This window comes from Glycine soja, chromosome 11 (assembly GCF_004193775.1).
Source record: "Glycine soja cultivar W05 chromosome 11, ASM419377v2, whole genome shotgun sequence".
NCBI classification, from domain to species: domain Eukaryota; kingdom Viridiplantae; phylum Streptophyta; class Magnoliopsida; order Fabales; family Fabaceae; genus Glycine; species Glycine soja.
In genome coordinates this window covers 11,285,916-11,358,004 of record NC_041012.1, presented here as the reverse complement: position 1 = coordinate 11,358,004, position 72,089 = coordinate 11,285,916, and the positions used below count along the sequence as shown (strand labels likewise).

The window sequence follows — 72,089 nt, the reverse complement described above, 5'->3', positions numbered from 1 at the left end:
TTCAGACATGAATTATACATACATGTGCCGATTAGCATTAATGTAAAAAAAGTGGAAAGGTGATGGAAGAAAACAGGACAAAAAGTAAAGGGTTAATTTTTTAAATGAGGGGGTAGCTAGGGGGGAGGTGGGGGGTAATACAATTCTTGTTATTTTTAGATTCAAAATTATAATATTGAGTTTGTTATTATTTTATTGGAGAAGCCAACCACACTACACTGATATTTAAAGAGCAGGACTGATAAAAAAAATAGATATTTAAAGAGCAGGAAAAAGAAAAAAAAAAAAGGTGTCTCCAATGAATGTTATTTATCTACCTTTGTTAGTTTTTGTGACTCTCTCTCTCAGTCTCCCTGTCTTTAAATTTCCTTCACAAAGGAAAGGAAAAAAAAATTCCATGTTAAGAAATTCCATGAAGTCTCACCTTAGATGCTTAATATAGGTGATTTGCGTAAGGGGAATAAATTAGATAAAGGGTAGCTCAATAGTTAGAACTAGAAAACGATCGAAAAAGATTGCCACAGAAACAATTATATAAGAAGGAGTGATAAGTTAATAATTTATTTATAAAAATAATTTAAGATAAAAACTTTCTAGCATTATTTAAGATTAAAAAAATTATAGGGTTAGTTGCTGTTAACGTTTCAATTTCTCTTCGAAAAAAGTTTAAGTAGGTAAATTGAAAGAATTAATAAGGTCAAACAATTTTTTTAGTTAAATAAAAAAGTTACAAATTAAGTGAAATGGTATGTCAAAGTCGATTTATATAAATTTAGAAAAGTAGTATATTTTTCTTGTTTTAATTCATGATTTTTACTTTTTAATATATAGTTTTCAAACATATCAGTATACAGAGATAAACCCTAAGAATATTTTGACCGAAGTTTGCACTCTGCAAAAAATGTCCAACGAAGCTGAAACGGATACCTTGTTAGTCAATTATTATTATTATTATTATTATTATTATTATTATTATTATTATTATTATTATTATTATTCATTTGCAGTCATCTCAAAAATTTCAACTTCACGTGAACCACGCCGTACAAATAACTAAAGTCTATATGGCTGAAAGGTGCGTGTTGGTCCCCACCTCATTGAACACGTACACTTGAAATTAAGTATATTTATTATCCTTGATTTTTATTTTCTTGTCCTCATTTTTTATTTTTTACAAGTTTTTTTTATCCTGATAGAAATCACGAGTTTCTCTAATTTACTGGGTAAAAAATTAATTATATTTGCGATGCATGACAATAATTATTGATTTAAAAAAAATTTACACAAATGAAATGAAATGAAATTGAACACTAATTTTCATGTTCCTACAAGTTTATGTGTGATATTAAAATAATATTAATTAAAAGTCTTGAAAGAAATAGAAGGAACGTTAAGAAAAAATTATGGCAATACTAACGTAATATTTTGGATCTACTGTATTAGATGACGACTCCCACCCCCTAAAAAGAGAGAAAAATAATAGTTTAAAACATAGTAATTCGTTGATGGCAAATGTTTAACTCGAGTAGAGAACTTGCGACAATCATAATCATAAATGTGGTAGTAGAAAAATTATTAGATAATTTAAAATTATAATCATTATGAATTTGACCAATTTTATACATTAATATATTATTTTATTAAAATTAAAAAATATAATAATGTATTCCTTAAAAATTAGCCAGGACTACATAGTATCTAACCATATACTAGTATAATTTCTTGAAGCAGAGAGAAGATATACAATGAAGCTTGACTGTCAATATATATATATATATATATATATATATATATATATATATATAGAAAGCAAGTGGAGTCCACAAAATGAGTGAAGTTAAACTGTTAAAGGTCAAAGAATGCGAGGGGAGACTTGCGGCGGCAATTGCACTGTAAGTGGTTGGGGTTCGCCACTTTGTTGTTTTCCAAAGCAGATTAGGACAACGAAAAGAGTAAAATTCAAAAGTGAAATTGTTGAAAGTCAAAAGGGGTGGATTGGGACAGGGACAAAACTTAGATATGGAGAAAATTTACATGCAATTACTTATGTTTTGTTTGTGTTATTTTTTTTTAATTAGAATTTAAGTTTTATTTCGATAATTTGCATAAATTTTTAATGTGATTTTTCTATTACATGTTTTACTAAAATAAAGTTCTAATTTTACTTGGAGAATAATATAAACAACACTTCTATAAAAAAAATACAAATAATAGATAAAAAATTGTGTACTTTTCAGGATTCATAAAATACACGTGACATGCTACCTGCCACTCAAATGTATGTGTCAATCTTACATGTCAGTCGTGACACAAGAGTATGAACGATGTGCCTTTAGCAGAGTTACCTAACTAATAGGTTATCTCTAACTTTCTTATTATTTGAATATATAGTTATCTCTTTATCTCTTGACAAGTATTCAAAACTACATATTACCCGTAAGTAATAATTATCTGCTAGTTTTTATTTCTAAGTGATACATTATCTCTAACATTATCTATAAGTCACAATTATCTACTGACTATTATTTATAAGTCAATACTTATCTACAAGGGTTGTTACGTCATCGTAACAACCTCTATCAACAAGGGCCTATAACTTTCTCTCCACACTATAAGTACCAGGTTTTCTCGTACTCTTTACACACCTACTACATATTTGCTCACATACGCATATATTCATTCGTACTCTTCTAACTCACGTACTTACTTAAACGTTAGAGTCATTTATTTTGCAAGTCTTCCCTTCTTATCCTCCTAACAAAGGTCACTTCGACGTGTGAAGTCCAGAAGTCCACCTTGGTCAAGTCAACCCTGACGTGTGACAACTCCAAATTTTGGTAAGTACATTTGGTGTCCACCATGGGGCCGTGGTAAAACATATCCCGCAACCTCTCCTTTTCAATCCATGGTTAGCATGTGGCTTGGCCTCAAATGCGAAACCCCTTTCGAAGGCTCCAATCCTCCTCCAACAACCATGCCAGATACTGATACCCTTATACAACTTTAGAACCACATTGCGAAGATAAAGTGACACCATGAGGAGGAGCTAAGAAAGCTAAAAGCTGACCATGAACAATTGGAGGCTCATTTCAGACTCTCACAGGGCAAAGAGCACTCTGCTCATACATTGCCTAAGCGCACTCAAGGGGAATCACACCCCCGACGCACAATCAACACTCAAGATTATCCAAGTCTTTCCCACATACACTGTCCAACCGAGCATACTTCTCGTCAACACCCTTTTGTCGATCGTATCATGGAAGCTGCCATACCCCTAGGCTAGAAACCACTTAACCTAGAGTGGTATAACAGAACCACTAATCCAGATGAACATTTAGATGCTTTTCTCACTCAGGAAAATCTGTACACCAATGACAATGCAATCCTGTGTCGTGTCTTCCCAATGTCCCTCAAAGGGATGACATTGACTTGGTATGGTGGATGTCCTCAGGCCAAACCGATATCACAGAAGAAGAGGAAGATGGGAGAAGAACGACGCAAAGTAGTCAGAGAAGAAGTAGACAAGCTCCTTAAAGCCAACTTCATCTGTGAAGTCAAGTATTCCACTTAGCTCACCAATGTCATCATGGTCAAGAAGGCCAACGAAAAATGACGAATGTGCACCCACTACATTGGTATGAACAGGACGTGTCCTAAGGATACATACCCTCTGCCCAGCATCGACATGCTAGTCGATGAAGCGTCCGGATTCAAGAACTAAGCTTCCTAGACGCCTACTCTGGATACAGCCAGATTAGGATGCATACTCCGCACGAGGAAAAAACGACATTCATCACTAAAGATGCCAACTTTTGCTACAGGGTATGCCTTTTGGCCTAAAAAATGCATGCACTACATACTAGAGATTGATGAATCAAATTTTCAAACAGTAGATATGACAAAATGTCGAGGTCTACGTCGGCGACATGGTTAAGTCTTAGAGCATAGCCCAACACGTGGCAGACCTGGAAGAAGTTTTTGGAGAACTCTGCAAATACGACATATGTCTTAACCCAGAAAAAATACACTTTCGGGGTCAGCGGAGGCAAGTTCCTAGGCTTTATGATCACACATCAAGGAATAAAAGCCAACCCCAACAAATGCACAGTCCTACCAACATCCAGAAATTCCAAAAACTGAATGGTAGGTTAGCATCACTGTCTAAGTTCCTCCCCAAGCTTGCTAAAAAGGCGAAGCCGCTTTACAAATTGCTCAAGAAAACTTAGTCATTCCTGTGGGACGAGACATGCAAACAAGCTTGTTAACTAATTGACAAGTGCATCAATTCATCCAAGAAGTACTTTAAAACGGTAAAACTGAGTATCGTTTCCACAGGGATTTTGTTTGTACTCAACTAGTGCATATTCAATTTGTGTGCAATTAATGAACGAATTGGGTAAATGCTAAGTAAATCATTTTGGTTGTAAATTAAACGATGGTGCAATTCTAGACTGGAACTGAGTAAAGGGAACAAACACTGAGCTTGATGATGAAAAACAAATGCAGGATTTGATTATGTCGAGGGCTCCCTACCAAAACCTCTCTTGATGTAACTAGGATAATTTTTCTCTATTTAATATTATTCTAATTATCACCTACATATGTGAAATTACTCTAACCGTGATTCCTCACACGAGAGAGCCTAATTCTCCTAGTTTCTTTCTTAATCCCTCAAGAACTCAACTAAGCAAAATGCATGACTAATAGAGATGTACACCTTGGCTAAACTACTTCACACTATCCCTAGCAATGAAGCATTTTAGATGCTCTTCCTAGTTCTAAGGATTAACCACATTTCCCAATGCTTAAACCCTAACATAACATATAAATGGATGATCAAACCAAGTACATGGAAATCAACACAGGAAGAACAATGAAACTAGTAGTAATATTAACTAGATGGTAAGAGTTTTTACATCAAGAGAGTTTGGTGAGAAGCTCCCCAACAGTGGATTGTTTAGCCCTCCATAATCATGAAGGGCTCAAATATACAAAAGGGTGTAAAAGGTGAAAGCATAGGGAATAAAGGTGAAGTGGGTAAAAAGAGTGGGCTCTCGATGATTATCTTCTTCCTTCCTCTCAAGCTTTAGGGCTTCTTCTTATCTCTGCACCAACAACCTTATCTTCCCCCATTTTTCTGCTTAAAACCTTATTGAGTTTGAAATTCTGCGACTACGCGTTGAGCGCGTAAACGTTCTTAGCACGAGTAAGTGGTTGGGCGCTAAGCGAACCATGCGTGCTAAGCGCCCTTTTGCCTAACTGCAGGCTCTCTAAGTTGCTTCTTCATGTTGAGCGGCCATTTTCCCACTAAGCGACACAACTCACTAAGCGAGCTTGAGGCGCTGAGCACGAACCATCAGGCTTCAACTTCTTTCTCTATCCCTTACTTGTATATCTGCAAAATAAAATCATCAAAATAATATGAATTAGCAGTTTAAGACCCCTACTGCATAAAAATTCGGAGGACGCCGAAATTCTAATGATTCACACAAAAAGAAGTAATAAAATGGAAAGATATTGCTAATTCTTATTGTTTCAATTACATAATCTACTTATGCACATCAGTTATCCAAGCATTCTTAACTTTCAAGAAGACCATTATCACACCGCCCGTCCTAAGTTGACCCAGACTTAGAGGACCCCTACTCTTATATCTCTTAGTAGCTGGTGAAATCGTTAGCTCAACCCTCGTACAAGAGGAAAGGAAACACTAACTTCCCATCTACTTCCAGTTGCATATTCCATGACATCGAGAAGCACTACCAAATGATAGAGAAGGTGGCGCAATCACTCAATATCTTGGTTCGGCATCTTAGGCCATACTTTCATGCTGCTCCACGACTTTTTTCTTGTACATTATTAGCTCCTTTTCAAGCTCCTTGCTGACCTCCCTCTCCTTAGCTACCTGTAGCTTGGACTCTTATAGCCTGCACTCCGACTCCTTGACCCTGGCCACTAAGTCAACAACCACTTTAGCAAGCACACTGCTAACCTTACTGAATAGTTGGTGGTTCAACTTCACAACTTCACGGAAGGCGACAATGGCACTAACTACCTTAGGGCGCTCCACTCTCCAAACAATGTGAGCACTAGCCCTCCATTTGGTGACCTCTGCCTCCAAGGATGCCATTGTGCTTAGCATTTCTTGGTGTCTTTGCTACCAAATGAGATTTTTGTCAAAGGCTGACACAGTCAACCAGAGTCTTCTGCTCAAGCTTGTAACTTACACCCCACAATGAATCAGCATTGTTGGAGGTGTAGATGTGATCCAAAGAGACATGAGGGTGAGAAGAGGTGGAAGGCGACGCCGATGTCAACACGATCGAGGGAGGAACTCAGGGAGTTGAAGAAAGAGGAGGCGGCATCTCAGGAGCACTCATGGTTTTCACATTGGCACTAAACAAGGGTGTAGTGACAGTGGACGGAGGAACCACGACATGATTAGCCGAAACGGGCAGCGTAACAACTTCAGCAACAAGAGCAACCTTCTGAACAGACACACAAAGAAGAGATGGAGGAGAAGGAACAACAAAAGATGCTTGGACAAAAAAACAGAGCTAGAGGCGGATCCTGCAAACTTGAGGGGTGACCCAAACTGAGCATCAACCTTGCATGCCTACCTCATCACGTGAAGGCTAAGAGGGGCCCTTAACTTTTTGTGACCCGACGTCCCAACACTGTCTTCCCACTTCTTCTTAACCAAAACAGAGGAAAAAACATTAGGGGAGACCTCAACAACACCCATAATAAGGCCAACCTCAATAGTAAGTTGACCCCTTTCTCCAACAATAAGGGCAACAAGAGACAGTGGCATAGTCCCACTAGCAGGTTTGGGCTACTTCACAAGGGACCTCCAAGAAAAATCACCCTTAATGTCTGTAAGACAAGTAACAACATCATAAGCAAGTGTTGGTTCAGGCTAACACATACCTTAGACATAAAAGAGGACAAGGTAAGGCACTTTACTGTCCAAGGCAGTGAGGGGATCGCTTGCCAAGGGAAGAGACAAAATGGATTGTGCGTATAGTGAGGCCGACAGCTGCTCCAAGATAGCCTTGTCGGCCCTTTACACAAGGGTCAACAAATCCTCGTCTAAAGACTTGAACCTGGTAGGGTCAAATTGCTAGTAGAACAGGAAGCAGAGCTTTTTGTCGTTGTTGAACATTAGTGGCAAACCAACAACCACAACGTCAATAGCTAGGACCTTGAAGAAATGATCCTTGAAATGGCGAAAGACGTTTGAGTCAAACTCAAACAACTTCTTAGACATGTTGTTCAAGGAGACCCAACCAATCTTTCCCTTCAACTTCATCTAGAAAAAATACAAGAACATTGACACACTAGGTCAGATGTCGAAGAAGGGGCACAAAATCTCAAAGGTCTTCACCATGGCCCCGCTATTACGATGGAGTTGAGAAGGAGCGATATTCAAGTGCTCAAGCAGAGCACACTGGAATGCAGTCAAGGGGAAAACAAGATCCAAGACCTCAAACAGACATCTGCACATGAAAAAGAAAGGCAAAATTCCTGACGTGGACCTCAAGAAAGGAAAGTCATCACTCCCACAAGCTTGAACAACTATCTTGTATGAGTCCTCAGGGCTTGCTAATTTTACTTGGCGTTGCAGTGCAACGATGCTGGCCGTAGAGGTGGTGAAGGACCTGTACTTCAGAACATCGTCCCTTACCTATTCAAAGCCAACAATGACAGGGGGGACGATGGCGACCCAACATTATGGCTACGACACACGTGTAGGGACACCATAACATCCCTACCACTTCTCCTTGCTCCCCCAGAAATAGAAGGAGGGTGAATCACAGTGACCGAGATAGGTTCCTCGGCTAGGGAAGCAGCAAGAGGCTGCGCCCTTCTGCGAAGGCGAGAAATGCGTTCACCAGTACGACATGAAATCCTCAACCTCTCATAGGAAGAAGATTCATTTTCAGAAGCACCGTGGCGAGTGTCTTCTGAGGAGGAACCGCCAATATAAATGACATCCTAGTCCACTAGGGGTTGCTAAATTGAACCCTTGGAGTCGTTACCGCCCATGCCAATGGCGGAGTCAAAAAGAAATGAAGACATTGTCAAAAGAAGAATACCTTGATGATTAAAAATGATGAATGAAAAAGAAAGAGAATCACAAATTGCGAGTGCAAGAGCAAAGAAGATTCAGGAAGAGAAGGTAGAAATTTGAAGTCACAGTGCTCACGAATCAAATGCCCACTCCACTTAAAATGGATGCTGACTCTTTAGTAACTGGCGGGAGTTGAAATGGTGCCCTAATCTTTTGCACCATGATGCAGCCCCACTCACCCATGCACCACGTCTTCAGTACGTGCTCACTCCACGAGTGACACGTATGCAATAGTACTGCACACGCGCTGCACCCGCCTGCAGCAACAGACGAAATGTAACGTTTATCTTCAATGCACTCTCCAAAGATGAGAAAATAGCATAGTTGTCAAATATAGACACTTCCCTCACCTGACACGTCAGACCTCGCTTGCAAAACCAAGAGCATGTCTACCCCGAACAACTCGACAAAAGTAGGCCAAACGAAACTTGTCCAAGCTCGGGGGCTTGACAAGCTTGAAAAAGCTGCATTTTCACACCTTTCGAGGATACCACTCTCGACATCGGACAACACTTGTCCATGCTTGGGGGCTCGAACAACTCGCCATCTTCCTACTTGTCAAAGTTACTACCCCCGACATCAGACAATCTCCCTTGACGCAGGACAATCTCCTTCGACACTAGATAATCTCTTTCGCCCGCAAGTTGGTTTAGACCCTGGGGGGCTTATGTATTGTTCATGGTTCACAAAATACACGCGGCACACTACTTAGCACTCAGATGTACACGTCAACCCTCCACGTCAGCCCTCGCACAGGTGCACAGACGATGTGCCCTTGTAACTGGGCTCCCCAACTAACAGATTATCCCTAACCTCTTATTATTTGAATATATAGTCATCTGGTTATCTCTTGACAGGTATCCAAAGCTATACAATATTTTTAAGTAACAATTATTTACTAGCTTTTATCTCTAAGATATACATTATCTCTAACTTTATCTATAAGCCACCATTATCTGTAAGTCGGTAATTATCTGCAAAGGTTGTTACCTCATGGTAACAACCTCTATCAACAAGGACCCACAACTCCCTCTCCACACTATAAGTATGAGGTTCCCCATACTCTTTACATACTACACATCTTCTTACATACACGTATACTCATTCTTACTCTCCTAACTCACGTACTTACTTGAGTGTCGGAGTCATTTGTGTTGCAGGTCTCTGCTCTTATCCTTCTAATAAAGTCCACCCCCAGTCCAACATGTGAAATCCTATAACTCACCTTAGTCACGTTCACCCTAATGTGTGTTAGCTCTGAATTTTGGTAAGTACAAATTATTTGAAATTTTTCTCTTATTAAGAAAACAACACTTGTCAACATTTATTTTAAATTTAATATGTAAATAATATTTTAGTACGGGAATGGCATAAGTCACGTTAATTGTATATATGGCTTTTGATAAATATGTTTATTATTAGAAGTTATAATAAATTTGAATATACAAATTATATTTTTAATTTATAGTGAAGAATTTAAATTGTGGCATAGAATATTTTTTAATTATTATTGGTATGTCCCTTATTAATCATAGTTGGAAAAGGAAAACTTAAAAATATAAGATGCCACTTTTCTTATTTTTTAAATTTTTTTATGAAAGATTGTGATAAAAATAAAGATATTTCAAAATGTCCACAAATTAGAGTTACTATCAATCCTCTAATAAATAAGAAGAATCTTTTAATATATGTACTTAATGTTTACACTTACAAAGTTTAACAAGTGTTCAAGTCTTAAAGTTTTTAAATCAACAAGATATACCATGCGACATTAACATTAAAACATACATGCCATAAACTAAATATGCATCAGGAACATTTCAAAACAATGTCATATCTATGATGGGAAAGTTAGTTTTCTTTATGGAGCACAATTTTTTTTAATCCTTAGATTAATTTAAGGTTCATAGTGATACCATAGACCCTGCACACCAGACAATACCCTCTACAACTCCCATGTTTGTTTGCTTCTTTCTACCCACAATGAATGCAAGTCAGCGCTTCCTCTCCCATCGACTTTACCCAGATCCATCAGGATCGTCAATAAAAGAAAATAAATTGAAAATAAGAGATTAGAAACAACAACATGAGAGAGAAAAGTCGACCTCTCGTGTGAAGGCCACAGCAACATCACGATTTTAGGCTTTGTAGCAATGGATGGAAAGCGGCGATGACAGTTCATGCAACTCTGGAGGGCGAGGGAATGGTTCGAAGGTTGCTGTTGTGGTGGTGGTTGTTGGTTTTGGTGTTGTTGTTCTGCAGTATTGGTGGTGTGAGAGTTTCGAATGCTGAAGGCCATGGCTAGATCAGGAGTAATTAGGGTTTGCAATAAAGGCATGAGTTCTTTCGGAGATGGAAGTTCCTCTTCCCTTCGCGAAAACCAATTCAAACCCTCTTCCCTCGTTTTGTTCAATTGGAGGAATTGGTGTAACAATGCATTGTGGTGGAGGAGACAAGGATTTTATTTGATTTGTTTTGGGAGGGGAATTTTGATTGAGAGTGATGGTGGTGCTAGAGAGAGCTATATGATATGTAGGGTGCATGATATTATTATGAACCTTAAATTAATTAAGGGTTAAAAAAATTATACACCATACACAAAATTACGCTTATATATCGATGTTGAATCTAGTGAAAGACACTAATATTTTATAATATGATGAATCAAGATTTTAGTCCCATATCCACATATATATCTCGAACAGGATTATCAGAAAAAACATGCGGGGAAAAAAATCAATAGACAAACTTCTACTATGCAGTTATCAGCCTTCTCACGGGTAAACGATACTGATAAGGTTTATCCTAGATTATTATCAACTTTTGCACTCACTAAATAAACAATATATAGAAAGCAGTTTCATCGTATCCAAAGTTAAAATCTCGATGTATGTTTTTAGGTCTATTTTAGACTTTTAGCAGGGCAAACTGAAGTTTACCTTAGAACACACCATCTTGCAATCTTGCGTAACCCAGTGTGCTTAACGCACTATTGAAAAGTTAAAACTGGATCGGACATGCAAATTGGGGAAAGTTGGATCCATTGGATTGGTTTTGTAAATATATGACTAAAAAAAATAAGAATATAAATATTTGCGACTTTCTTTCATTATCTATTACTAATTCTTGCACGCACAATTGATATCAAAATTTTAGAACCAATTACACTGGTCATTTGATTAATCAAGTTTGAGTCTCTAATTTTTTTTTTGTTTTTATCCTTTTTCAGTACCAATTAACCTATTTTCTTTTAATTCATAAGCAAGTCAAACTCGTGAACCCACTCTAAAACAGGATGAGTTGATAATCCAAGTTATTTTCAACAGGTCATTGATGGACAAAACAATTGACCCACTTTGCAATTCCTATTTTTCATAATAGATAACCCCACATCCACATGCCATAAAAAGAATATTAATGATAACCAACCATAGGCTAAAAGAGCAATTTTGGCAAGGGTAGAAATTTATCATGCGCGCACAATTTATAGTAATGAATAACAGCTGCATATTTCATTAAGTTTTTCTATGAAATTAACTTGATATAATTTATAAGATTAATTGTTAAACTTATTAAAGCAAATTAAAGTAATTTGTTTTAAGTTTTTCAATGAAACTTAAAAATATTAGTTAAAAGGAGCTTATAAAAAAGTCACAAATATATATATATATATATATATATATATATATATATATATATATATATATATATATCACTTACATTAATGGAAATAGGTTCTTCCCAATAGCTCCTAAATCTGGTAACTATTTAGGCATTATGAATTGCCTTTACGTGTTGTCCACCACATTGAAAAAATATATATTCTAACCTAACAGCCAAGTTATGATAAATCTAGAAGACCGGAATAATATTTGAGTGGTAATGTGAGGTTGACATCTCCTAACAATCTACATTAGCAACCAATCTAGAAATAAACAAGGTTCACAATTGGAAATAGTATAGCCTATCCATTCTAACAATCTTTAAATAATAAAAAATAAAGTCATTTTCACACAATTGTATATATAGAGATGGTGTGTATTATTATTTAAAGGTAGATGCTAACCATTAGCCCGCATGCTTCTATCTAGTGACTTCCAATTCCAATAGTTGGATATCTTTAGATTTTAATTAATTTAAAATAAATTATGGTTAAGATGTTTCTCGATGAACTAAACTGGTTCCATTTTTTAAGTTCTATTGAACATTTGTCAATGTAAGGAATAGATATCCTCCATTATCCATTGAGTTTTCTAGGTAAAATAATATCGGGAAAATAAGAGAGGAAAAGAGAAGTATAGGAAATCTCAAAAATTTCACATGATTAACATCAATTAAGTAGGTTTTTTTGTTGATCATGGTAATCATAATCTTGTTGATAAGATCGATTAATCATTTCGACATTGTCGCTGAAAAGATACAACATAGACATCGTGGGTTTTTATGGAGTAGTTTTTTCAGAATGGACATCATACTTTTTTTATTAGTTGACACGGTTTTTGTGCATCCATCAAAATTGTTGGTGCAGCCAGTAAAATTGTTGGTGCACCCAACATTTTAAGTAAAGTGACAAAAATGTTTTTCATTTGAAATTTTAAAAAGTGTCTCTCTCCCTCTCCCTCTTGCTAACGCGTTCTACTATTGTTCCTCTTCTTCTTCTTCACTTCTGCATTTTGCTTTGTCGCGTTGTCAAGAGGCTATCGTTTGTCCCTTCGTTTGCGTCGCCAGTGAATGCCTTGTCGTCGATGTCGACTTCACCATCGTCTCCGTCATAAGTCATTCGTCTCCGCCCCTCTTCTTCTTTATCATTTTGCACTGGTTTATAAGGATTGAAAATTCGTATAATTCATACGAATTGTTAATCTGTATGAATTATACGGATTAGCAATCTGTATAATCCATGGGTCATTATACGAATATGAATTATACGGATTGGTAATCTGTAAGAACCTTATGAATTGCCAATTCATATGGTTCTTACGGATTGTCAATCCATAAGTTTCTTACGGAATGATAATCCATAAGTTATATAAAAGTTACGGATTATCAATTCGGAAATTTTATATAACTTACAGATTATTAATATGTACGTTTTATACGGATCAAAACTAGATCGAAGTTCCAATACCTTACCACCGTCGTTAATAGCCACACCTACCACCACCACAACCATCACTTGTCGATAAACCATCGTAACCAATGCACCTCGACCAAAGCGGATACAACAATGAACGAGTACCTCTCACAAGAATGAAGGCAAAGAAGAATGAATGGTGCGTGAAGAAGGAAAACGAAGGAGAAAAACTTATAAAGGAGGGATAGTTTCAGAATTTTGAAATATTGCTGGGTGCACAAGAAATATTTTGGGTGCACAAAGCAATTCCCTAGTTAACATGAGGAAAATGAGACTCTTTAGATGGGCTGCTATTTGCACTTCTCTTTTTATATTTGCACTCCGAGTTTATTTGGTAATATATGCTCTTTTTTATAAAAATAGTCTTAACAAATTTTATTTTTTTGTATATCATAATATAATTAGACAACAGAAGTTTCGTGTAGTCGTACACAACGGAAATCAATTACCATCAAATTGGCACATCCCTCACCCATTAAATTTGTTAAGGAAATTAGCTTTTTTTGGTGCATACAAAAAAAAATTATACTACATAAACTAGCTTTCATAATATAATTTTTTACATTGCATAAATTGGATTCTTTGTAAAAAAAATTACATTATATTCTATGAAAGGTATTTTCATAAAAAAATATAAAAAAGGGATAATAAGATTTTGATTGTGCCTCTTTTGTTTTATTGGTTTATAGCATCTGGGCTTGTAGATATAAAACATAGAAGTGCAGTGTCTTTATAATGGGTTGTTGCTTTCTGCACTTTTTCGGAGTATTTTTTTAACTTTTGGATTGGTCATTCTGGAGGCAAAAACAAGGAGTGCATTCCTAAAGGAAAATGGAAGTGCAGGAAACAATATCCCTTACAATGATGTAATGTTCCAACATGCAAGCCCAAAAAGCTACCTGTTGGATCACATTCAAGTTCCTTGTTTTTTTTTTTTACTTACCGATTAATAAGAATAGAAAAAGAGAAAATTGAAATATGGACTAAGAGCATCTTTAATGCAAGATCTTGAGTAAGGATCTTGTGCTTAAGATTTGGTCTTGCAAAGATCTTGTAATAAAGATAGTGCAAAGATCTCGATCTCCAGGATGGAGAATGAGTTCTTGTAAAAAAATCTTGAAGATCTCTGCATAATATTTAAAAAAAATATTACAAACAGAACCACAGAAGCAACAACCAACCCACAGGAACAACAAAAAAACAATGAAAGAAGGAAAAAAAATGGAAAAACAAAAGACAAAGGAAAAAAAATACCTTTGTTGACTGGACATTGGGCGTTGTGAGAGGGGGAGGGGAGGGAAGGTCATGGGAAGTGGAGGGGAAAGGTCACGCGAGGGGGAGAGGGAGGGGAAGGGGGAAGGAGGCTACGACCACGGCCCAGGGGAAAGAAGAAGAAGAAGGTTGTGGTGGAGGAAGAAGAAAGAAAGAAAGAAACAAATAGTGTATGGGGAGAGAGGGAGGGGGAGGGGGAGGTAGTGTCAAGTGGAGCGGAGGGGGAGGGAGGAAGGAGAAGGAAGAAGAAGGTGGAGGGGAGGAGAAGAAGAAAGGTTAGTAGGGGAGGAGGAGAAGGAAAAGAAAGAAAAAGGAAGTGCATGTTGGGAGAAGAGAAAGAAAAAAAAATGTATTGGGAAAAGGAAGTGTCCTTTGAGGTAGAGGAGGAAAAAAATAATTAAGAGTGAGTTCATGTGAGACTTACAAAAAATTGTTTAAAATCTCAAAATGAGATTCATCACTAAAGGAAAAAATGAAACAAATCTGAAAGGATCTCAATTCTACGTGACACAATGAAGTCTACCAAAAAGTGATTTAAGATCTCAATTTGGGATCTACCACTAAAGATGTTCTATTTGAGTTTTGTTTTTTGGAGAAAGATATGGACTAACTTAGTGGCGGACCTACAGCCACTTGAGGGTGTGCACTTGCACCCCCTCATTTTTTAAAATTCATTAAATTTGTAAATAAAATTTTATATTTTTATATTTTATTTATCTATATTTATATAATTGAACCCACTGATTTTATTTTTTATAATTTGCACCCACTGACTTGGGGTATTGGATCCGCCACTAGACTAACTAAGATAAAACAATACGAGACTATTAACATATTTTAGTAATTGCACGGTGATATATTGGGTATGTTCAGAAAAACTAATTAAAAAAATAACATAAAAGTCGAAAAGCTAGTTAAAATTTGAAAAACTAATTGATAGTTGAAAATTTAAAAATTAGCTTATTAAATTAAAAGTATTCAGTAAAATTATCTGTTAAAGTAATTGAAAAGTATAAAATAACATAAATAAATATATTTATATTCTATTATTTCATATTAATTATTCTACTATTAATCTTATACTATTTTTTAAAATATTTCTATTCAAATTTAAAATAATATAAGAAAATACACGTAGACATTATACTTTTATTATGTTAATTAGTGTAATAGTTAAAATAAATAACCTAATGTGAAACTATTGAAATAATAATAGATAAAATATAATGTTATAACAATAAATTAAATATTATAAGTGGTACAATGATTAAAATAAATATTGTAACATAAAAAAATATAAAATATAATAAAAAATGAACCTAACATCTATCATTATCAATGTCTTGATTTATAATGCTAAATTAATAAAATAAATAGTATAATCATTAAATTAAGAATGTAATATAAAATATCCAAAATATAATATAAAAATAACATAATCAACCCCTATATTTTTTTTTATTTTTTTTACTCATTCATATAAGAAAATTTTACAATTAAAATATTGTAAAGAGAATCTATCAAAACATTATATGGGAAGTGGAATTTTTTTTTAAAAGTACCATTACATGGAGAAAAAAAGGTCAATGTGCACGTTGTTAAACAAAATGAGGAGGTATATATGTTGGAGAAAAAAAGATGACAAATATATGAGTGAATAAAAAAAGAAAAACAATAAAATCCTTATTTATTTTTTAAAAATAAATAAAAAATTTGATAAATATATTAAGGATACATAATAAAGAAAATATCAAAAATTATAAGTTAAAAGTTAGCGTTTTAAAAAATACCAAAAGCAATTAAAAAAAATTATTTATTGAACAATTAAATGATTTTTTTCAGCTATTAAAAGAAATTAAAAACTAGTTATATACAACTAAAAAAATCATACAAAGCAATTGTCGTGGAACTGTTTCTGTTGAAATATACTTAAATATATCTTTAACCTCTATAAAATATTATGTCCTTATTTTGGTTTCTATAATTTTTTTATTTGTATTCTTATAAAATTTAAAATTATTAATTTAAGTTCCTATAAAAAGAACGAATTTTAGTTTTGATCCGTGTAAAATATTATTTTTTTTATTTTAGTTCCTCCAAAATTTAAGATCACTATTTTTGGTCTTTAAAATTCTTTTTTTACTCACCTAAAAGTAATTTAAGCTAGATAAGTAATATTTATTTTAGAGGTTTAGAAATTTTTTGACAATATCATATGTTGATATTACATCACAGACCCTAACTGATATTATTTGAGATTATTGTTTGACCTTCGGCGAAACACATAAAATATTAATGTGTTACATAATAGTAGAAATTAAAAACAAATTAAAATTTTTTAGGGATGAAAACTAAAAAAAAGAAATTATAAAGACTAAAATAAAAACTCGTTACTTTTACAAGGTTCTTATTAAATCAATAATCAACCATTCAAAAAAGTGTTGAATCAAATAATTATTTTACACTTTTATTTCACATTTGAGTAAGTTGATATAAAGTATTTATCGATTTTGTTAATAATTAATTTCTATGGAAAAATTTCATTAACTATTTTTGATGGAATCTTCATTTTTAATCACTTTTTAGTACCACTAAAATTAATGACTTGTTATTTAATAACATTTTAATTTAATAATTATATACATATTAATTTTTATTTTACTAAATTGTAAACATATGTAAAAAGCATTTTATGGAGCTACATAAATATGTGATTAATACAGTATCGAATATTAATTTATTAAAATTGAATAACTTATAAGTTTAAGGTGAAGCGAGTGAGGAAACAAAGCAACCGGCTTCTTTATTAATGAGCTAAATCTAAATTAACTCAGACTCAAATAAATCTGCTATACTTCCAAACTTACTCGTCATGAAAAATTTGCACCATAAGTCAAATAAAACCAATTAAGTCTGTTTCCACGCGTATCTGAGTCTTTCGCTAGATCCATCCATTTACGCGAATTCTCTAAAACCAAATAAAAAATTGTTTCAACTATCGATAGAAAAATTTATTACATAAAAAAAAACAAGAGAAAGACGTGTCCTTTTGTTTCAATTATTATTTAATTGACCTGTATGTTTCATAAAGAATAGCCTTGTTTCCATGTTCGCTAAATTCCTAGCACACATATCAGTGCTCACGCCATCAAATTGTTCTGGTTTCCTTCCTAGTTTGTACACGAAGAGCACGTAACTGAATTTTTTTTTAAAAAAGTATTCTATTCCATACCCAAAAACAAATATGAAGAGAAGCCAATATTTTAGCGTTCTGTTTGGATAGGGTGATTTTGGAGATAAAAATTAATAAGGGAGCATGTTATACGAATCTTCCTGCATAAAACGCTTGCTAAATTAAAATGTTGTAACAAGTTTTTGTTATTACAAGGAGTAGCAACATAAATTACTACTTGCAAGCTATCTCTCCTTATCTGAGATGTACTTTAAACTCTACCACCTCAAAGACTCTCCAATTTAGGGTAATGATAACTATTTAATGTAAAAAATAAAAATAAAACAGAAGTCGCAAAATAAAATGACTAGCAATAATAAAAGAATGGAAAAAAATAGTGGAGAGGAGAAGAAGGAAGGAAAAAAAAAGGAGAGGGTTTTTTTTTTTTACCAAAACAAAAAAAGAGAGATCAAAACAAGTAGTTTTGTGATGCAACAAACTTTAATATCACCTTAGGGCTGCATCATCCACTATTAACGATGTTAAGTTTTTTAACAATATAAACCAAAATGAAACTAAAAAGTACTTGTATAGAGACTAAAACATGGTTTTAAAGTCTAGAGACCAAAAAATAAAGTTTTTAAAATTAGAGACAAAAGTATAAAAACAATGCAAGTATGTAGACTAAAATGTAAAGCTCAATACGTATTTAATTTGTGCCATGACAACGATTGTTAATGATATTAATTTTTTTAGACAAGGAAAAAAATGGTATCAAGAGTGCTCGTATTAGAAGTTAAGAACTAAATAAGATATTTTTAAGCATATGAACTATAAGATTTCTATATCTGCAGGAACAAATGAATCATTAAACTTAAAAAATATCATCTTAATTAATTATATAGTAGTGTTTCGGAAAGTCGACTATTATAACTCAAAAGAGAAATGTTAGTGACATATTTTTTAAATAATTTTTTATTAGATCATAATTTACTAGAAACTAGTAAGTGTGATTTATTAAATATAAAATGAGATCCATAAAATTATATAATTTTTAAATAAATTTTAATAGTACGTAAATAGTAAAAAGTGTCTAACTGATATTTTACTTGTTTTTTCAAACATGAGAGGGAGTTGTTAAAAGTTAGGAAGAGAAGAATATTATGACTTATACGAGAGAGATATTGTTTATTGGGTGGAGAATGGATAATGTTAAATAAAGGGTGAAGAATTTATTTTGGGTAAGTGGGGGACAGCCTGCGTTGCCGCCTTATAACTTCACTTCACCTGTTTTGTTTTGTTTTTTTATGAAGCCAAAGGTAAGTGACAGATTTTTTAGTTTTTAATACAATTCTTAGAATGTATTTGTTTAAAAGTGGAGATTAAGTTATTTTAAAAATAATTTTTTTATTAATTAAGTTAGTTCGAAAATGAAATTTTAAAATTTTCTGGAGTAATGTATGTGAGTTTTTAATTTTTAAATGACTAAAAAATGTAATTTTAAAAGTTTCTGGAGTATATGTAATTTTTTAAATGTTTCTGGAGTATATGTATTTTTTTCCGTCAATAATTTAATTTTTTACTTAGTTTTTTAATTTTTTTTTCACATACATACCTAACCAAATCCCAAGAATTCATAGGACAAAAATTCTCACTTTTTTTGTACGAAAAACATTTTTCTCAGTATAAAAGTGGAATTAAAATGGTGTGTTGATTAAAATTGACATTTAGGGTGTGTTTAGTTTTTTTAAAAGAAAATGGTGTGTTTTATTTAGAGAATAAAAATAAAATATAATTTTTTTAATTAAAGTAAAATATAAAAAATGTAAATCTCACAAAAAAATGTAAAATTTCTCTCAAATATTAATTTTCTCCTCTCTATCAAACATATCATTAGTGACATAGACGAATAAATCGCCTCACGTTATTTTTTTTTACATAATTTTGTTTTATTTTTATAAATTATGATATAATTATTTGTATTCAATATTTATAAAGAGAAAAAATATAATCTATTTTATATATATATATATCCATCACATAAAAATTTTACTCAATAAGATTGTAAAGCTTCTTATGATATAGTTGATACTTGATACTTATCTAAAGAAAGTCAATGGTGTTTGTTAAGAAAATCTGGGGAAGCTGCATTATGTATCTGGCAGCGTTTCAGTCGCTTCTCCAAATCATCAATCATATTGAGCCGCCATAACTTGTGTGCCGAAAGAGAATATTCTACTACAGGATAATTTTATTTAATCTATTAATCCCATGAATATGGATCCATCGATCTGATATAGGATTTTGCTAATAATTGTCCCAAATTCCTGATTTTTAATTTTTGCGGTCGAATTACAAACACCAAAATACTTAATATCAACATTAATAATGCTTTTTTCATTTGAATTTTAAAATATTAAAGTATTTTTGTCAAGAATTTTATCTTACTTTTCATTTGTCCTCCTTTTTAATTTCGATTTGTCTCCAAAAAATATAATTTTTGAAAATTAATAAGTACTTTTAGTCTTTGGTGAATGACTAAAAAAATATACTTATCAAAAATAAAAACTCTCTTTTAACAGATTATAAATTCGGTCTTACAAGCAACCACCAACAATATGGAGTAAAGTAATCGCCTATGTATGCGAAGAGCAACACCACGAAAGCCACATAGGTCTATTATTACTGAATTAATAATGTTATTTCTATGCCCCATGTTGATATATTTTTTTATACTGTTATGAAAAAAATGAAAAAAGAAAGGGGTAAAAAGGTTATTAATTTTTCCTTTTTATTAAAGTTAATTTCAAAGAAAAAAAACAAATTAATTTCAATTTTATATTACTTTTTTTAATCTTTCCGCAATAAGTTAAAAAAATAATTTTCTTTAAAATAAGTTAAATTATACTGAAGATTAAATTCATAATACAAGGACCTTATGCTCTAATCTATCTAGAAGTGCATAAATGGCGTAAATGCCAGTGGGAAAAGCTCATACTTTTGACGGCTACGTGGTAGTATGAAGAAAACCAAATTACACGAAATAAAATCATAAACAAAGAACGAAATTTCCTAGTCATAACTTGCAATATTCCGCGAGGGAGAGCACTTCCCTAACACCACCTTCCACGTAATTTTGCATATACCCACGTATCTTTTCTTTTTTTGAATAATGTATTTCTTATAGTACTTTTTGAAAAAAAATGTAAATTATATTAAACCCAAAATGATACAATAATAAATTGGGCATACCCCGTAATTAAAGAAAATCAAAAATCTTCCTAATAGAAAAAGATTTATATCAAGATATTAAAACAAATGCAACATGTGCGCTCGTCTATACATAAGAAACTTAATCTTGCTAATAACCTCTAGTATAGACATAATTTTTATTGAACACCTAATGTGAATTTGCCCCTAATTAAAGAGTCAACGTTATAAAGAAGTGAAACGCGTTTTAAATAAAGTTTGGTACACTTTTTTTACCATAAATAACAACTGAACAAATTAAGGCTCAAAAATCCTAAAACTACTCTAAAAAATCTTCCCCCTCCTCCCTCTTTCGCTTCTTCCCCTTTCCCCTCTTTCTAATCTTTCTTACGCACAGAGGCTTCTTAATTTTGGCATATTTTTATATTCTTAACTACTCTTTGTTTATTTCTTCATGTTCTTTTCGCAGATACCAAAACAAAACGCATAGAATATATGGCAACAAATAATTACACTGTTCACAACGAGAAAACAAGCTTTCCACAAAGAAGAAGAGGCCAAATTAAAGCTCAGATATTTAGCAGCATGGTCGAATTTGTTGCCTCTATATTCTCAAAGGATGAAAAAGACAAGGATGACAACAATAATGATGGCGGTTCTGCTATATCGACCCCACCATCAACTGCTTACAACTCCGATGGATTCTAGTCTCAGTTCTTTCGGGTAAACTCTCAAATTAATCATTGAAATTGGATGAGTAAGATGTTTTTTACCCTAAAACTTTAAAGTTCTTTTGTTAGTTTCAACTTTACTTAAAACTTCCATTTTATTTTTATCATTTTTTTAAAAATAGAATGGATGGTTTTTGGAAAGTCAAACCTAAATGAAGAACTTTAAAATTCTAGAGACTAAAATATTCGCCTCGATCATACAAGGTTACTTTGAAGGTTTATCCCTGGAATATGAGACTTGTTTCTACCACGTCCCCTTCTCAACTCGTGCTCTCTATCGTGGTGGTTCTCTTACAATGTTTTCGGTAAGAGGAATCATCATCAACTTAAAAAAGCATTCGCGTCTGTTCCTTTTTATTTGCAGACAGAAGCTGCTACTATAGCCTCTGATTAAGTAACGTTGTCTACGTCTTCTCGTACAAATAGAAGATGCAGTGTGATGTGAATTTTAGTGTGCATAATAAAATCCTGAAAAACCAGTTGTTTTTTATATGGTTGATCAGGATTGTAATTTACAGGGCTGTTGTTGTAGTTGTTAATTAATGTTGTGATGGTTTGCTATGTAGTTGGGCTTGTTTGGAATTGTCCTTAACCTCTCGCTAGTGTTTTTAGAGTCATGACCGGAGGGAGGGAGTTTGTAATCTTTGTACTTTTACTTTCAGTTTGGAGTGTAATTTTCTTTCAAGTACTACATATGAGAACTCAATATTGCTTCTGTCATTTTCTATCTATAAATTGGGTTGTTAACTTTTTTGTATAGGGTATAGACCACACATATTAGTTACCAGATACAATTATTTAGGAGAGACACAGTCATGTTTGAATTTTCTGAAATTATTTTGGGAGATAAATTTGTTTTTTCCCAATATTTAACGTATTTTCAAAACTTTAGCTTGAAATCTCTAGTTAAATTAGAAAAATTTCATGTCGATTATAGAAAAATCCCATGTCGATTAATCTACGTGCTTGGTGGTTAGTTGTAAACTTAATAAGATATGTTTCAAATTGAGATCTTAAAAAAAAAAACAAAAGAAAATTGAACTTTTTTTAATTTTAAAAAAATAATTTTAATGTAATAATTTGTAAAATAAAAAAGTAAAGATTTATGTTCTCTTAGATTTTTTAATTGTGGATTTTGTTCTCACAAGTTTCAGTTGTGCTCGGTATTAATTCAATATGGATTTTGCTAATGTGACAACTGAAAGTTACATATTGCACAAGCTGGCATGCGTTAATTTCATTTTTTATCACTCAATTTTTATATTTAAGGGATTAAAAGTGTAAGTATTGGGGTCTAACTTAGTTAATTGAATATGATATATGATATGTGAATTATTATAAATTTTTTTACTCTGTCTTTGATTTCTACCAATAAAAAACACATGAATTGTCATATTATCATCTAGTATTACAAAGTAAAATTTATTAAATATTTAATGGAAGATCAATAGAATTACAATATCTAGAGAACCAAAAATATAGTTAAGCCAAAAATAAACTAATACATTGACATAAATTAAATATCTTTATTTTATTTTATTCTTATAAATATCATTTAACTTTTTTAATTTGAAAATTAGAAAATAATTAAAAGTCATTTAGTTTATCTTTTATTTTGAATCAAGGAAAAATTGCTAACTTTTTTCATTAAAATTGTGTCATGTCACATCTACTTTAACCCAAGTAAAACCATTAACTTTTCCATCAAAGTTAAATCTGTTGTGTGAAATCTTGACTTTTATAGTTTTATTTGAAAACAACCTTTTTGGCACCAATTACTTCCTCCTTTTCAAAATTATTAATGTTTAAGGTTACACTCCTTTTTAAAAAATATATTAAGTGTAAAAGATAAATGCATGAAGTATATGTAAGATATAAATTAAATGTGGTTTGTTTTTATTGAAGTAGTTTTTTTTTTAATAGGTTGCAAGTATAGCGTGTTTATAAAGATCAATATAGTTATTTTAAATTGATATATATATATATATATATATATATATATATATATATATATATATATATATATAATGAGACTTGAAATTAGTTAAGCAACCTAATTTATGGCAATTAATTTTTTTTCTCTCTAATGTGAGGAAGAGCACCAAAATAGTTTATTTTAACAAGTTTTTTAACTCACAAATATTAAATTTCTGAATTTTAAACAACTCAATTAATTTTTTCAACTCACTGTGGAAAAGTGGTTCACGCTTTTGATGGCGCGTAAGTGGCTCTTCCAGGCTGACTTGGTGCTACCTCCCCCAGCGAAACCGCCTACGTTGTTGCCGTGGGATTGGTTTCCTTGGCCTCGATAGCCGCCTCTGTTGTTGTTGGCAAGGACACCTTCCTCTATCTTGTCCTACAGGGCCACCCATTTCTCTTTGGTATGGGCCAAGTTTTAATGATATTGGCACATTTTTGTTTTGTCGGCTGAGGGTAAGGATAGAATTTCCACATTAAATGCTTCCTCAAGTAAACATGCTCGGCTAATGTTTAACGGCGTGTAGTGTTGGTACTTCGGCTGCCAGCTTGACTTTTTGAAGGATTTGTCTGGGATGAGTTTCGTTCTGTCCTTGTTGTGCTAGTCTTTTTTCTGCTGATTGTGGAAGGTGGATAGCTTCTCCATTTCGATGTATCCTGCGTTAGGGATATTTGTAGGTTGATTTGGTTCCAATTGAAGATCAAATTAACTCTGAAAATCATATTTAACTATATTGGTTTAATTCAGATTTGGAAAATTTGCCAGTTAATCCAAACTAAATTAATCTGATGAAAATCAAATTAGTTTAGTTTTAGTCACCAAGTTAGTAATAAAAAAATTATTATATTCTTGATAAAATATGTTTGGAGTTTCTATAAAATTTGAAAAGTATTAATTTTATCCTCATAATTTTTTTATTAATTTGGTTCCTGTAAAAATAAAAACAGATTTTTATTGGTCATCGGTGCTAACTTTATTAAATGATAATCTGACTTAACTAACATATTGATATATGTAATTTAATTATAAATGAATTAAATAATTTATGATGGCTAAAATTCTCCCAAAAATTATAATTTTTTTGGGTGATTTTCTCGCACCTTCTAATAAGATTAAGATAAAAAAATATAAAACAATAGTGAATTTTGGTGTCTTTTTAGTGTACTTGAAAAAATAGAAAGATAAAGTAATTAACCACCCAAAACAACAAAAATATGTTATATTTTTATAGGAATCAAATTAATATAAATTTTTTTATGAGAACAAAATTAATATTTTTCAAACTATAGACCCCAAACATATTTTACTCTCATATTTTTTTGTTTTTAGTTTTATTTATTTTATATTTAATAGTATAAGTTTTTATTTTGTAAATTTAAGTTAAAAATATACTTTATTCTTTAATGAACAGTTTTTTATTTTAATTAATATTTAGTTTTTCTTTTGTCGTTTTACGTTTTATACATTTCATCTGTTTGGTACCAATTAATCGCATGTATAATGTATGCTACATGAGCAACATTTATATACCTCATGTACAAATTACAAATATTTTTTATTAAAAAATAATCTTATTTAAGTTGAACAATATTATTATAAACGGACAAAATTTTCTATTTAAATATTAACACAATTTCATATAAAAACTTGAATTAAGATTATTGATTAAGCTTATTCGCTGAAATAACTTTATTTTAGTAAATTCTTGTAGAGCCTATTATGTAATAACAAAAAATCACATCACAAATACAAGAAAACTGTAACAACACAAAGTCAAACACTTCTTTTAACATATACTCAATATTTATTTTGTGCAATGCAGAAACTAAAATACTATTTGGACGTATCCAATCCAAACTAGAGTAATGTGTTTGAGTCTGCGATTCCTTTGCAAGAACACATGAGGAGAGGGGCAGCATCGTCTATAACCATCCGTTCTCAAATGAATCTTCTAGGGCAAGTTATTGGGACTCCTGTAGCGTGCTGTCTCCTCTTAAATTCACACCCTCCCTCTCTCTCAAGCAAAAAAGTTGAGATGCCTCATTTAGAGCGCACCGTTACCAGAACCAACAGCAGAGCTAAAACGCCCCCACGAACGCTCCCACCCCCGAGGGGGCTGGTCAAGATTAGGGTTTTCAAAACTCTCTTCAAGTCTGCAAGGGCATTTGCGTCTTTGACCACCTCTACTAGTACTGGAGATGCTACTTCTCACACTACTACTCGTACCTCCCCTTCTTCTACCTCACCCATTCCAAGTGGCTACAACTCCGACGACTGATCCTACCATACAGAAAAATAAATTAATCATGTGCTAGTCTCTGCGGGGCGTTTTAACTTAGGAATTAGGATGTTTCTCTTGCGTTTTTTTGTTTTTGTTGTTGAATTCTTTGATACCGTACAGAAAAAGAAAAAAGGATGGCCACATGCATATAGCAGTTTCTTCTCTTGAAGATGTATTGGAATATTTGCGGAGACTTTGATGTCTTTATGTATGATAGTTGGTGTATAAAATTTTCATATTTATTTCTCTTCGCTCGCATCTTCTTCTAATTAATTGCCCAAAAATTTCTGAGATTTTCATGGATTTGTAAGTTTGGCGAGCAATCGTCCTCAATTGCGACGATGTGGACACACATTCAACTGACACAGATTTACTCTACGTCTCTTTCGGCAAATGAATGGGACCCACTTGTGGGTTTCTATTTAGTACTACTATTTACTGTTCCTCACTTCCTGGGAGATAATAATAATAATTCTCTTAAGAGTCTAAGTTATGTTGAGCCTGTGCTTGTCTCTTGTTCTTATTATTAATTTTTATTTGAGGAGTTGTTTCTTATTGAGTTAATTTTCATGCTTGATGCACGTTTTTTCCAATCGCTATCTGTTTTGAATGACCAGTGACTAGACATTTATCCATTTATGAAATGGAAAATGGACAAGGAAATGGCTGCCAGAGGGTAATGAATCACTAATAGTCAATTTCTGTTATGGTATTTATTCGGTAAAAAAATAATAATAAATGTTATTTCAAGCATAAAGGGAAAATTTGCCCAATATTCGATTTCTTCTTCTTCTCCGGGAAGAATTCAACTTTTGTTTAGGTTCTGATCTTGTTGTTGATTAAGTACCTTTTTTAAACCTTCAATGAGAGCAAAGGCACATATTTGAACTACCTATAATAAGATTGTTGTAGAGTACGACGACATATATTTGAGCTATCTTTGGGGACCATAAAAAAATCCATATACGATTTGCTTCCCGAAATTAGTAGTCTCGTGCCACATGATATCTCTATGGCTTTCTCAATTTTTGCTAATACATTATACACCAAGCATTGAATCGGTTAAAAGGTGCCAAAAAACATCTTTCTTCAAATGATAAAAAAAAATGATTAGATTCGGGAATATAAAATGTGGCCGACAAAGAACGGATTTAAGAACGAAAAAGAAGCTTTGATTAATCGAGCATTGAAAAGAATCCACTATGATTGTTTGGATTAGGAAAATTATTATAGATGAAAAGACTAGCACTTCGCAAGTGGATTCTTTGTTCAAAGAATGGCAGCACTTTTTTGACAATGAGTGAGTAGCTTGAAAATTTTGTATTGTGCATTTTGAGAAAAAAAAATTATTAATTTCTTTCATGCACATGTTTGTCAACGTTTTTTTATCATGATATTTTTGTTAGCGGAAATCAGAGACATATAAAAAAATTATAAAAATTTGCGTATTTTATTCGATTAATTAAGTTATATTTCATTAGTATATCAACCTATTTGTATCGAATATCATGATTAATAACATCTCTTTAAAATTAAGTGAGATTCTTGGATTTATGTTTGTTTTAAAAAAATGAGAAAACATTGGGAAAAAAATTAAAAAAATATGAGGGTGATTGTGAGCAAAGAATAAATGGATAAGAAATAAATCACGATTGAACAATGAGGTGGCCATTTAAGCATTATCTATTCAGCAGGAAAAAAAAACATTATCTTTTCTGACAACAAGAATCTCATAATTGTCCAATAAAAAAATCTCATAATGAAAAAAAAATGGTTTAGGATGCATTTTTTCCATTCCAAATCAGAATAGAGATTTCAAGAAATAAAATATATTTTAGGCCTTTCATTTTTTTATTATCAATATTAGTTTTGGTTCTTATACTTTAAAAATGATAATTTTGGTTCTGACGAAGTTAACCGACTGTAAAAAAAAAAATACAAGATCATAATTGTTATTTTTAAAATATATGAATTAAAATCGATTTAATCGAAAATTAAACAACATACGATATGTTTTATCCGTGAAATAAAACCATGACCCAAAAAGAAACACAACTATACAAACATCCGTGAAATAAAATCTTTTAAAAATTTCAAATTTTAATAGTTTTTATTTTTCATTTAATGAATCACTCCCATTATATATATGTGAGATTTACTAAAACCTGCGTTTTCTAATAAATTTTATCTAATAATAATGAAAGTTGAAAAAAGAATATTAGAGAGTGTTACTGATTTTATGGTGTGTTTATAATCTGACTTCTACATTCAGAACAATTCAAAGTGATATTTTCAGGTGTTGGACAGTATTGTTGTGGGACCCACACAACTTGAAAGTTTTAGCTACAGCACCCGGTGTTGTTACTGCAACGGGGCTAGCGAATAACAAAATAATAAAAATGAGATATATTATGGGGTTTATTAGACAAATTTTAGTGAGTTTCGAATAAAAAGTTGATTTGATGATTTAAAGTAAGAAATGTCATGTAATATTACAGGGATGTGTGAAATATAATTATAATTTTTTTAATTTATGTAACAAATATTAATTGAGGCTTCTTATGCAACGGTTGTTGCACTTCAGTTGAGGTAAAAAAAATACAGTATTATATATAAATTTTATCTATAATTTGCTTTCTGCATTTTATGTAATAAATATTAATGACGATTTATCATACAAAAAATGATTATTTTATTTATTTATTTTATAATTTACTTAAAAACTGTTAGTGATTATTATTAGTTAAATGGGAAGAGATAAATTATATTGAAGTGGGTCTATAATATAAATACAAGAGAGATAATTACTCTTTTCAATTAATTAGCTAATTAAAGTTGGTTGAAAGTGAATCATTGATGAAGCTGTGCAACTTTGCACAGGTTGAAAAATCGATATAATTAAAAATGTAAAAGAGAAACATGAGTTTTTGGTTGGAGATGAAGACATTTGTTTCCTTGAGTCATTGGCATAACATCAAGGTGGCCATATCCAAAGACAAATGTCTTCATGGAGTTGCTTCAATTGTTTTTACTACCATGTGATCTATTATTGTCATTATCCAATTTGCTATTTAGACTACCAAGTTGTGTGAAATTTCTCTTTTGCCCACTCATCAAATTCCTACATCCCATCCTTTCCCATTCCACCGGGAATTCCCCTTCCCTTTGTGTTGCGTCGTGCCACCCTATCCCATCCAAGTCATGTCACCCCAATCTCGTCTTGTTGTCGAATCCCAAGCAGCGCTGTCGCTGTCGCACCTCCACTAGCACCACTATAGCCTAAATGACCCAAACACCATCACTTAAATTTGTGTGCAACCCAAACACCATCATTCGAATCCTCACACGACATTAATCTTCGAGGCCCTCTGCATGCGTGTGTCGTTGAGGAAGGTTGTGGACAAAGCCAGATGCTCGAGGAAGGTCACAACCAAATCCTTGAGGCCCTTAATTATAGCTTGTGGTGTTGGTTGAATTTTTGTGTGTTTGTGATGTTGAGGAAGGTAGTTTTCAATGAGATTTTGATGTTGTTGACACAAGTGAAGACCGACGTGGGAGTGGAGGGTGGATCATCCAACGAAGATATGCATGGCTGAACAAAAGTCTTAACGAAAACATGATTCCATCTATATGCAATAAAACAATTGTTTTTCCATTACATTTTTTACAACCTCTTTATTTCAATAACATGAATGTGATTCCATAGTAGATTTTTTTTGCATCCACTTGACATTTTTGGAATAACAATTTTTTTACCCACATGAATTGTGTCAATAGCAATAATGGTAGCGACAATAGTAGTTCTCTCATGATTGGCAGGGAGTTAGGCATTGTTGGATCCACCCTAGGTTATGAGGAGAGATCAAATTACATGTGTAACTTCAACAACTATTATATAGAATATGATTTTTATTGATTCAATCGTTAAATTATATTTATATATCATCAAAACCGTTTATCTTAAGTTTTATCAAAATTGAGCAACAACAAAAAGATAATTAAATGACTCTTATTTTAATATATTTTAAAATATTTATATATATCACATCACAAATAAATTTATTATAAATAATTGAATTAATATATAGTATATAGCAGTTGTTACAAAAATAAATTATTATATAGTTATTTATAATTTGATATTAAAATCGATAAAAATAAATAAATTATATATATAAATTTTCATGTATATATCGATTAAACTAATAAAAAACATATTTTCATATAAAACGTGTAATGTGTAAAGCAAAAGTGTGAGTGTGTCTTCCTAAAAAAAAAAAAAGTGAGTGTGGCTGGAGGCAAGACGTGTCTGTGTGAAGCGTGACAAGATGTTGGTTTGGGTGTGGGGGCGTGTGGGATTATGTTGGTTTTCATATACGATAAAAAAATGTTTATGTTATATTTGTTGAATTTGTGATTTTTTATTATATATAAATTTTAGGGTAAGAAATTTAAGTCTAGTTTAAAATCAGGAAAACTTTTAAATTCAAGAAATACTTACAAGTTAAAAAAACGTATAAATTAACTTTTTTTTTTCATTCTAAAAATCGAAAAGAGGCTAAATTGTTGAATTAATCATTCTGAAGTTTTTGGATCTTCGTTTTTTTCTAACATGATAATTTTATTTCGTACCCTGAAATTACTCATTTGATTTCAGGTCAAGTGAAGTGGATAAACTTGTCCAACTGTCATCCATAACAGGCAGCTAACTGGAAAAGAAAAGAAATTTAAGAAAGACAAAATAATTAAAATTGACCTCACATTTTTTTTTGATAAATAAATTGACCTCACATTAAATATTAGGATGCATCCATATTTGTCATATCATGTATATATTAGTTTTGCCCTAGCATTTATCATTACCTTACGCGTTTATTTATTTATTTAAAAGATACTTATATCATTTCATTCATAATCAATTGTTCATACACATAGTAACTTAATAATATCATAATAACATAAAGATTAGGGGAAAATGGAGTAAATCTATCAAATTCATGACGAACCTCATTGACTTGTCTCTTTAAGAGGCCAAACCTACAAGTGTTCTAGTTATTACATTCTTGATTTGAACTCTCTAATAAGACTAATCTCATGGACAAAAAGTGACGCTAGCCTCTTCCTCACATCATGCTCAAATTCGTCTCATCATCAAATGAAATATATATCATATCTATCATTGATTGAGCGAATTGACTTACCTGAAATTGTTTAAATTTAATAAGTGACTTCAAACTTGAATCTTAAATAAACAACTTGTTAAATATTCAAATTTTGTTTTAATTAGTGTAATTAGCTTGGTGGCTAATAAAACCTAGACAAAAAATGGGAGACGGGCACGCTTGCATTTTCTAGAAGATTTTACTAACCCATGAAACACGGCAAAAAATCAATATTGTGGTCCAAATAGAGAGAGAGATTACGTACGCTTTGGCAATAAAATTATTATTTTTTAGTAAATATATATATATATATATATATTTAATTATTCATTTAGTCTCTATAATTTTTAAACTTAAATAAATTTTTAATTCTTAAAATTTAATAAATGAATTTTTTAATCTATAAAATTTATATTTTAATTCTTAAAAAATTTTGTTGTTAATTTTTTTTTATTCCGTTAGTTAAAGAATTTAAATAAAAGAGATCTTTTGAAAATTAAAAAGTAAAATTAAGAGACTAAAAAACAATAAAAATTAAAAAGATAAATTTAAAAATTATAAAAATTATGAGGAATTAAACTTTTTTTTTCTTATAATTATGGAAATGTTTTGCACGTGTTAAGTTTTGTTTGACTATAATGGAGGTGCACAGTAAAAACATAATAGGTTCAGGACTCTCCATCACTTGGTTCACTCTGTTTCGTTCCCTCGTCGTGACCACTCAGCACAGGACTTCCTCTTCCTCACCTTTACCCATCCCGTGTGTAAAAACTAATTTCAGAAAAAAAAATCAAATCCAATTAATTTTAAATTACTTTAATCAATTCAATTTTATATCAAAATAGTGAAATTAATTTAAAAATTGATTAAAAAAATTAATTCTGAAGTGAACTAATTGTTAACAAGTTTTAAGTTAATTCTAAGAGTTAGAACTAATTTTTGAAGTATTTTTTTAAAATAATCAAATTGATTTTATAAAAATAATTCATTTTCTTGGATTAATTAAAAAAAAAATTCAATTCGATTTAGTTTTGAAGTTGAATCCAAACTTTTTTTTGACACTCCTATCCCCTATCCTATCCCGCTCAAACCAAAAGCCTTTGAATACCCAAATCGCAGGGCCATAGACGCAATAATCAACGCACTTCACTTATATCCAATCGGAACCACCGCAAGCCAAAAACACCCCGTCACATGAAACCCTTCCCTGAACCTGTTCGCTAAATCGCCCTCACCACTGTGATCCTTATCCTCTATCGTGTGAATGACCACGACGCCATCATCCGCGATCGCCACAGGGTCAGAATCTTGTGCGGTGGGTTCACCGTGGGTCTCGAACCCTCTTTTCTCTTTTTGTGTGGTGTTGTTTGCAGATTTTGATGTGTGTGGGTGTGTGTGTGAGAGAGAGAGAGAGTGATCATCACGTTGGAGGTGCGGTGGCTGTTTGATTTGAGATACTGGTTGCTTGGTTGGAGTGTGGAGGTTATGGTGTTTGATGGTGGTGGGTGGGGGCGATGCTGATTCTTGCAATTTTTTATTTTTTTTTTGCGATTTGCAGACAAATCATAATTTTTAATTTTTAATCAAAAGAATGACACATTAGTTTGAATAGATCCACGTTTGAGTAAAACAATAACATTTTTATAAAAATAGATTAAAAATATTTCGATATTTATTTTAAAAAAATATTTTAACTTTTTTCTATTTATGTACTAGATATTAGTAAAAGGATTTTGAATCAAGTAAACTCACCAAAAGAAACGAAAGGGTATTAGTAGAAATGAGAGAAGATTAAATTTGTCTATTCGTCGTGAATATTTCTGAACAGTTAGCTTCCAACAAAGCCTAATGTGATATGAATGAAATGATTACGAGAAAATTTAGGGCGTCGTCAAAATGGGTCTAGCTCCATAGACAGATTCATTTAACCCGATTGATGGATTGAATTGAATCATGAAATTTTTTATCCAAACTTATTTTATTTCCATCCAACCTGAATGAAATTGATAAAATTAAATATGGAGTATCATTTTCTATTACAAGTTGACATTCACTTTTTTTTCTTTAATCTGAATTGTCATAACAATGTAACAATGTCATACTTATGTAACACGAGGAAAATAATTTTGTTTCCCAATCTAGTTATAATTTCGGAGAGATGGAGAAATTTCCCCGTGACCATTTTGCACCATATATTGATTTTAACGGAAAATTAGAAAGGTTGATCCGACCAGGGTTATTAAAAAAAAATTAATAACTAATAATAAGGTCATTAAAAAAAACTTTTAGTAAAAAATTTCAGTATTTATACTTATAAGATAAAATTCTAATTCTAACTTCCTAGAGTTTAAATTTCTTATGGATAGAAAATTTTATTAATGAACAATCGATATCAATAAATATTTATGTAAGAATTCAATAAATTTAAGACATATTCTAATTCTAAAAAATCTCAATATTCAACTCACATGCAATTTTGTTTTATCATCAAGATGATGATAAAATACATAAAAATAAAAAAAAAAGATGATAAAATTTGTAAAAATTTAAAAATTAAATGATAAAATTGATGAAAGAAACATGAATGATAAACTTCATTAAAATTATGAAAAAAAAAGTTAACTAATAAAATATAAAAGTTTGATGATAAAATTTATAATTAAGTGAGGAATTTGATGAAGCTTCGAGTTAAGTCACTGAAACTCCAATGCCTTTTCTTAGTATATATGACACCCTCTCTATCTCTCCATTCCACGAAGCTCAAACTTCACATTCCAACCACTCTCCCCTCTCCTTTCTCACTTTCTTTCCTCTCCCTTCCCAAAATAACCACCGAAAGCAATAAAAAGTGGGGTCCCTTTTGGCTCTCTATTCCTTTGAGTTCTCACCTCGTTTTTTGCGATTCCTCGTACCCCATCTGTCTCAAGTATGGATCTCACAGCAACCCGATCCAACAACAAACAAACGCTTCCTCCGAAGAGGGGCCTCGTCACGATCTTGGTTGTCAAAAGTGTCGTCAAGTCCGTCACGGAGTTTGTGTCTTTCGTTGCGGGAAACGGTAACGGAGAAGAAGAAAACGGAACTTCTCTCACTACCCCACCACTCCAAGTGGCTACAACTCCGATGCCTGACCCTAACCGGGTCGGCCCGACCCGGTTACTGCATTAGGATCCAAATGTTAAATAAAAAAAGTCAGCATCTGCTAGTCGTGTTAACTTAGAAAAAGGGTTATAGTATTAGTATCTTATGCATACGTTGTATTCGTTGATTCTGTATGGGAATATTTGCAGAACGCTGATGCGTGTATTTGTGATTATTATTATTGTATTGTATAAAATGTTCATATTTATTTCGCTTCTGATTATCTCATTTTCTTTTTCTTCTTCTTCTGATTATCTCACCACGGTTTTATGAGTTTTTTTTATTTATAAAATTGTAGTTTTGGTGGGTAGAAATTGTTCTCAATTGCAATTATTAGGACAGAGATTTTTCCCTCCACGGCTGAATTGTAGAAAAATCAGGGGGGGGCCCTCCTCGTTACGTGGGTCCTCCCCTGCCTATGTCTAAGGTCTTCTCGCCATGCATCAGAGGAAGACTTACGAGTAAATATACACTCACATTTACAGCAGTTAAATGGTAAAATAAATAAAACAAATGTGTGAATTATATTTTTACTGTACGTGTATGACGCATGCATGTGCTTAAATGAACTTTATGCGGAAAATTCCTAGCTTTTAATTAGTCGATCTGAACAGAAATTCATATAAATTAATAATTCCTAGCTATGCGTCATATATGTTAGATCACTCAATGATGGACATAGTGAGGAAAGGCTTACAAGTGTGATTTTTAATAAAAAAAGTCAATACAAAATAGAGATTACGTGCGGTATGGCAATATATAATTTGAAATTTCTATAAAGCAGCAGACCTATGCAATAAAGTTTATATAATATTGATATTGTTCCAGAATAAAAAATTGGTGTTTTCAACTTAACATTAATTATTATAATATAATAAAATAATAGTATTGTTTATGTAATTATTGTGGTATTTCACTGCAATTGATGTAAGCATTTGAAAAGATATAAGTAAAATATTATAAGGTATATGAGCCATAAGTATTTAAACTAACATATAATCACAAATGTAAAATACAACCAGAAATGGATTTTAGTTGTGTTGCCGAGAGTTTGAATTTTATAACATAATTTTACGTAGTATTTCACCAAAATTATTATTGTCAATCTAAGAGTAGGTATTTTCGAACAATCAACTTAATTTAATGGTTATTTAATATATATTTGTATCGTACGAGAATTTATATCATAAGTTTTATTGCAAAATTTATTTTAATAAGCTAAAAAAGTTATTCCAATAAGTTGAAAAGTTATTGTAATAAATTAAAATTAATATGAGAGTTAGAGGACATTTTTCAAAAGTAATAAATTATTTTTATAAAAAAATTAAATGTTTAACTTAATTTATTTGTAAAAAATAATATTTTTCCAGCTGTGTAAAAGATTTTTTTTAATGAATATTTCTCGAATTTTGATCAATTTTAAATGAATTACTAAATCTCAAAGTTATATCTAGGAATATATCTAGTTAAGGATAAAAAAATATAAATATTTAAAAGTGTCTTTTTTACTGAAATATTTAAAATTACTTAATATCCAATATAGAAACTATTTAATATATCAGTGTACTACTGTAATTTCAATGATTTTTTAAAAAGTAGGCGATGGGAAAAGAAAAAAGTGGTAAGAATAGCATTTCCAAAGTAGGACACGCTGTCCTGATCTGTAACGCATTTATCCATTATCTATCTGGGCCTTTCCTTGGGCTCTCTTGGTTTTCACTTATGATTTGGTGATGCTAGGTGCAACCATCATTATTGCTGGTGCACCCAACATTTTAAGTGAATGGACGAAAATGCTCTTCACTTAAGTTGATCCGTATGAGTATGACTCATACGGATCAAGTTCGTCCTTATGAATCATACGGATCAAGTTGATTAAGTTTATCCATATAAATTATATGGATCAATCACAAACTCGCATACCTAGCGTAAGATAATTTTAGAATTAACAAAAAAATGTTGGATGTAAGTAATAGAGCTGGTGCCCCTCCTAGCATCATCCCCTTATGATTTGTTTTACGTGAGCCCAAAAATAGCATCAAGAAAAAGGCAGGATTTCCCTAAAGCCAACTCAATTTCGAAAGAAAATCCCCATACTTTGGTATTTTGTTATTTTGCAGTCCACTACTAATCACTAATCAGTAATGACAAATGGGATCGAACCAAATTGATGAGGCACAAGTGGTTATATTAAAGTTAAGATGATTGACAAAAACAATTCTTAATCAGATTTCAGATCTAATTTTAGATTAATCAGAATTTTTTTTATCAGAATCGGAGTTAAAAAAAAAAAAAGGCAAGCGCAACAAACAATACATGATGAAGATTACATCGCTGATTCACACATCCAACATTTGAAATTCAATTTGAAAAGTTTAACGGCAAAAAAAAGAAAAAGTCTTAATCATATTCTGGGTTCCAAATTCTCAACAACTAACCCTTTTCAGTTTTCACACTCACTTTGCTTGCTTTGGTGTGTCGGAGAGAAATGGAAAACAATGGTGCTGAATCTGAGAATCCGAAAGGGATTCCAATTCACGGAGGGAAGTACGTTCGCTACAACATCTTAGGCAGCCATTTCCAAGTCTATTCCAAGTACGCTCCCCCTCTCCAACCCGTTGGTCGCGGCGCATACGGCATCGTTTGGTTCGCTCACTCTCTCAACCCTCAACTTCCATCATTTTTTATTTTATCGGCATATTTGTTAATTTTATTAGAAATGTAACTTTGGGAAATGTTCGATCCGTCAAAACCCAGGAAAAAATATAATACATCGAAAATTGTAATATTTCGATATTTATTAGAGGGAAAATATATTTAAATTTTTTTTTGTATTGGTAAATATTAATTTATTAATTTTATTAGAAATATCGATTTGAACAATTCGAATCTTCCATCATTACTACTCCATTTTTTCATTTAATTAATTTATTTGTTTAGCTGTGCGACGAATTCGGAGACGAAAGAAGGAGTGGCGATAAAGAAGATTGGGAATGCGTTTGACAACAGGATCGATGCCAAGAGAACGCTCAGGGAAATCAAGCTTCTCTGTCACATGGAACATGATAACGTGCGCCTTGTTTTTTCTGATTCTTTTATTTGTAGAATTAACAATTAGTGATTTGTGCATTTTTTTTTTGGTTTGATTTGGTCCATTTTTATGCAGATAATTAAAATAAAGGACATAATTCGGCCAGCGGAGAGGGAGAATTTCAACGATGTTTATATTGTGTACGAATTGATGGACACCGATCTGCATCAGATTATACAGTCTAATCAGTCTCTCACCGATGAGCATTGCCAGGTAAGGACTTGTGTGTGTTTTTGCATTATTGCTAAGTGGTGCTAATTGTTTGAATTTTGGAATGCCTGGCTTACGTGTCAGAGAAGTGATTGAGTTCGTGATAGTTAGTGTGGGTGTTAGTGCAAAAGAAAAGAATGTGATTGAGTGGATGGTGTTTGTAAATTGAAAAAAGTGTGTATTGGTTTGGTATGAGAAGAGAGAGGAGTGGCATGAGATTGCTGTGACTTGTGAGAGGGGTTTTGAAGGGTGTAAAGCCTGGATGCAGGGGTGATGGTGAGATATGTATAGTAGAGGAGTGTTAGTACCATATTTTCTAACATATACTCTGTCATGAGTGAAACTCATTAAATAAGGGATGAGATGAGACTTGTAAAATTTTGTGATTTTCAACAAATTTTAGTCAGTAATAAAGAATTTGTTTAAAAGAGAGTGTGTGACTAACTAATATTTCTCTTTATGGTAATAGGACATAGAGAGTTTACATTTATAGTGGATTTGATTTCTTCTTTTTTTGTGGATGTTGTGGACATATTTGTTGAATTATTGCTATTTTGTTTGTGTTGTTAATTGTTATGCTTCCCATACAATACGCATCTGTCCTGCCTACTAGAGTTTGTGAGGTGGGAAAAGGGTAAAATGTGTAGGACACACTGAATTACTGAAACTTACTATATAAAGCAATATACGTGATGAAGCACTTTGGAGTGATGAAGTTGAGTTTTAAACTGTTTGTTTGGTGGTTGTTAGGTAACCCTTTTTGATGGTATAGGAGATGAACAAAATTTTGCAGAATGTTTCTTCTCATTTGTAAATGTAACCTAAGTACTGAACTAGTAACTACCAAGTACCACCAACGATTTAGTTCAAATGGTAGGAAGTTTGGTTTTGCTAAAACGAAGTTCCGGGTTCAAGTTAATTCTTTGTGAACAGAGAAAATAGGTGTTAGGATAACTTTACCCCGTAAGTTATTCCATTAGCTCAACCCAGATTAGTTGGAATCTAAAGTGATTTCTTGATATGGAGGATTCAAGACAAATGGAAAAGTAACCTAACTAGTTGAGTGATCTTAGAAACTTGTTGCTACTACATAACTTATTAAGATTGCTACTGTGAAAGTGGAACTGTTTATTTGGTCAAGCAATGTTGGATCAGTTTATAATACCATCTATTGTCGTCTGAGTACCTTCTTCTATAAGTATTCAGTAACCAGTATCAGATGTTCTGATGTTTTTACTTGAAACTGATAGTGAATCATTATCTTACAAATTTAAATTTATTCATTATATTTTGGACGTATAGATTTGTATTTTAACAAGGAAGTTGTAGTTCGTAAAGCTTAAGTAGTGTTTTAAATCATTGCAGTACTTCTTATATCAACTCTTGCGAGGATTGAAGTACATCCACTCTGCAAATGTTTTGCACCGAGATCTAAAACCAAGCAATTTACTTCTCAACGCAAACTGTGATCTCAAGATATGTGACTTTGGGCTTGCCAGAACAACCTCTGAGACCGACTTTATGACAGAATATGTTGTCACTCGTTGGTACAGAGCCCCTGAATTGCTACTAAACTGTTCAGAATATACTGCAGCTATTGATATTTGGTCGGTTGGTTGCATTTTGATGGAGATAGTTAGAAGGGAGCCTTTATTTCCTGGTAAAGATTATGTCCAACAGTTGGCCCTTATAACTGAGGTATTTGTTCTTTCTCTTAATCGCTTCAATACTGGCCTTGGGTCGAATTGGCAGATAAATTTAATATGCTAGGATCTTTGTCTTCTGAAATCTGTTTTAATTTGTATTAGTAGTTAAAACAAGCTTCCAAAGAACAAATTCCTCATAATCATCTCTCAAAACAGTTACTAGGTTCACCAAATGACTCGGATCTTGGATTCCTCAGAAGTGATAATGCAAAGAAATATGTTAAGCAGCTCCCACATGTAGAAAAGCAATCCTTCGCAGAGCGGTTTCCTGAAATGTCCCCCTTAGCAATTGATCTTGCTGAGAAAATGCTGGTTTTTGATCCCTCCAAGCGCATAACTGGTATGTCTCTCTTTATGGATAACAATCCTTTATAAGAAAAAATAGTTATACACTGACGGTGTAAAAAGTTTTATACAGTTGTACAATCACAGTCCACCATGTATGGTAAGTTTGTTGACTTTTAAAATAATTATCTTAAAATAATTCAAATGATGATTTGTGATTGGATGATCGTGTAAAATTATTTTATAATGTCAATACATAGACATTAAACTCATCCTTTATTTCGTATTGTTCTCCTTAATTTCTTTGTAAGTTTTACTTCTTTTCTATGGTTGCATAGTCGAGGAAGCCCTGAATCACCCCTATATGGCAAGTCTTCATGAGATCAACGAGGAGCCCACTTGCCCAACTCCTTTCATATTTTCTTTCGAACAGACAATTCTCAAAGAAGAAGATATAAAGGAGCTCATATGGAAGGAGTCTCTAAACTTCAGCCAGGATCATCAGATGTTGGAATAGCCTTTGGCAAAATGGTTTTTTTTTTTTTGGAAAAAAATGTAAATTATATTAAACTCAAAATGATACAATAATAAACGGAGCATACCCCGCAGTTAAAGAAAATCAAAAGTCTCCCTAATACAAGAAGACCTATATCAAGATGCTAAAACAAATGCAACATGTGCGCTTGTTTATACATAAGAAACTTAATGCTTGTCTATACAAATGCAACGGGGCAAAATGGTTTTTTATCATTAGATTCTATGGAGTTTCATAATACAGGTTTGGCTGGAGTTGGGTGGGAAAGTGGTTTTAGTTTTATAAAACATGTCATAAATTGTTGTTTTTAGAGGTCTGGAGTTGCAAGTGCTGCATGTGATTCTGTAATCTGTAATCAGAGTGATTAGGGAGGTTCTCCCAATTCCTTTGTCCTGAGAGGGCAATGTGTTTTACTTTTTCTTTTATTTCTTGGGGAGGATTATGGTACCCACAAAGCGTTGGTGCTTCTTATACATAAGAGAGGGGCATAATCAAATGCCTCCAAGTCCCAAGACGTTGTCTTCTTCGGCTTCGAATTGTATAAATATCCAAATATAGTAGTTATACTGAAGTTATTGAAGATAAGCCACAATAAAGTGGTTCTTAATTTTGGGTGCTTATAATTGTGGTTTTGTTTTCGTTATTTGTTTTTCACTTTGAAATTTAGTGATACTTCTTTTATGTTTTCTAAAGACATTTTAGGTGCTTGTAAGTTATCTTTTCCTTCAGATTATACAGTATTCTAGCAGTCCTACTGGCTTGCAAGTTCCACGTGGAATTTGGCTCCTCTAAATTGTGAAATTCACTTTGGAAGATAAAGTGGAGAGGGATAATTGTTATTTGGATTTTTTTAATAATTTCATAATTTTTTTTCATGTGCAAATATTTTATTATAATATTAATAACTTATATTTTAATTAATGATTACCGCTTTATCCTTTATTTTTTAAAAGTTAAACTTTAGAAGAAATGAATTCACGAATGTGTTGCACTTTTCCGTTACCTTATCTCAGTTTTTTCTCTTATTGTGTAAACCATGGGTACGTTTCTAGTTTATTTTATGGGCATACTAAATCTGACTCGTTTAATGGCGGTTTATTGTGAAATAAGTTTATAGAAGTAGCAGAAAATATACTAACGACAATGATGATCGTAATTGATATGGTATTTTAAATCCAGTAATATTAACTGTGACAATTGTTGACTAATGATGATCATGACAATTTGACAATAGTACTAATAGGTGGCTATGGAGACAACTTGACGATGGTAGTAATAACATTCACCATTAGTTGTATTCAGGGACGGATCAAGCCAAAAAAGTTAGGGTCAAATATAATATAAATAATTTTATAATAAAAATTTATATTAACTATTTATTTTGTAAGAAAAAAATCTAGAATATATTAAAATATTCTCGACTAATGTTTTATATAACTTAATAAAGTCATTTGGTTACAAATATAAATATTTATAATCTTTAAAATAATAATAATATATTCTAAAAGAAAAAATATTAACAAAGGGAATAAGTAACGTCAAATATTTTGTTTTAAAAAAGAAATAAATAAAATTATTTCAATTTAAAGACTATAAAAAATAGTATTTATAAAAAAAAATATTTGTTTGAAAAAAGAGAAAAATGTCATTATTTTGGTGATCGATACTATAAAAAAGAATAAAATATTTTAGCAAAATAAAATTAATACTTAAATACTATTATTTATTTATATAATAAAAGTCTTCAAATAAAATAATTAATTTAACATTAAAATCTTATATTATATACATTACAAATGAGGGGGCTAAGGCCCCCTTCATGTGTACCTACGTCCGCTCTGGTTGTGTTAGTGGAGATTACCTGAATTTTGGCAATTTAGAATTTGCAACAAATACCAGTCTCAAAATCTAAAGTAAGTAGTAACATATGATTATGCTAAACTGAGACAATTACATTCACTTCGTTTCAGTAAGTTGAACTCATCGTGATTTTTTGGAGCAATAAATTTTGAACTTATCTTAATTTTATACTCATTATGGTTTTCTATCACCAAATCAAATAAACTACGAGAATTGAGACCGACAAAATTTGTGGAGTGTGGACTACATAACTTGGCCAAGGATAGTAGTACCTGGTAGGTTCCTGCTGCTTTCCATGGCCCCAGGCTTTGATTCTTTTAAGAAAAAAGGTCTTAAAATGGAATTGGTAAGCTAAAAGTGATTGTGATTAGGAAGATGTATTTTCTCTCTGTTTACTTCCTAGAATAAATCTTGTCACTCGTTTTGAATGAAATGTCAATTAATGTCGGGTCCACTAGCAAGTTACTAGCCTTTAGTTGATTAGTCACTAATGAGTTGTACTTAAGTTCTCAGTGAAACTTGAGAGAAGTTTAAAATAAAAATCAAAATAATATCTTGAGTGAAATTGATGTTTATGATATTGCTCATGTCTTGAAAAAAGTAATTAAAAGAAAACCACACTTTGGCATTTTAAGCACACTGTATCGAGCTCATCATTTCATTTGATGGATGCTCACTAAACACAGGCAGAGCTAATTGATTTTGTGTCCACTTTTTATTCTTATTAGTATATTCTTTATTTTAATGCAATCTTTCAAAATGTTAAATGATTTCTTAAGGATGTATTAATTTTTTAAATATATGTTTATTTCTAAAAAGATAAGTTGAAGTTGAAACTACTTGAACAAAGAATCAATTTAATTTTTTTTTATGAAAATCTAAGAATGATAAAAAATTATAAATAATATAATTTAAAAAATAATACATATTTAAGAGACAAAATATGCTATACATTAATAATTTTATATTATTATTTCATCACAAATATCATATATAATAAATTTATTAATTTTTATAATAATTATATTAAAAGTCATAATAATAATAATTTCTTAAAAGTCATGAACTCTTTTAAGAAATCATTTAACATTATGAAAAAACTACATTAAAAGACTTTAATTGTTGTGCATTCTGTAAAAACTTTTATATAATCGATAATTAAAATTGATCATTCTTATTATACAATCAACAAATTTATTATAGTATATATTATAATTTGTGATTGGATGATAATAAAAATATATTTTTATTCTTAGTGTATAGACTATTTGTTTGTTTTTTTAAAATAGGTGATCACTTTTCTAAATTTTAATTCAACGGAATTGTTATTACTCATTTTTAATAACTTATACTTTCATGTCATTGGATAAATTTATTTAAAATTCGGATAAAATAGATAAACTTTTTTTTTGGATAAAATAAATACTTATTTAGTTATGCCATTGTTAAATTTGGGATGTTGGAAACTTTGACTTGGAGTTCCTGATAGGTTCTTCTTATTGCTAGTTAAGTTGATAGGTGAACCAGCACAATTTCTAAACGAGGGAAACAATGCATACTTGGTAGAGAGTAAAGAATTTTCTTACATAATGCATCCTACTCCGTTTCTTTTTTCAGTTGCCATGACATTTTCGTTATTAATGTATAAAAAAATGGTAATTTTCAATGTATGCTAAATTTTCTGTGTTGAGCAAGAGAGTTTTTTTCCCCTAGATAACATGTATTTTTGTCATTAAAAGTAATCCTATTCAAATTGAATAGGAGTAAGATCATTATGAACACAAAACTCCTATAATGATCTTACTCAGTTCAACCATTATTGTTTTCATTGAAACATGTGATTAAAAAAATAATTCTAAATTCCTCAAAAAATCAATGTTTTGAATGTACATGAAAAAACCAATATAAATTAAAAAAAGAAATATTAAAGGTATGGGCATTGAGATTGACATTTCTTGCAAATGGTCATTGACTGATTAATTTTGCTCATGAAATGATTTTGTACTCAACAAGTCTCTTAACTTCTGTTTTGCATTAAGACATTCTAAGTTGATGAAATTAATGTTTTCAGCTTCAAAATAGTATCACTTTAGAGATTATAGTTTATTTGAAATTATATATTGTTTTTAGAAAACTATCAGTATTAATTATTATTTTTACTTCATTCTTGCCTTTTGCTATCCCTACTAGGATTATATTTAGTTATCCAATAGTGAAAAAGTACAGTTGCCATCCATGAAATTAGTTTTATTTCATACTCATAAATTAGAGAAGAAGAAAAATAGATGAATATTGGATGCAATAAAATGAAACACGGTCCATTAAATTTCATTTTATTTCATCATCATATCGTATTTTAAACAATTCAAAACCATTAAACATACATATTAATTAAATTAAAGTTATTTCCGTTTAATTAAAAATCTCGAATTTAAGTCTTAGATATGTAATTGTATTTATTTGGAAAAAAAAACTTAATCGTTTATAATAATTGTACTTAATTCAAATATGATTGTCTCATGTGAATGTTAATGTGTGGTTTAGGAAAAAAAATTCAAAATTTAGAATTTGGTACCATTTTCATTCCTTCCTATCTCACCTCATCTTATCCTTTTTATATCAATTCAAAACCTCATCTTATCCTTTTTATATCAATCCAAATATACTGTAAGTGAAATGAGAGAATCTTAACGCAGTGAGAGGGTAATATAGTGAAATCAACTTATACTTGAATTTCTCTAATCTTTGCAAAAAAAAAAAACATTTCAACCTTAAAGCCACGATTATTTCAAAACTGAAGGTGAATATATAAGAACTGAACTACAATTCTTCCTAAAGAAAAGTAAAGACTCACATAATGCTTTCATAAGCACTGTATTTTCTTTCCCCCTCCTATCCTACAAGAAAACCTTAGCGCATGTTAACAACCCTTACTTACACAACTAGTAGAAGCTCAGCTCATTCAGTATTTGCCTCAATTTATTTTCTCGTCGGGATAGTGTGGCAATGTAAAATTGTGTTGGTTGTTCTTTCATCACATCAACCTTCAAAAGCTTCAAACAATTTGCTCTAATTTGATCAAACTAGTTTATCGTTGAAGATAACTTACACATTTGTAAATTATATTTTCAAATTTATGATGACTATTATGATTAAATTGAATTTGATAACTAACGCATCTGTGTAAATAAAAGAAAACAATAAACATGTACACCTGTTTTAGGAGCTCCGAGAAGCACTAAGGCATGCAGCAGCATCAATCAAAGTGAAAATACGTATGTTGTTATCGTTTCTCTCAATTATGGATGATTGATTTAGGTAAACGATTTCTAAGTATTTTTGGAAATTGATCTAACGATATGGTTAACCATAATTTCCAATATTTGCGGTTAAATTCATTGTTTTGTATTTTAAATTTCAGAATATCATATTTATAAAAACAATTAACTTTTAAGTTAGTAGTATATCTCTTAGATCATATATTACATAACTATTAATTGAAATATCAAATGTGATGGTTTTGGACTAAGTAATAATTTTTTCATGCATAAAGAGTCACATTTTTTTTATTGTTAAATTAGATATTTTTGAGTGAAAGTTAATGACTAATTTCTTGAAATATTGAGATTTATTTAAAGAGTTGATTTTTTCCAATAAATATTTTTTCATAACACAAATCAATGATTAAATCTATAATCACATGTTTAAGAGATAAAATTATCTATCAACTATATCATATGATGTTAATAAGAGAATCACTATTTTATTCAAAGTTTAAACTGAATCGGATAGTTTATACCATGATATCTTTAAAATCAAAATTCCATAAGCACTACTAGTCCTCGTCCTCGTGGGAGATCTAAAGGTTGTCTATCATTTGTTTTCGTTCCAACTTTATCTATGATGTGGTCATCCACCTGTACAATTAGAATCCCCTCAAGGAAAGTTGTTTAAAATATGTGGTTCTGGAGTTTGGTTACATCTTATATAAACCATAGTATATTCTATTCTAGTAAAGTTGATAGGCACATGATATTGAAAAGATAGCAGCAAAAAGAAGTTAAGACAGAAAAGAATCCCAATTCTCAAGGCTAACGGTCCTACTCAATTTGTTAGTCTTGTTGTTTTTCCACTCATTTTTTTTTTCATACATTCAACCTTAACTTTTGTAGATTCCAAAATTAGTAACCAAACTAGATTACAGTTTTTAAAATATACATTTTCCTTTTTCATTTGTTTTAATTAAAAAAAAAAAAAGAAAAGGGTAATTATTCATTGGGTAAATCAAATCTCATCTTTACCATCATGCTAATTAATCATTTCCAGAACTTCAAATGCATTTGGAAATTACCATAAAGACCGTTAAATTGACTTGGACCACTTCATTAGTGAGATGCAAGTTCTGTACATTCCGACAGCGCATAACAATTATTTAGCACGATATGCCTTTTTCTTCCTTAATTTCAACCATTTTCAACTAGTTCCTCTTCATGTCTGTTTGTGAAAAAAGATTCTCACTTTCTCAGCCATTGGCACTTCCACACTAGAAATATCGATTAGATTTGTCTGACTTCACGCATAACCACGATGACTGATTTATCTTTTAATTATGATTCACTTCCTCTTACCTTAACCAAGATTTTAAAGTGAAAAAACTATTACAATTAGTTAGCAACTCAACAATTATGAATTAACACTGCTAACACAATATGATATTTTTCAGAAAGAAAGAGAAAAATCTCCGCAAATTCGCTAAACTATTAATAGACATATTATCTAGCATAAATTGTCCAAAATAAATAGAAGGTTTTACTTACATCTAAAAAAAAATCAGCCATACATTCTTCCTGACCTCAAGTCCAATATATATATTTCATATCAACCTAAAATCCAATGTAAATTAAACGAAAATAAAGATAAACACATAAAGTAGCAATTGACACATAAAACAGTAATAGACACTCCCTCAAAGAAGAATTTCATCTAAGCAACATCCTTTCAAACCTAGCTAGGATAAATTCCACAGGACCATCTGAATAAATAAAGATATATGTACTTCTCATTCTCCTCCTCTAATGTAAAAGTATTGTAAGTTGTAACATCACCCCTCTGTCATTTTTCTCATCTCTTACAATCACTCACTAACGCTTAATAATATTAATAACACATGAAAACTTGCTCAAGTTCACGCGCACAAATAAAATAACCTACATTACAAGCAGCACTATAGTTTCAGATCTTCATCACCAACACAACAAGGACCAAAGTTTCCTAATGTAAGTATGGAAGAAAATATTTTCTATTATCATTAACTTTATCATGAACGTTTAAAGAATTGAAACCTAATTGATAAGAATGATACAATAGTGTAAGATTGTATTAATATTTATATGTGAAAGAATAAAATAATTTATTTATTTTTTTGTGTAAATTTTTTCTTGAATCAATATTAAATAAATACAACTAATAAAATCATCTTTAACTTAGTGAGTTAGTAGACACGGTCATCTCAAACCTATAATAGAAAGAAAAAAAATTGAAACCTAATCATATACTGAATGGATAATTGGATATATATAAAAAAAAAAGATTTGGAAAAGAAGAAGAAAAAAGTAGAGGCAAGTGAGTGTGTCAACTGTCAAGGCACTTGCTTAGGGTGGTGCATGAATGCACCAAAACGACGGCGTTTTGGGGGCTTGTGGGTTTGAAGGGAGAACCTTTATACGAGAGATGAGTGAGCCACGTGGTGGGATCCAGATCTGGAAGATCGTATTGGATTCGAAAGGGTGTACATAACCTCGCAGCATTTGATTTTGTCCACGTCTGCAAATCAACGCGTCTCGAACGCGCCACATCACGTGGGCCCAGCGTTCCACGTGGAGCACCGAGCCATTCACGCCTTCGTTTTATACACGTCAGCATCTCCACAATAATATCTTCTCTCCCACTCTCTCCTTTCGCTTCGCTATTTCTGCCAGTCAAGTGTTTTTTTCATTAGAAAAAAATTGTTTTCGGCGGAATAACAAAAGAAAAGAAAAGAAAAACGGATTAGGAGAGGAAAAAAAAAAAAGCTTGTGCGAGAGAAATGTTAGAACCTTGTTTCTGATTTTTTTTTCCTCTTCGATTTTGATTTTTTTTTCTGTTGTAGTTTTTGTTGTTGTTGCTCTCTCTATTTTCGAAACGAGATTGGAGCTCTGACTTTGTGGTTTTTGAATTTTATTTTTTGGATTGTTTTTTCCAAATTGCTGCATCGAGCTTGCAAATGGAGGTTTGGTTCCTGTCAGTGAAGCTCTGAAGGTTTGTTTCATAGTTCTATGATTCTGTTTTTTTCTTTTTTCTTTTTTTTTTTTAATTTTCTAATTGGCTCTTGCTGTGGTTTTATTTAACTGAAAAATAAAATAAAATAAACAGTTGAAAACGCGATTTTAGATTGTGTTTTCTGCAATTATTTTTGTTCAGTTTGGTTTAGACAAGTAGAAGATTCGTTGCTATATTTGTACGAGACATCAACCGTTTTACGTTTGAATTTGGTTCCATTCCCTAATTTCTGAAGTCTGTGCTAATATCTTCATGTATAATTACTGTCCTTCAGTGCATCTGGTGTTATATAAGGTGGATAAAAATTACTGAAAAAAGAAAGAAAGACAAAGAAGATGATATTTTCAATTATAGTTTCGGAGTTTGTGTTTTATCTTGCCTTATGATATAAGCCTCTAACTGTTCGAATTTCTGAGGTCTGATGATATCTCCATGTAAAATAATCTTGTGAAGAGTTTCTCATGTATGCATGTCTAATCAGATTCCGTCCGCAGTTTTTGTAAGGATGGTAAGTGAGCTTAGTTATTATATTCATTTCTCAGGATATTGGTATGTATGGAAAGTTATACCTAGTGCTGAGACAGAGGCTTTGAGGGTTCTTTGATGCAGGAACAGGTTGTCGTTCCATTTCTTTAAATTTGCTATGAAATTTTTGATTTTGAGCTTTTCATTTCTGTCGGGGGGCTGGAGTTTGGAGGTATGGATCTATATTTTCTATCTTAACTTTTTCAAATTACTACTATGTAAATATTATCAAGTCTATTTTTGTTTTGTTTAGTCTGTTAACAATTACCATAAGCAATTACTGATTTTACTCCCTATGATATGTGTGTGTTATGTAAATTTGTTTCGGCCCCTTGGGTGGAGTACCCTCAGGTATAGGGTGTTTGGTTTTTCTGAATCATGATGGAAAAAGTGCTGACTTGACGATAGGTTTGTGTTTGCAGAAATTGATAGTTCAAGTGCTTGGGATGTGGAGAATCCATGATTCACCTGGGGAGGATATCACGTTTGTGTGTTAATTCCTCACAATGTTTTTTCAGTGCGGTTGATATAGGCTGATCCGATGAACAATAATGTTGGGAAAGGGGAAAAAGGTTTGGCAGAACAAAATCATATGTTTTTTAACAAAAAGAGTCTCAATAATGGAGTAGTTAATGAAGGGGTAGGCTCTGGATCATCAACTGAAGATGACACAAGATTTAATAAGGTGGCTGAAGATGGAAACAATGGGTTGAGGGGCCTGATTCAAATCCATGGGAGCTTGCAAATTTCACAACAGCCTCCTCAAGGGCCAGTCGTATGCTGGGAGAGATTTCTCCCTGTAAGATCAATAAAAGTTTTGCTGGTGGAAGATGATGATTCGACACGCCATGTTGTGCGTGCTCTGTTACGGAATTGTAGTTATGAAGGTATTAATGTTGTCTTTGTGGTAAATCATGCCTTAGCACCAAGGTTAACAAATTGAGATTCAAGCTGTGAATTGCTAAGCTAATTTTTTATTCATTAATTATAATTTGTATCGAATTGTAAGATTAAGAAGCAAGGAAAAATAACTCCAAACGTATCATACAAATGATGTGTTCCATGTAATAATTTTAAACTAGAAATAGATAAAACATCTTAACTATAAGTCTCATAAAATAAAATTATTAGTTATATTAGAGTTTGTGAAGCCTCTATTTTGGAAGAATGGAAACGAAGCAATGAAACAACCAAATAGAGTCAATGCATTTAATGAGTGAGTGACAAATAAAGTAGTAGAATAATCAAATAGCATAAGTTTGGGTGTGCTCCTTTAATTCCTTTTCATTTAACAATTTAAGCTTATATAACTCTTCAATTACTTTCATGAGAATTAGGAAAGAAAAGTAAAAAGAAGAAAAAGTAATGAAGTTGAATCATGCGATTCATATCAATGATATGAAATTGCACTATTTCATTCATGCATAACAAGATTCAAAGTCATTTGAGATTAATCTTATGCTATGAATTTATTGCAATGGCTACCCAAGCCCTTATCACCCCTAAGAGTCGATGTCTCTGGCTCCCACTCTGGGATGCTTCATTCAACCTTTCTAGTTAGTCCCTCCGTAGGTAGTCTTTTTTGAGACACCGACAACTAGCTCTGATACCAATTAATAAGCACCCAAGCTTGGGGAATCCTCCCTTAAAAGCTAGCTGTTTAGGGGGGAGAACCAAACACTTAAATACTCCACCAAACATCCCATACTACTCGATGTGGGAGTTAGGCACTTGATAATACCTAAGCCCCTTATCATCCATTAAACCCTTTCCCCCCAACTCCTTTTAAGGCTTACTATGTGTCTCCCCCTGAAAAACAAAAGTAATACAAACAAGATTTTGTTTTTTGTACCAATTTGGTATATTTTTCTTAGTAGAAAAAATCTTACCATGCAGCTTTCTTTTACAGATTTGAGGCTGGACTTTCAACCAGTAAGTATTAATTAGTTTTTGAATTGATTTTAGATTGAGTTTGCCTAGATAAAAAAGAAATCAACTTTTTGATATGAAGTAAGTTTCAACTTTTTGATGGGCTCTATGTTTTATGCATTATTATACAGTCTTGCTTTATTTTTACTGTTGAATGATTCTTAGCTTTGTATCCTCTAGGGAGGTCCCCGTATATACAACCTTTCAGTTCATGTATTTTACTCTGTTCTGAAGTTATTTGAGAGAGATATTCTTGTGTGTTTTATATTGAAACATGAAAGATAACTTGTACATAGAGGGAATAATCTTGTGTTAATGGCAAATGTTAAGCTGAAATGCGTGGATAATACTTCCTAATTTCCAGTACAGATGTTAATTACAATCTTTTTGCATACAAATCTGTGAATAAATAGTCAAACTTGGGCCTGAGGGTGAATTTAATTGCATCTTTATATTATTTTACTTTGATGTAAACTGAATTTCCTCTCTAGCAAATAGCTGCTTAAACAATGAATGCCATAATTCTTAAAATCTATTTTCTTTATCTATGGTTTTACAGTCACTGCTGTTTCCAATGGTCTTCAAGCGTGGAAAGTCCTGGAAGATCCAGAAAATGGCATTGATCTTGTCCTAACAGAGGTAGCTATGCCTATTTTGTCTGGAATAGGTCTTTTGTGCAAGATCATGAGCCACAAAACTCTGAAGAATATTCCTGTGATTAGTAAGTGGCGTACCAAAGTTATACTTTTTACTAAATTTAAGTATATATTTTCAATGACTATTGCTCATGTGGTGTTTTGTTTATTGCACATGTTCAAATGCATGCAGTGATGTCATCTCATGATTCTATGGGTATAGTCTTTAAGTGTTTGTCAAAAGGCGCAGTTGATTTTTTAGTGAAACCAATTCGGAGGAATGAACTTAAAAACCTCTGGCAGCACGTTTGGAGAAGATGCCACAGTGTGAGTTGATTTACATTTTGTCTCAGGCATGTACTGAAACAAGTTACAGTGTTGTTTTTATCAAACTGAATTACTTCATTTCTTCCACTTGAAAAGTAAAAGAATGTTATATTTCTGTGTGTTTTGAATACAAACACTAATCATTGGGATAAAGATACCTTGTTTGGAATAGGCAACAATCCTAAGAAAATACTTAAGCTTTCTCAATTCCTTCATTTCAAACTAGGTTCCCAACTTCTCCCTTGTAACCTTCTTTTTAGTCTAATCATTACTTGCAATGATCATATCATCCACATAGAGCAGGAGTGTAAATTTCTCATCATGTGAATGTTTTATGAAAAGGGTTATGACCATTGTAAGATGTGTGTAATTCCACATGTCAGGATGCTTTATTTTTAATAAGGATGTCATATAATTAAGGATACAATGAAAGAATAAAAATCCCTATTTACTAGCTACACATCTTTCCATGTTCCCCTATTTACGTACACTCAAATCATATCTTTACAATATCCCTCAAGTTAGAGCATATATGTCATATTAACCCAGCTTGTTACAAATGTAGTCAACATGAGAGACCTTGAAGGATTTAGTAAACATGTCTGCCAGTTGGTCTTTGGAGCTAACAAAGTCAGTGGTGATTTCCCCTGAGTGCACCTTCTCCCTTGCATAATCGCAGTCTATCTCAATGTGGTTGGTTTGTTCCTGGAAGACTGAATTGGATGCGATGTGGAGAACAACTTGATTGCCACATATGAGCTTGGTGTCTGGAGTGTCTCCAAATTTTAATTGTTGGAGAAGTTACCTAAGCCATGTAATATCACATGCAGTTGTTGCCATAGTGCAGTATTCAGCTTTGGCACTAGATGTAGCCACTATTGGCCAGCAGTGTTGTTAATGGCGTATGGCAGAGAGCCCAAAATCCGCCATAAAACATATGGCGGATGGCATGGCTGTCATAAAAAAATATATATATACACACACACACACACATATAAATACCAAAAAACAGTAGATGACAGTAAATACAAAAAGAATCAGTAGATATCAGTAAATATAAATAAAAAACATTAAAGGCTGCAAATATAACAGCATATAAATACTAAAAACAGTAGATAATATAACAGCAAATAAAATGATCAAACTGCCCTACTTCATATAATAACAACCTAGTTCAGAACATCATAGTAAAAAACAGCAAGATTCTAATAAAACACCTAATTCAATATTTCTGAATTCTGATATAATAGCAAAATGATAAACAGAAAACATAATTCAACGTAAACCAAAATATAGATGTCCTAAATTTCTAATCCTCTGGTTCTTACTCAGTTCCATCATAATCAATTTCATTCATATCCAATGGAGCATATCCCTCCTCCTCTTCTCCAGATTCTTCAATTGCCTCTGACTTGGCTCTCAAATTCTGTTTGTTCATTGAACCTCATGGGCTTTCCCTTTTCCTCTTGAGGCTGAAGTTGCAGCTGGACCTTTCTTGGAAGCTTGGGCAGCTCCACTAATAATACCACCACTTGATGGCTGCTTTCTTTTTTTGCTGCTAGTTTTCCTCCTTGTATACATTTCAATTAAGTGTGGGTCATCAGCATGAACCAAGTCATTATCATCATCCACTTGTCCCACTAACCACTCATTGCACTCATCATTGTCATTGAGTGTAATAGGGTCAATTTCATCCCTAATATTATATCTGTGAGCAAGCTGTTGGTTATACTTCAATGTAAACTAAATCATGCATTTTTTATGGTCCAGCCTATTTCTCTTTTTTGTATGAATCTGCGTTATCAACAAGCAAAGGGTTGCTTAGCTTCTTCGTACAGCAAAAATTGTTATTAAATAAGTCCTGAATTATAATCCTTACTTGCTCAAAAACAATCCAGTTGTGTTAACATCCCGATGCACTACATGTCTAGCTCAAAATCGTGACAGCTAGCTTCTGTAAGTTTGGAGTTGCATGGCCATACATTTTCCACCATTGAGCTACAAAACCAAAGGATTGACATAAAATTTAAACATTAAAACTCTGAACACATAAATTAGGAGTTGTTTTCATAGTTTCTCACCAGGAGCTGTAGTATTCCTATTTGCTCTTGCCTATTCATCACCAAACATATTACCAGCTCTCTTATAAATTGGCAACTCAATCAGAATTTTTTGTTGCACTTCTTTACTTGGCAGTTGGCACCAACCTCTTGATGCAAGCATACAGCTAATTATTAACCTCCAAAATCTTGTAATCGTATGTCTTACCAATTCCCTCTTGTTTGTGAAATGTCTCAATAAACTCAAGGTACTAGAGTGACTATAGATAAACTCAACAAGACTGACTCCCCTATGAATTGTCTTTATTGGTCTTTTCTCTTCCAACATCCTACCAGCTTAAACAATTGCTTCCATTATCCGTGATAACCTGAACAACATCGTGTTCTCCAATCTCCTCTACAAGGGAATAAAGCAACTCAAACAGCTTTTCACCTGTCTTCACAAATTTAGAGCCATCAATGGACTTCACAAACATTGTCCCTGCAGGAGAATTCACCAGAATATTAATAATGCTTCGTTGCTTCCAGTCAGTCCATGCATCTGACAATAGAACAGCCGTGTCTGCCCCACTGCGACTTATGATCCTTCAACAAATTTTCAGTGAGTTCCATCTCCTTGTTGAGCAGTGGAAATCTACTATCATGATAACTAGGAGCTGGCAGATTTGGGCCGTAGGCAGCAATGGCATCAATCATATCCTGAAAGCTATTCAGTTTAACAAGGTTGAACGATAAGCCAGCTTGATACCAAAAACGAGCAATGTACTGATGAACATCTGCCTTCAAAGTTTTGTCACATAACTCTTTAATGTTAGCTTGCCTTAGTTTGTCCTTCTGTCTCTTCGATATTTCAGATGGTGGATTTCTACAAAACATATCCATGGGCCCTTTTTTAGCAACATTCTTTTTGCCTTTAACATTGCTAGCTGCTGCAGGAATTTGAATTTCATCATCAGATGAGAGATCATAGGCCACATTTGGCATCTCAGAATTTTCTCTCTTTTCTTTCTCTAAAGCAAGATTCAGAAGCTCTTCTTTGACTTCCGTTGTACACTTAAAGCAACTTTTAACGTTTCCACACTTGTGTCTTCTAGTGGCCTCCTTGACCCAGAAGAAGCTTGGCAGTAGAATCCATTGGAGTGTTGTTAGGGCGACAATCAAGCATACTTGTCTCAGTTAGGATGTTCAAAGCATACTTTCATTGGGAAACAACAATGTCAGATAAGGATTGGACAATCTCAATGCCTAAGGGATATTTTAGCGAACCTAGGTCTTTCGTCTGAAACTGATTGTGGATCTTAGCTGAATCGTCGCTAGTGATGACAATATCATCAATGTAGACAATGAGGTAAATGCATAGGCTAGACAGAGTGACGATAAAACATTGAGTGATCATCTTCATAGCAAGTCATGTCAAACTGGAGCAAGGCAGAGTTGATTGCTTCAAGCCATAGAGGGATCGACAAAGCCGACATACAAGGCGAGAATCTCCGGAAACTGTAAAGCTTGGTGGTTGCTTTATATAAACCTCTTCTTGTTGCTCACCAAGTAATAAGGCATTTTTAATGTCCAATTGGTGAATAGGCCAATGATAGATGACAAGCATGGTAAGGAAAAAATGAACAAAGAAGATTTTTGCCTATAGTCAACGCTAGAAGTATGAGTGTAGCCATTAGCGACAAGGCGAGCCTTATAATGATCAGGGTTTCCATTTGGGCCAATTTTCACTATATAAACCCACCAACAACTAATTGGAGTCTTACCAGGGGTAAGGAAACAAGCTTTCAAGTATCTTCGACATCGTTTGTTTCCAGTTGGAATCAGTCATGATGTCACCAGTAGACTTAAGATAGACATAGAATCCAAAGAAGAGATAAGAGGGAGATAATCGATCATAATTTAGAACATAAGCATAAAAAAGGATTAGGTTTGCAAGAGGACTAAATACCTTTGCGAAGGGCAATGGGAAGTTCTGGTGCAAGCGACATTGGCGGGAGAGTGTTTGGAGTAAGAGATGATGTTGGAGGATCATGAGATGATATCACTGGTGGAGGTGCTTGTGAGCAAGAGTTGGGGAGGAAGTTGAGACACGGGTCACTAACAACAATAGTTGATATGATCCTTGAGACTCATGTCCTGTTCCAAGCGTTCATCTCGTACGTTGATCCTGAACGAGAACAAAATTATTAGCAAACATGACTAAATAATCAAGTGTATGGGTAAGTTTGCTAATGAAAATTAATCAAAGGGATAACTAGGAACATATAAAACATAATTGAGGAAAAGGTTGGGAAGGGGTTGAGCTTGTTTGATGCCTCTAACTTGTACCCGAGTGCCGTATGCAAGACTGAAAGATGAAAGCGAATCCAAAAAAGACAAACAAGGGAGACAAGAAATTGATCACTAGTCACATGATCGGAGACACTAGAGTCAAGGATCTAGGGTCCAAGAGAGGATTGAGACACAAAGGCTACAAGATTACCAGAATAATCTGCAGTAGGGAAGATGATGCAGAAAATAAGTGGTCTAGAGTTGAAGAACATCATGATATTTAGCAACAAAAATAGTGGTCTATGCGCTTTTAATCTTTGTCCACACTCTTATAAGCATCAATGCTCCAAACTTATAAAAACAACTCCAATCCTCAAGTAAAATATTCTCTCCACCACTTAAGGGATTAAATAATTCATAAACTTGGAAATAAATGCAATATTAAATAAGACTAAATAAAAAATGGAAGAGAATCTTGATCACTAACTTAGTCTTATTTACTTAGGAACTTCACAGTTAAGCGTGTTTGACTTGGAGCAATTATGGGATAGGTGACCTTCTGGGAAGTTTTTCAGAAAGCGTGTGAGTGAGGCCAAAGCATGCTAAAAAGTCTCATGTTGTTTATGGGGACAGTTATTAATCTTGGAAGCAGTTGAAGTAGATTGTCGAGGTCTTGGAAAGGACTACCTATTGAAGGTTATGACCAAAGAGGAGTTGAGTGAAGTGTCATTGTGTGAAATGTTGTAGAGTGAGCCGTCGAGACATCAACAACCAAGGGTGTTACACACAAAACCCAAGGAAGAAATAAAAGAGACCACTAGAGGTCGTTGTGGTTGTTAATGAGAGGTGAATAGTGGGGGTGGTGTAGCAGGTACCAGTGGGGTTTGAACAATGGGTGGGATAGTCAAAGTAGCTTCTTCAATTGTGGAAGTAGTAAAGAAGGTATAAGATGCAAAGAAAGTCACATCAGTAAAGACCAAATACTGTTGAAGTTGTGGACAAAAACAACGATTTCCTTTATGGAGGCGGGAATAATTGTGAAAAAGAAAAAGGTACGAGAAGTGCATCTCTCCAAAAACGGAGAGGGGCTTTATAGTGCAATAATAAGGTATGAGTTGTTTCAACTAGGTGACAATTTTTCCGTTCGGCAACACCATTCTGTTTTGTGTGGGCACATGACATCGCCTGCTGTTAGAAATGACTGAAACTGAGAAGACAAATATTTGCGAGCATTATCAATTTGTTAAATGTTAGACCCAAGCTGATTTTGAATTTCACGCAAGAAACCTTGAAAGATAGAGAAGACATCAAAATGTTCTTTCATTAAGAAAACCCAAATACAACAGGAAAAATCATCAATAAATGTGATTATAGAATTTCCGAATCGTGTGTCTTAACAAGATCACACACATCTTTGTATATATAATATATTTACAATAAATAACAAAAAAATGTGAATGCTGATTCTAAGGCTAATAAGGTATTAATTAGGGATTCTACCACTAATTCTAACACTCCTTCAAGCTAGAGCATGTATATTGTATGCACCAAGCTTGTTACATATAGTTTCAATCCGAGGTCCTTCAAGAGACCTAGTAAAAGTATCAGCCTATTGTTCATTGGAACCAACAAAGTCAGTCATGATTTCCCCTGACAACACCTTTACTCTTGCAAAGTGACAATCTATCTATGTGTGTTTAGTTTGTTCATGGAAGACCATATTAGATGCAATGTGAAGAGCGGTTTGATTGTCACAAATAAGCTTAGTGTCCTGAGTGCCTAAGTCTTGTAATTTCGCATGTAGCTGCTACCATGGCACAATGTTAAGCTTTGATGCTGAATCTAGCAACTATATTTTGCTTCTTGTTTCTCCATGAGATCAAATTCCCTCAAAGCAAAACACAATAACCAGAGGTAGATCTCCCGTCCATGGTTATCGAATTGAAAGATTCGAATTGTGAATCAGAAAAGCTATATTACGAATCGTGAATCGAATCATATTATGAATCGTAAGATACATGATCAATAAAATATATGACATTTTTAGGTAAAAATGAGTGACTCGGAAAAAAAATAAAACCTAATATATCATATATTCAAGTCATAAATCAAAAGAACAAGCCCAAAGTGTTCAACCCCTTCTAAAGTAAAACCAATAAGAAGAAATGTCTTGTACCTCAAAAAACTGAGAATGAAAGTAACAAATGAGAGATGAGAAATTAAAAGAGTAGAAGCCATAAAGCTGACAAAAAGAGACAAAGAGAGAGGAAATTATAAGTTACAAGAAATAGACTCATGGGACGTCCACAAGAAAAAGTAACCACCACAAGAAGACAAAAGGAAATTAAAAATTATAAAAAGCATAAGCATTCAAGCAGCAAGTGACTTGCACAGCTGCACTTCTCTTCACGATGAAATTGGTTGAAAGCTTAATAAGTTAATAACAGAGCCTCTCCTTCAAATAAAAAAATAGGCAATTGAAAATTGAAAACTTAAATTCAGTATTGAAAATTTAGTTTGGGCACATGCGAAACTGAAAGCGGCCGATTTCCTCTTTTTCCTGAAAATTATTTTGCAGAAAAAGTGATCTGAAATGCTTTCTCCAAAGTCAGATCCCGCAAACCCAAATTGTTATTGCAACCCTCTTTTTGGATCGTGAGACAGCTCCGGAATCACGAATCATCCGATACAGAAGCGAATCATGCGATACGGAGAATGATTCAAGCTTAAAAATGAGTCAAGCTACGATTTGTATCGCTGGACATGATTTTTGTTTTGAATCGGGATACAAATCGTACGATTCATACGATACTAATAACTATGCCCCCGTCTGATGGTGATCTTAACAACCAATTTTGGCACTGCCTTTGTCTTCATATCGGAGTCCTCGACCTGGTGCATTCTTGATATATCTGATGATGCCATGCAGCATCCCAATGGCTATTACAAGAGGCATTGAGGAATTGACTTACCTGCAAAGGGGATGTCTGGTCTGGTGAAATCGAGGTAATTGAGTCTGCCAACAAGTGTGTCATATCTTCCCGGGTCTTTTAGTGGCGCTGATAGGAAAAACTACCGAAAAATGTGCTGGAAAAGGAAGAGCGGTGGTGGGGTCATCAGAGAGAGGCAAAGCCAGTGGTGTGGGCGCACCAGAGATCAGAGATCACAGCGGTGGCTGGCAGCGGCAGCGGGTATTGTGCACCAATGAAGAATAACACTCCCAAAGGTTGAAAAGAAAAGAGAAAAAGGAGTACCAACAAGTGTGTGATATCTTCCCGGGTCTTTTAGTGGCGCTGATAGGAAAAACTACCGAAAAATGTGCTGGAAAAGGAAGAGCGGTGGTGGGATCATCAGAGAGAGGCAAAGCCAGTGGTGTGGTCGCACCAGAGATCAGAGATCACAGCGGTGGCTGGCAGCGGCAGCGGGTATTGTGCACCCATGAAGAATAACACTCCCAAAGGCTGAAAAGAAAAGAGAAAAAGAGGAGTAGAAACCTTAAATCATTGATACCATATAGAATTTCTGCATTGTGTGTCTTAACAAGATCACACACTGCTCTGGATGTATAATATATATTTACAATGAATACAAATAAATGTGAATGCTATTATGATTTGGTTGCTTGAGAAACTAGGCTTTATACGTGTTGAACAGAAAAAGTTCCCAGTTATGAAGACTGGGCACACAAGGGACAATCACCTACTGTGAAGATTGGATACATGAGATTGGTTACAGATGATGGCTGATGTCAGAGGAAAAGAGACTCCCATAGGAGCTAATACCCACTTGAAAGAATAATTTCTGAATATTAATTCATGAATTACAGTTGTACTAACATAAAGAAATAACTTGAAATACGAGGAAAATCACTGAAATATCATTTCTTGATTTTCAGTGTACATTAAGGGCCTATTCCTATTCATAAAATCCTACGCCAGAATTATTGGCATCAAATCAAGCTCAATTTAACAATCCTAATAAGGAATAAATCAAATTAAATCTGTATAAAAAAAGGAAAGAAGAAATAAACACATTAAGAGCATCTCCAATGCGAGTGCTTCATGAGTTGCTTAAAATTAAAAAATGTTGCTTAACAAATTTTTATCATTGGAGCAGATGACTTGGCAGTGTGTTGCTTGAGTGTGTCGCTTACGTAAGCAACCATTGCCTAATTCATTCTTACCAATTAAAAAATCATTTTTCAATTGTAAAATTTAATGTAGTTCAAGTTAAGCACTCACTCTAACAAGTTTAGCATTGAAATAAATTTGTGTAAAGTTTTTAAATCTGTGGTATTGTAAGAATTATGCATTGTAGATGTTCTAAGCACATGTTGCTCGTGTTACAACAGAATAACTTCTGAATACTATCACTTTGATGCTTTGAAACCATACGAGGTATTACATTAGACCAAACAGCATAATTACTTTCCTAAAATAAGACTGAAAATATGGTAAATATCTATAATAAGTACAGCTAGTGAGGGACTGCCAGAACATTATATAAACTTGTATTGATAATTACTCGCTAGAATATAGCTATATTACGGTAAGAAAATCTGTCCTAATAAAAGGAAATTAAGCAATAAATCTGTCCTGAGGAAAACGGAAACAACTTATACCTAGACAGTATTCTTTACTACAATACTTAGCAGCAGCAACCCATCTAGTTTCTACAACATCACAGATTATCTTGTGGATCTTATATTTGATCAACTTAAATATCCAATCCACTTCATTCTTCAACATTCAATATCATTGCTTAACTGATATAAGGATCAATGAAGGAATTTGCAAAAGATAATTACTGCATTACCTCATTACAATCAAATTTGACGTTTCTTTTACGTAGAGATCTATGCCTTAAAGATGCAATAGTGGATTGAAGTAGTTTATATAGTTTTTGTAGCATGATATTCTATCCTATGGATCTTGTCATTCTTCAACTTAAACATTAAATCCATTCTTCAATAATCAATTATTCAATGTCATTCCTGAACTTGGATTAACACACTTCCTCAGTCTAGTGGTAGTGGGAGTGAAAGTGCGACCCACACCAGAAAATTTGCAAAGTCAAGAAGTAATGATGCATGTGAAAACAATAGTGACAGCAGTGATGAGAATGACTATGGAAGCAGAGACTTGAGCGTTCGAGATGGAAGTGGCACTCAGGTATTGAACGATTCTCATAAAATATATATGTTCTCTTAATTGAATCACCCTTAAGTAATATTACCTCATCTTAGGGAAAGGTTACCACAATATGCTGTGTCGCTATCATTTTTTTCTCATGAAAATTAGTTTCTAAATCCATGTGTTGTCACTGTTTGCTGTTTTTAAATTTCCTTATAATATGGAATTACTACTATTTAAAACTCAACACATGCAGGAGTTCAGCTCTGGAGAACACAAATTCATCATTTTTTTTTATTGATGGATCAATTATTTTCTAATGGCTCAGTAATAACATGTAATCTTCGATACTGACTAGCTTCACTTGAGCAATTTGATATGGTAATTTTAAGCGGCCAGAATATAGGGGTTTTAAATTTCTAGACAAGTCACATGGGTCTTGAAAACGGGGCTAGGTACTGGGATAGACCAATAAACATTATGCAGGAAAAGGAAGACTTTGAGGACTGGGGTAGCTGACAATAAGAAATGGATTTTTAGAGTCTGAGTTGTCATTTAGGGTAGTTATTAGTGATCAATAAAGAAGAGAAGAATAGTGGATGTCTTTTATTGATCAGGTTAACCTACATAGGTTTCACTTGGCAAAGGGTTGCATGTGCCAATTACTTACTGCAACAAGCCAACAAGTGTCACTGAACTATCTTGTCATCCATAGTTTAATCATCATTCCATTGCCCTGTATACAATCATTGATGGTCTTGTTGTTAGTGTAATTGAGGATAGTATGATGCATGCTATTATTTATTTTGTAATTCATACTACACAAATTTTTTTAATCATATATTCTAGAAATTAGAATATTAAGGTAGGAAGAATCACAATTTAGGAATTCTTGGCAGTTATTTTCAGTTTAGGAACAATTTACTGCTGAATGGTTAATAACATTGTTTGGAGGGTGGTTAATGGGTTAATTCCCCCATTAAAAAAAAATCTTTACATGGTTCTCACTTAAATTGGGAGTTTCACTTGAAAAACTTGAGAAATAAAGAATCTAGTGATTTATAAATTTTTTTTTTATCAACTGTACCCTTTGGTCTTGATCTAGTGAATTACTTCATTTCTTCCACTTTAAAAGTAAAAGAATGTTATATTTCTGTGTGTTTTGAATACAAACACTAATCATTGGGATAAAGATACCTTGTTTGGAATAGGCAACAATCCTAAGAAAATACTTAAGCTTTCCCAATTCCTTCATTTCAAACTAGGTTCCCAACTTCTCCCTCGTAACCTTCTTTTCAGTCTAATCATTATTTGCAATGATCATATCATCCACATAGAGCAAGAGTGTAAATTTCTCATCATGTGAATGTTTTATGAAAAGGGTTATGACCATTGTAAGATGTGTGTAATTCCACATGTCAGGATGCTTTATTTTTAATAAGGATGCCATATAATTAAGGATACAATGAAAGAATAAAAATCCCTAATTACTAGCTATACATCTTTCCATATTCCCCTATTTACATACACTCAAATCATATCTTTACAATATCCCTCAAGTTGGAGCATATATGTCATATTAACCCAGCTTGTTACAAATGTAGTCAACATGAGAGACCTTGAAGGATTTAGTGAACATGTCTGCCAGTTGGTCTTTGGAGCTAACAAAGTCAGTGGTGATTTCCCCTGAGTGCACCTTCTCCCTTGCATAATCACAGTCTATCTCAATGTGGTTGGTTTGTTCCTGGAAGACTGAATTGGATGTGATGTGGAGAACAACTTGATTGCCACATATGAGCCTGGTGTCTGGAGTGTCTCCAAATTTTAATTGTTGGAGAAGTTACCTAAGCCATGTAATATCACATGCAGTTGTTGCCATTGTGCAGTATTCTGCTTTGGCACTGGATGTAGCCACTATTGGCCAGCAGTGTTGTTAATGGCGTATGGCAGAGAGCCCAAAATCCGCCATACAACATATGGCGGATGGCATGGCTGTCATATAAAAAAAAAATACACACACACACATATAAATACCAAAAAACAGTAGATGACAGTAAATACAAAAAGAATCAGTAGATATCAGTAAATATAAATAAAAAACATTTAAAGGCAGCAAATATAACAGCATATAAATACTAAAAACAGTAGATAATATAACAGCAAATAAAATTATCAAACTTCATAGTCAAAAACAGCAAGATTCTAATAAAACACCTAGTTCAATATTTCTGAATTCTGATATAATAACAAAATGATAAACAGAAAACATAATTCAACGTAAACCAAAATATAAATGTCCTAAATTTCTAATCCTCTGGCTCTTCCTCAATTCCATCATAATCAATTTCATTCATATCCAATGGAGCATATCCCTCCTCCTCTTCTCCAGATTCTTCAATTGCCTCAGACTCGGCTCTCAAATTCTGTTTGTTCATTGAACCTCATGGGCTTTCCCTTTTCCTCTTGAGATTGAACTTGCAGCTGGACCTTTATTGGAAGCTTGGGCAGCTCCAATAATAATACCACCACTTGATGGCTGCTTTCTTTTTTTGCTGCTAGTTTTCCTCCCTGTATACATTTCAATTAAGTGTGGGTCATCAGCATGAACCAAGTCATTATCATCATCCACTTGTCCCACTAACCACTCATTGCACTCATCAATCTCATTGAGTGTAATAAGGTCAATTTCATCCCTAATATTATATCTTTGAGCAAGCTGTTGGTTACACTTAATGTAAAACTAAATCATGCATTTTTTTATGGTCCAGCCTATTTCTCTTTTTTGTATGAATATGTGTTATCAAAAAGCAAAGGGTTGATTAGCTTCTTCATACAGCAAAAATAGTTATTAAATAAGTCCTGAATTATAATCTTTACTTGCTCAAAAACATTCCAATTGTGTTCACATCCCGATGTGCTACATGTCAAGCTCAAAATCTTGACAGCTAGCTTCTGCAAGTTTAGAGTTTCTTGGCCATACATTTTCCACCATTGAGCTACAAAACCAAAGGATTTACTTAAAATTTAAACATTAAAACTCTAAACACATAAATTATGAGTCATTTTCATAGTTTCTCACCAGGAGCTGTAGTATTCCTATTTGCTCTTGCCTATTCATCAACTAACATATTACCAGCACTCTGATAAATTGGCAACTCAATCAGAATTTTTTGTTGCACTTCTTTACTTGGCAGTTGGCACCAACCTCTTGATGCAAGCATACAGCCCTTTATTAACCTCCAAAATCTTGTAATCGTATGTCTTACCAATTCTCTCTTGTTTGTGAAATGTCTCAATAAACTCAAGGTACTAGAGTGACTATAGATAAACCCAACAAGACTAACTCTCCTATGAATTGTCTTTGTTGGTCTTTTCTCTTCCAACATCCTACCAGCTTAAACATAATTGCTTCCATTATCTGTGATAACCTGAACAACATCGTGTTCTCCAATCTCCTCTACAAGGGAATAAAGCAACTCAAACAGCTTTTCACCTATCTTCACAAATTTAGAGCCATCAACTCAAGCAGCAGCAACTCATCTAGTTTCTACAACGTCACAGTTTATCTTGTGGATCTTATATTTGATCAACTTAAATATCCAACTATCCAGTTCATTCTTCAATATTCAATATCACTGCTTAACTGATATAAGGATCAGTGAAGGAGTTTGCAAAAGATAATTAATGCATTACCTCATTACAATCAAATTTGAAGTTTCTTTTACTTAGAGATCTGTGTCTTAAAGATGCTATAATGGATTGAAGTAGTTTATATAGTTTCTGTAGCATGATATTCTATCCTATGGATCTTGTCATTCTTCAACTTAAACATTAAATCCATTCTTCAATAATCAATTATTCAATGTCATTCCTGAACTTGGATTAACACACTTCCTCAGTCTAGTGGTAGTGGGAGTGAAAGTGCGACCCACACCAGAAAATTTGCAAAGTCAAGAAGTAATGATGCATGTGAAAACATTAGTGACAGCAGTGATGAGAATGACTATGGAAGCAGAGACTTGAGCGTTCGAGATGGAAGTGGCACTCAGGTATTGAACGATTCTCATAAAATATATATGTTCTCTTAATTGAATCACCCTTAAGTAATATTACCTCATCTGAGGGAAAGGTTACCACAATATGCTGTGTCGCTATCATTTTTTTCTCATTAAAATTAGTTTCTAAATCCATGTGTTGTCACTGTTTTCTGTTTTTAAATTTCCTTATAATATGGAATTACTACTATTTAAAACTCAACACATGCAGGAGTTCAGCTCTGGAGAACACAAATTCATCATTTTTTTTTTGTTGATTGATCAATTATTTTCTAATGGCTCAGTAATAACATGTAATCTTCGATACTGACTAGCTTCACTTGAGCAATTTGATATGGTAATTTTAAGCGGCCAGAAAATAGGGGTTTTAAATTTCTAGACAAGTCACATGGGTCTTGAAAACGGGGCTAGGTACTGGGATAGACCAATAAACATTATGCAGGAAAAGGAAGGAGGACTGGGGTAGCTGACAATAAGAAATGGATTTTTAGAGTCTGAGTTGTCATTTAGGGTAGTTATTAGTGATCAATAAAGAAGAGAAGAATAGTGGATGTCTTTTATTGATCAGGTTAACCTACATAGGTTTCACTTGGCAAAGGGTTGCATGTGCCAATTACTTACTGCAACAAGCCAACAAGTGTCACTGAACTATCTTGTCATCCATAGTTTAATCATCATTCCATTGTCCTGTATCCAATTACTGATGCTCTTGTTTTTAGTGGAACTGAGGATAGTATGATGCATTTATTTTGTAATTCATACTACACAATTTTTTTAATCATATATATTGTAGAAATTAGAATATGTAGGTAGGAAGAATCATAATTTAGGAATTGTTGGCAGTTATTTTCAGTTTAGGAACAATTTACTGCTGAATGGTTAATAACATTGTTCGGAGGGTGGTTAATGGGTTAATTCCCCCATTAAAAAAAATCTTTACATGGTTCTCACTTAAATTGGGAGTTTCACTTGAAAAAACTTGAGAAATAAAGAATCTAGTGAATTAAAATGCCTTTTGTTTTTTTTATCAATTGTACCCTTTGGTCTTCATCTAGTGAATTATAATGCCTTTTGTTTTTTTATCAACTGTACCCTTTGGTCTTCTGTTTCAGATGGAGACAGGAGAGGTTCTTTGGTTTTGTTCTGTGTGTTTTCTAGGAATTATTTGTTAAAGCTTCTCTGTCGCCCCTAATCATCTAGATTCTAGAGTTTTTGCATGACAAATTAAAATGAAAATTCAATATTCCTTGTAAATCGAGTCTCTTTTTTTTTGGAAGTTTGTTTTTATTATGATTTATTGCTGATTTGTAAGCCCTGCCCCACTTTTTCTCCCCAGTATGTATTATTTGTAGGTCAGGTTCAAAAATGGTAGGACACTCTTTTTGCACTATAACTTGGCAAAGTATCTACTTTCCTACAAAACAACCATTTTGGGACTCTTGAGCATTTGATATGTCCTACTTGCTTTGAAGCAAATTTTGATGGTTTGAGATATAGGTTTTGGTTAAAACAAGGAAGCCCAAATTTTATGGCAGTAGGCAGTTTATGAAAAATCTTTGGTGTCCTTGGTTGGAGTGGAGCACATGCATCACTAAGGATATTTGATTACCATTACATTTTTTGTGTAATATGATAATGTTAGGCTAAAATATGTCTGTGATCCCTAATAAATATCCGAATTTTGTGTTTGTTCTCTAAATTTTTTTGTCTTTGTTCCTTGATAAAACAAAACTTTTGTTTTTAGTCTTTGGTAAATTAGGGAATTTTGTGTTTGCTCCCTGATAAATAGAAATCATTTGTTACTAGTGCCTTTGAAAGGGACTAATAACAAATGATTTTTTTTTTGTCAAGGCAAAGAGACTAACACAAAATTCGTTAATTTATTAGGGATTAACAAAAAGTGCAAGGACCAAAAATAAAATTATTATTATATTAGGGACTCAATCCAAAGAAAAAATTTAACAACGAACAAACACAAAATTTGGGTATTTATTAGAGATCGAAAACATATTTTAGTCTAATGTTTATTGCTTCATTTTTTTGTTATGCCGTAACTATTGCTAGGGACAAAGAGTGGGTAGCTTGCTGCATTCTTTTCTTTTTTGTGTTTTCTGGTCTGGTTGATGTCTTGTTGCTTCATTTCTGTACTTTCTCTCGTCTCTCAGAAAATTATTTTTCTATTAAAAAATAGTTAACCATATGTTTACTTAATTGTTCACTTTTTTGTGTGATTGTTCCTACACAAACGAACAATAAATATTTTTGCTTGCAGTTCGTTAATTGTATTTACCCCTTATTTATTTATCTAAATACCCCATAGTCATAGTTAAGCTCCTATTTTATGTAGAGTTCATGGACTAAATGTCTAGCTCAAGTTGGCAGTCCTCATCCGGTTTCACCTCATAAACAATTGGTTGATGCCCCTGATAGCACTTGTGCCCAAGTGATGCAAACAAAGACTGAAAAAGTTAGTAGTAGATGGGTGCATGCGACAGAAAAAGAGTGCCATGAACTTATTGATCCTCTTGGTATGGCTTGATAGTATGTATTTTTTAGACTTGTCTATCTTTGATTTGGATATTTCCCCTAATAAACCACTAAGTAACTTTCTTTCCAGATGATGTTGCAATGGGTAAGGACTTGGCCATGGGAATATCTTTGAATATGCGACTAGAGCATCCACTCAAGGAACTGTCCTGCAATCCAATGATGGGTAAAGGGGCAAATAAGATGTCTGATGTAGATGATATGCAGATCATTAAAAGACAGAGCAATGCCTGTGAAAAAGGACAACTGGAATACAATGGTGATAAAACCAGGACACGGGAAAATCAGGCTATGAATGTTATTGATGTTACTGATAGCAACAGTCCACTCGCTGAAAGCAGAGACTTGAACACTCCAAATGGGTTTTCTGGTTTTTCACAATCAAAAGCAAACTGTTGCCCCAAAGAGCATCCATCCCTTGAACTAACTTTGGAAAGGCTGGGAGAAGTAAGAGATGCTAAAAATTTCACAGGTGAAGAATGCAATGTCTTGAGACATTCAGATCAGTCAGCATTCTCAAAGTAAGAGGAAATTTGCCAGCATAAATACCTTATATTGGAAGCAAATATCGTTGAACTACATGGATAACATTTAAATTTTTTTCTTCATTCTGCAGATATAATACAGCTTCTGCTAACCAGGTGATGTTCTGCTAACCTTATATTGATGTGTGTCATAGTTATTTCTCTGCACCTGCCAAGCAAATTCTGGGTACCATTAGCTGGAGAATAGTGTTAATCACCAAATCTTAATCTTTGGCCAATCCTTATGTTATGTTTTCTTTACTTTTTATCAGGCTCAAACTGGAAATGTAGGAAGCTGTTCCCCACTAGACAATAGCTCAGCTGCACCAAATACAGAGACAATGCACAACTTTGCATCTCATTCAAATGGCACTCCTCCAAATCAACAATCTAATGGGAGCAACAACATCAATGACATGGCCTCCATTAATACATATCTTGGCACCAAACTTGATACTTTTGACAAGAAGCCAGAGTCTGGAAGAGGGATTGGCTCGTTTAATTCTCGTGAACTCCAAACTCTGCAGAAGAATAACATCTGTTCATCTCAGAAGAAAACTACTGCCCGGGAAGAATATACAGAAATCATTAAAGAATCAGTAGGAGGCTCTGAACATGGATTCCAAGTCGAGCACACTTACTATCAGCTTCACCATTATAATCACATTGCCCATAAAGCTGCAGTAGATCTCCAATCAGATCATGATCTCTTACTGAAAAGCTCAACTCAGCAATGTGTATCATCAAATGCATTTGGAGGGCCAGCAGAAAGTAATGCTGCAAACTATGGTGTGGATGGAAATGCAGCGGAGAGTGATCATGGGAGCAATAATGGACAGGATGGAAGCAACACCTTGACAATCAGAATGATAAATATGGAAAATGGCAATGTGGCTGCTGGGAGCATTGGAATTGGTGGCATTGATAGGAAAAGCTTTGGGAATGGGGCAGATGAAGGACGGCTTGCATTGAGAGAGGCTGCCTTGACCAAATTTCGTCTAAAGAGAAAAGAAAGATGCTTTGAGAAGAAGGTAATCTATTTTTAATTACATTGTCATAATATGTTCGCTGTTGATCTTTGTTGCATGTGGATTTTGTCAATTTGAGTATTAAGGTGTAGTTATGTCACTCATTGTGTTCCCCTAATTTCTATAAGTGAACTGATGGTTTATTGAGATCCCAACAAGTTGGATGATGCTGTTAATAAAATCTACTTATTTGAAACCTTCCTCTGCAAAAAATATGTTGCCGTTGGCATTATCTATTTGCATAGTTATCTACTCTCCATCCTGGGTATTTTATTTTCTGCCATTTTATCAAATTATATTCACTTTATATAAAATTAACATATTTTCTTCCAATGTTACTTTCCTTGTATGACTTGTATGTTCATGTTTGAGTCAGTGATTTGATCCTCATCATTAATAAGCACCTAATGTTATATATTGCAAACTTGAATGTTGCTTGTTTCCATATTCTGGAATTTTCATTTATTTTTCAGGTTCGATATCACAGCAGGAAAAAACTAGCAGAACAGCGGCCACGTATTAGGGGACAATTTGTCAGACGAATAGTGTATGCTGCTGCATAGCTGGGTTCCTTTAATATTTTTATGTTGTGTTATGTAAGTGCTGGGTTAACTTATGCCCAATTTTCTTCTCAGGTCTGAAGGCAAAGAAGAAAAAGATAAACAAAGTGACAACCTGGTTCCTGGGGATAATTCTATCGACATTCCTCAATAGCACCAGACAAAGTGGTGATCATTATTTGACTGATTCCGTTCCATTAACTGCCTCTAGCTTCTTGCTAGCAGACCAGCTTTTCACACGTTCACCTAGGAAGGAGCTTGGAGGTTTGTGTTAGAGGAATCTGTGATTAGGTAGTTTAATTTTATCTCTATTGTGTGAAAATCAGACATTTAATTTGAATCTTCCAAGACAATGTTCTAGATTCTGTTTATGGTTGTCTGAACTTTAAAACTCCAAATGGACCCATGGAAGTGGTTACCTTTGGATAGGTTAACCTCTGATGAAATAAAATTTATCATGTTAGCTTGCATTTTGGTTACACCTGCTTAACAGCTAATGCTGTTTCTTTCTGATAATTATAACATGCTTGCTGGATCTAGATCCAATACTGGAATAGATTTCTTGAATTGATTGTCGTGGGTGAAAAGAAAGGGAGAATGGAGTTTCTCTGCCTCGCATGTTTCATAAGTCATAACTATGAAGCATGAACAGTTCAAGGAATGAACCATGTCTGTGTTGTGCGAGTATGGAATGTGTCAGCTGTCAACCATGTTCATGTCTTTGTTCGACACGCAAGGATTGTGTCAAAAACAAGTCCATGTCATGTCATTATTTTTTCATCAATTCCTTCGCCCCCAAAAAGTAAGGTTGTGTTTGGTTTAGGGTGAGAGAAGTATGAGAGAAATTTTGTAATTTTTATGTGAAATTCATATATTTTACACTCTATTTTAATTCAAAAATTTATTTTTTATTTTCATCATCTCTATTTCCATCCTCTAAACTATATACATCCTAAAATATTTTCATCTATCTAAAATGATTGCCTTGAAATGGGACCGTCACCTCTCCATGTGCTGTGACGCGAAGCGTTTAAAATAGTTGGATTTCCTCAAGTAGCGTCAATCATAAATCAATCATTGTGATGATAGTTAATTTTATTAGCAAGAATTGTTTCAGCTGTCGACTTCAACCCATGGCCCCCCTCTTTTCTAGTTTCTAGTAAAATTATTATAAATCAGCAAAATCCTAACAAATGTCTTCAAATATTTGATAGAGATTTAAAAATACAAAATATTCAAAAAAAATATCTTGAGTTTGTAATTATTAAATATTATAATATTCATGGAAAATAACTTTTAAAGCTTTTAATACATTAAAAAATGGTTTTTTTACTACCTAGGTAGTGTCTTTTGAATACTGGATTTGATAAATAAATTTCGTATTTGTATACCTAAAATGTCAGTAGTTGAACTTTGTTGGTACGGAGGCAAACATGCAGGGGTTCTTTTACTTGTTTTTCTCTCACGATTCAAAAGTAAAGGTAGTTGAAGTCACCAATTGGTTTTCCTAGAAGCATGGAAGGGGAGTACGACCAAGTTGAATTGCCTACGCAAAAGCAGAACAGGCTCCATTTGGGTTCATCAAGCGACCTAATATTGAATTGCTAATCATACAGTCTATAGCACATTTTGTAGGTACGAATTTCCCTATTGGCTAGTAGGGGCTTGACCACGTCCCAAGGTTTTTTTTATCCATTTACCGCTTCTCTCTCCATAATATTTTCAAATTACACTACTTTACATTTTATTTCTCAAAATATGAGTTTTGAGCTTTGAAAAGCCAGAATTTGTCATCCCGACTTAAAGTTGGTTTTTTTTTTTAATTTAAATTTAAATTTTATTTTATTTTAAAATTTATGTTTTAATTTAAATTATTAAAATAATTTAAATTTGTTTAAGAAATTAATGTTATTAAGTATAATTATTTTTCTTATATTATTTAATTTATACAAGACTCAGTTAATAATAGACTTTGTTTCATAATATTTAATTTATAAAATATATTTTTAAGTTAACATTTTAATTTTTTTTTTAAATCTGAATTTTTTTTAGTATTATTTTTGCTTTAATAAAAAAATTAAAAATTTTAGTATTATTATTGTACTAAATATAATTTATTTGTTTATGTTATTAATTTTTTTAAAAATGATAATATTTTTTGTTTAACAATTTATTTATAGAAAAACATTACATTGTAAATAAAATACTTAAACAATAACATTTGTCTAAGAAAAAACTAAAGGTGAAGACATATAATGTAATGCTCTTCTATAAAT

General features: G+C 32.8%; 2 protein-coding genes and 1 long non-coding RNA gene across 13 annotated transcripts; all 3 read left to right on the top strand.

Moving 5' to 3' along the window:
• Positions 1-21,223: 21,223 nt before the first annotated feature.
• LOC114375011 lies at positions 21,224-22,410 on the top strand. The gene is made up of 2 exons (XR_003658678.1): positions 21,224-21,645; positions 21,858-22,410. It is a non-coding gene; the product is annotated as an uncharacterized LOC114375011 (long non-coding RNA).
• Positions 22,411-36,464: 14,054 nt separating this feature from the next.
• LOC114374045 (mitogen-activated protein kinase 13-like) lies at positions 36,465-40,660 on the top strand. Its single transcript, XM_028331636.1, has 6 exons — positions 36,465-36,861; positions 37,156-37,285; positions 37,382-37,519; positions 38,882-39,214; positions 39,379-39,562; positions 39,846-40,660. The coding sequence occupies exons 1-6, from the start codon at positions 36,704-36,706 to the stop codon at positions 40,022-40,024; spliced, it is 1,122 nt and encodes a 373-aa protein (XP_028187437.1). The 5' UTR covers positions 36,465-36,703; the 3' UTR covers positions 40,025-40,660.
• A 7,211-nt stretch (positions 40,661-47,871) lies between these two features.
• On the top strand, positions 47,872-70,276 carry LOC114376457 (two-component response regulator-like PRR37). 11 transcript variants are annotated; one of them, XM_028334584.1, is made up of 14 exons: positions 47,905-48,199; positions 48,702-48,728; positions 48,830-48,917; positions 49,168-49,632; positions 51,234-51,395; positions 51,503-51,636; positions 60,989-61,138; positions 64,999-65,148; positions 67,502-67,682; positions 67,772-68,222; positions 68,318-68,342; positions 68,498-69,256; positions 69,727-69,800; positions 69,889-70,276. In XM_028334584.1, the coding sequence occupies exons 4-14, from the start codon at positions 49,287-49,289 to the stop codon at positions 69,965-69,967; spliced, it is 2,511 nt and encodes an 836-aa protein (XP_028190385.1). In that variant the 5' UTR covers positions 47,905-48,199; positions 48,702-48,728; positions 48,830-48,917; positions 49,168-49,286; the 3' UTR covers positions 69,968-70,276. The 11 variants fall into 11 exon arrangements, with proteins under 11 accessions (XP_028190388.1, XP_028190385.1, XP_028190387.1 ...); XM_028334586.1 differs by lacking the exon at positions 48,702-48,728; XM_028334581.1 differs by lacking the exon at positions 48,702-48,728 and having other exon boundaries at positions 49,154-49,632.
• Positions 70,277-72,089: the final 1,813 nt, after the last annotated feature.

Coding starts and splice junctions, on each gene's coding strand:
- LOC114374045 (XM_028331636.1), top strand. CDS start 36,704: ATGGAAAACAATGGTGCTGAATCTGAGAATCCGAAAGGGATTCCAATT. Junction 37,286..37,381: donor GTCACATGGAACATGATAAC/GTGCGCCTTGTT, acceptor ATTTTTATGCAG/ATAATTAAAATAAAGGACAT. Junction 39,215..39,378: donor AGTTGGCCCTTATAACTGAG/GTATTTGTTCTT, acceptor CTCTCAAAACAG/TTACTAGGTTCACCAAATGA.
- LOC114376457 (XM_028334587.1), top strand. CDS start 49,287: ATGAACAATAATGTTGGGAAAGGGGAAAAAGGTTTGGCAGAACAAAAT. Junction 51,637..60,988: donor TTTGGAGAAGATGCCACAGT/GTGAGTTGATTT, acceptor ACACTTCCTCAG/TCTAGTGGTAGTGGGAGTGA. Junction 68,343..68,497: donor ATACAGCTTCTGCTAACCAG/GTGATGTTCTGC, acceptor ACTTTTTATCAG/GCTCAAACTGGAAATGTAGG.